General features: G+C 37.3%; 8 protein-coding genes across 8 annotated transcripts; 2 read left to right on the forward strand and 6 right to left on the reverse strand.

The window, feature by feature from the left end:
• The first annotated feature begins 3,693 nt into the window (after window positions 1–3,693).
• Window positions 3,694–4,632, forward strand: LOC102433272 (olfactory receptor 1052-like). Its single transcript, XM_006092071.1, has one exon. It carries the CDS (start codon window positions 3,694–3,696, stop codon window positions 4,630–4,632), a length of 939 nt encoding a protein of 312 aa, XP_006092133.1.
• A 9,520-nt stretch (window positions 4,633–14,152) lies between these two features.
• Window positions 14,153–15,091, forward strand: LOC102433584 (olfactory receptor 5W2-like). The gene has a single exon (XM_006092072.1). It carries the CDS (start codon window positions 14,153–14,155, stop codon window positions 15,089–15,091), a length of 939 nt encoding a protein of 312 aa, XP_006092134.1.
• A 2,741-nt stretch (window positions 15,092–17,832) lies between these two features.
• LOC102433890 (olfactory receptor 5I1) lies at window positions 17,833–18,771 on the reverse strand. The gene has a single exon (XM_006092073.1). It carries the CDS (start codon window positions 18,766–18,768, stop codon window positions 17,833–17,835), a length of 936 nt encoding a protein of 311 aa, XP_006092135.1. The 5' UTR covers window positions 18,769–18,771.
• Window positions 18,772–27,328: 8,557 nt separating this feature from the next.
• LOC102434196 (olfactory receptor 5L2-like) lies at window positions 27,329–28,264 on the reverse strand. The gene has a single exon (XM_006092074.1). The coding sequence runs from the start codon at window positions 28,262–28,264 to the stop codon at window positions 27,329–27,331; it is 936 nt and encodes a 311-aa protein (XP_006092136.1).
• Window positions 28,265–37,125: 8,861 nt separating this feature from the next.
• LOC102434509 (olfactory receptor 5L1) lies at window positions 37,126–38,076 on the reverse strand. Its single transcript, XM_006092075.1, has one exon. The coding sequence runs from the start codon at window positions 38,074–38,076 to the stop codon at window positions 37,126–37,128; it is 951 nt and encodes a 316-aa protein (XP_006092137.1).
• Window positions 38,077–45,148: 7,072 nt separating this feature from the next.
• LOC102434823 (olfactory receptor 5L1-like) lies at window positions 45,149–46,099 on the reverse strand. Its single transcript, XM_006092076.1, has one exon. The coding sequence runs from the start codon at window positions 46,097–46,099 to the stop codon at window positions 45,149–45,151; it is 951 nt and encodes a 316-aa protein (XP_006092138.1).
• Window positions 46,100–53,407: 7,308 nt separating this feature from the next.
• Window positions 53,408–54,358, reverse strand: LOC102435127 (olfactory receptor 5L2). Its single transcript, XM_006092077.1, has one exon. The coding sequence runs from the start codon at window positions 54,356–54,358 to the stop codon at window positions 53,408–53,410; it is 951 nt and encodes a 316-aa protein (XP_006092139.1).
• A 6,883-nt stretch (window positions 54,359–61,241) lies between these two features.
• LOC102435435 (olfactory receptor 5L1) lies at window positions 61,242–62,192 on the reverse strand. Its single transcript, XM_006092078.1, has one exon. The coding sequence runs from the start codon at window positions 62,190–62,192 to the stop codon at window positions 61,242–61,244; it is 951 nt and encodes a 316-aa protein (XP_006092140.1).
• Window positions 62,193–64,344: the final 2,152 nt, after the last annotated feature.

The following is a 64,344-nucleotide window of genomic DNA, read 5'->3' on the forward strand; positions in this document are numbered from 1 at the left end:
CCCTTTCACAGGGGTCGCCTAAGACCATCCTGCATATCAGATATTTACATTACGATTCATAACAGTAGCAACATTACAGTTACAAAATAGCAACGAAAATAATTTTATGGTTAGGTCACAACATGAAGAACTGTATTTAAAGGGCCAGAAGGTTGAGAACCACTGAGAGGCAGAAAATTAGGGGCAATCAGGCAGGCAGGCAGGCGAGTGGTTAGGAGCCAGTGATCCCGGATTGCGAGAGGGATGTCCAACTGCTGGTTTCAGCAGTTAGACATCCCCCAAGGGGTCCCAAATTGGAAAGGATGCAGGCTGGGCTGTGGGACACCCCCCTCCAGTGCACGAATTTCATGCACCAGGTCTCTAGTTTAAAATAAAAAAGAACAACGTAGTATTCACATTAGTATTCAATTTGCAACTATTTCTATTTGCTTTCTTATCACCAGAGATGGGAATTTCAAGCCCAGAAGGTTGTATAAATAAAACTTGTTACTCTTCACTATCCCCACCCTAAACAACTTTGTCTTGTTAATTCCTCAATTTTTCAGACATTTGTTGTATTCCTGTCTAAAAGGTATATAAACTGCATCCTTTGTTCACCTCTTTGAATCTCACATTTGGTATGGGTCTCCTCTCCATGCAAAATTCAATTTGTCTTCCTCCTGTTAATTTGTGTGATGCCAATTTCCTATTAGGCCAGTCAAAGAAAACAGAAGAGAAGAAGGAAAAAGTTTCCTACCCTTACACAGTCAAAAAATCCTTGCAATGAGGGCAGTTGATGTGTACTTGTGGGAAGGAATCAGACAATAACTAATGAAAATAGCAATATGTGAGATGCCCATATTTCTAAGTGAGAAGTGAAAGAGATGTTTCAGAAGTGGAAGAAACAGGATAAATAATGAGAAGCAGATGAAAATCTGCTTTCACTGGAGGAATATGTAGATCCATGGTAGCCATGAAACACAGCCTTAAAATAAAGTCTGGTAAGTGTCTGACACTGACCAATTTAGTCAAAGGAGTGAAGAATTAAAGTTGAGCCTTTGCTAAAGTTGTTGCAGCATTCACAGGGGAAAACACAGAAGCGGAATCTAATTAATCATATTCTCACAACACAGAGGAGTGGAGGCAGAGGCTTTAGAGATTTGTCCCAACAGTCACGAGGTAGAAATAAAATGCAATCTGCCTATTGTTGAAGTACCAGAGAGAAGGACAGAAAGACTTGCTCATTTCAGGTAGGTTTCCAAGTGGCTTAATTTAAAGAATGTAGGGCAAAGAAAACCTTATTTTTGGAAAAATGAAGAATCCAGGTTTGGGAATTTGGTTAATGAATCATTTTATATCTGCTTACTCAGTTGAATAAAGTTTTCATTTTAATGGCCAAATAATGATATCTCTTTGTTAGACCTGTGTGAATTTGACCTCATTTGTCATTAGTATAAGAAAGTTAAATATCTGATTTATCTATATATATAAAAAGCCTGTGGCCCTAACGCCTAACGACCAAAGGCCAGCGTGGGCATGTAGGTGGGTAGGGCTGCGAGTGCAGCGGGTGGGTGGGGCCGCACGATTTTGTGCGCTGGGCTTCTAGTATTTTAATAAATGTTGATAAGTGAACCATTACTTTTTCTCACTCTACAAGATATAGCACTGTACATGTGAATTTAAGGTTTGCTCTTGTGTTTTGCAAATAATAATAGAGATAATACATTAAAATATCAATATGTTAATCCATATTATAGTTTTTAAGTCTAGAAAAAATAAAAATTAGACCACTGTCCACTGATAAATTTTTATATATCAGCAAACACACATAAGCATAGTGATTTTCATAGAAAAAAAAGACAGAATCCTATGTATCTCAAGAACATTTATTTTTCCTTTGCTTATTTTCATTTAAATGGGAAAGGTAGCTTAAAATAAAAGGATAGGTAAACTTCTGCATTTTATTTTGTTTTCACTTATTTTTATCACATCTCTTTGGCTTGAAAATGGTTTTGTCCTTTTGGCAAAAGGTCAGTCATCAAATGGGTTCTAAGTGCTCCCAAAAACCAGGGAATATGAGTGATAGAATAATTCTGCTAAATATGTTTCAGGTTTCATTAAACACTAAGATGCCACACACCAAAACAGTGGCATAAAAAGTTTCATTAAAGGGGGCAAAAGGGGAGGAGGGAGAGGGAATGGAGATATCTGCAGTATTGTCAATAATAAATATAAAGTAATAAAAGAAAAGAAAAATAATTTTTGTCATTTACTGATGTATGCAGTACCATTGTCAGTGATAAAATCAGTCTTTTTCTTTAGTGAAAACACAAAACTATCTATCATATTGGACACATATTAAAGCTTTAGACAGTCTCTGAAATGCTAATTTTCTTTTATTAGTTCAGAGTTTAGTGCAGGGATGTTTTCATTCTGAAAATTCATTTGCTTTTTTACCTGTGTTAATAGTATCCCAAAAGCTTTCCATCATTTCCGCTGAACAACAGCTGCTGTCAAAAGAGGCCTGGTTAGCGCTGGCATATTCCTGACTGTGAACTGCCGGGGTTCTTGTTCCAGCATCTAGAAGGGTTCAGCAATCTGGAGAAAGGCTGTGTGTAACTTAAAGAGTCCAGAGACGAAATATAATTTTGAAAGGCATATGGGGGTCAGAGGAGCCTAGCTAAAAGGAGCTAAGATTTTCTCATCTCAGGACCCCATGATTTTTATTAACATAAACTGTCCTTAGGCGAGGTGGAAATATACACTTCAAAGGGTAAGGTTTCCTATACAAGGTCCATTGTCAGAATGGGGAGAATTAGCCTACAGCTGTTCAGGTGTTTAGCCAGTAGAGGTAATAATATGTAGATTAAGATGCCCCAAGCAATTCATCCCTTTTCAGGTTTGGGGAAATGCCTTTAGCCATTCCCAACCTGTGATAACATATGTGACTCAGCCCTTGTTGAGTCCCCAAGTTCCATCAAACTCTTGCAATTATGACATGCTAGAATTGGCTTCCAGCAGTGAACCCTAACATAACGTTCTCAGGGACCCTCCAAAACTACTCCAGCAAGCACCACCCTCACTGCTCCACTGGGTCCTGGATCACAGACAATTTCTATCCCTTGTTTGTTAAGGCTGGATAGGACCTGACGGGCTGATGGGGTATTGGGGGAATGTTATATGTAGGAACCCGTAATCACTCTGCCTGTTTCACAAATGGATTGATGAAGAAATAACAAAGAAATATATTCATTACCTGAACCTCTCACTAACTACAGTTCTCTATTACAGGATAGAATAGTTCTACAACACTAAAAAAACCAACAATCTTGTCAAAATATGTGGGTTAACTGGACCAAGTAATTTTAAGAACTATTGCCTATACAGAACACTGTGGACATCAATTGCTTAATATGAGATAGAAGTAGTAAAAATTATCATAAGTATTACATAGGTTGGTGTGAAAATGACATGAGTGATTTTGAATAAAGGTGCGCTGAAAACCCTATACAGCGCTATCCAAATGTAGGCAATAATATTAGCATAATCACTTCAACAATTTATAATAAATTGTATATATTTCAAGGAGAGTCATTTTAGCTAAAGCATACTTAGCAATGTTTATGTCTTTTTCTAATTACTGAAAAATAGTAATATGATGTCAACCCCACTTCCACTTCCTTCTTTAATACCAGGGGTTTCCAGACCTGAGTGATGGCTGCTGAGAACTGCACTGTGTTTGCTGACTTCATACTCCTAGGACTTTCTGGCAGACAGGATGTGCAGCAGGGGCTCTTTGTGCTCTTCCTGCTGGTTTATGGCATCACCGTGATCGCCAATCTAGGGATGATCCTGCTGATCAACATGGACCCCAGACTCCACACGCCCATGTATTATTTCCTGAGCAACCTGTCTTTCTGTGATGTCTGCTACTCCTCCACTGTCGCTCCCAAGATGCTGGCTGATTTCTTATCTGAGCTAAAGAGGATTCCATATAATGTATGTGTTGTTCAGATGTTTATTTTCGGGTTCTTTGCAGCTGCGGAATGTGTCATGCTGTCTGTCATGGCATATGACCATTATGTAGCCATCTGTAATCCACTTCTTTATTCAACTACCATGTCCAGGAGTGTTTGCATCCAGCTCGTGGCCATTGCCTACATTGCAGGTTTGGTGGATATGACCATCTTCACCTATTGCACAACTCTATTTTCATTCTGCAATTCCAATGTCATCAATCACTTCTTCTGTGACTTCCCACCCTTACTCGCCCTCTCCTCCTCAGATACAACCATTATTGAAATAGTGTTGACCCTTTCCTGTAGCTGTGTTGTGGGGTCCAGCATCATCACTGTCCTCCTCTCCTACAGCTACATCATAACCAACATCCTTAGAATGAACTCAGCAGAGGGCAGACGCAAAGCCTTCTCTACCTGTGCGTCCCACCTAACCGCTGTGGGGATATTTTTTGGTACACTCTTTTTAGTGTATTTCCAACCCAGCTTGAGTAACACCATGGACATGAACAAAGTGGCTTCTGTTTTCTACACAGTTGTCATCCCCATGTTAAACCCACTGATCTACAGCTTAAGGAATAAGGATGTGAAAGGTGCCCTGAGGAAAGCAGTTGGCAGTAAGTTCTATCTTGGGTGAAAGCGTATTCACCCAAAAAGGTTTTGTTTAGAGATGTTGAGAGCTCACATTCTGATACTTTGACAAGTGTTCTGTGGAGTCTCCCAGTACACTTCTGGGTATTTCTTTACCTATATTTTTACCTAAATTGAGTGTAGGATACAGTGATTATTAATCTTATTCTCTTCAAACTAAGGAAGAGTAGTAATATGTTTGCTCTACTGTTTTACAAAGAGGGTCTTTTTATACACTTTCTCTATTCATGGGTATGTCCCAGACAGATATGGGCATAGTACCATCTGCCTCCATGTCAATTACATTTATTTTACCTAAAGCTCCATTTTTTCAAAACAATGGGTTTAATAAAATTGCTCAATGAGAAAAGAGTTTTAGTGGTTTAAATTAGGTATGACTGTTTTGTGGGGTTGTTTTGTTGTTGTTGTTGTTGTTTTGTTTGTTTTGTTTTTTTGTCTTCTTCCTATGTGCTGGCATCTTACTGTACATTTTCATCATAACACTTAGAAGTAATAAGTAGTAAATAAATTATTAAAACTAAATTTAAATTCTCCTGCCATAAGTCAATGTTTTATAAATGCAAGACCCTTGACTGTCTTATTCAGCATTATTTCCACTTTGCTATTTACAATGCTCATTTTCAGGATGCCATTCAAAATCATTCATTGCAGCAATATTTACAATATTTACAAGATTTGGAATCGGCCCAAGTGCCTGTCAGTAGATGACTGGATAAAAAAAGCTGTGGGGCTTTTACACAATAGAATACTACTCGGCCACACAAAAAGAAGGCAAGCTTACCTTTTGCAACAGAATAGTTGGACCTGGAGATTATTATGCTGAAGTGAAATTAGCCAGTCAGGGAAGGGCAAGTACCATATGATTTCACTAATATGTGGACTCTAGTGAACAAAATAAATTAACAAAGTGGAGACATACTTATGGACACAGAGAGTAAACTGACAGCTGTCAGAGGGGAGGGAGTTAGGGGCTGGATGAGAAAGGTGAGAGATTAAGCAAAGAAACAAAAGAAAGATTCCTGGACACAGACAACAATATGGTGATTACCAGAGGGAAGGTATGGAGAGGGTAGGAGAAGGTAAAGGGAGGATAAATGGGATGGAAGGAGACATGACTTGGGGTGGTCAACACACAATACAATATACAGATGATGTATTGTAGAATTGTGTACCTGGAACCTGTATTTTATTATCAACATCAACCCAATAAATTCAATAAAAATTACTGAATGAATTGATGTGTGTCCCCTCCAAGACTGATATAAAAAGGAGCCTTTGGCCCTAGCTGGTTTGGCTCAGTGGATAGATCGTAGGCCCTCAGACTGAAGAGTCCTGGGTTTGATTCCAGTCAAAGGCATGTACCTAAGTTGCAGGCTCAATCCCCGGCCCTTGTCACAGGAGTGTGTGTGCGGGAGGCAACCAATCGATGTGTCTCTCTCACATCAATGTTTCTCTCTCTGTGTCTCTCCCCCTCCCTTCCACTCTCTCTAAAAATCAGTGGAAAAATATCCTCAGGTGAGAGTGAACAAAAAAATAAAAAGAAGCCTTTTTCAATGAAAAAAACAACAACAGCATAAACATAAACTTTCCTTGTTAATTTTATTCCAGTATGTTCATCTTCATAAAATCCAACTATACTTCTTCTTTTGGCCTAAGCTGAGTAAGTATCAGATACAGGGATCATTTGATGTAGGGAACTTTTTGTATCCATTAATTCTGATCATTCTGGCCGCTCTGCGCAGTGAGGCCTGGGGGTCCTGCAGCTCTGTGCAGCGTGGAGGAGGCTGGTCCTGGTGGAGAAGGCGGGTTGCAGCAGGGGAGGGCAGTTGGGGGCGATCAGGCTGGCAGGCAGAAGTAGTTAGGGGCAATCAGGCAGGCAGGCAAGCGAGCAGTTAGGAGCCAGTGGTCCCGGATTGTGGGAGGGATGTCCAACTGCCGGTTTAGGCCTGATCCCTGTGTAGGACATCCCCCGGGGGTCCCAGATTGGAGAGGGTGCAGGCCAAGCTGAGAGACCCCCAGCCATACATGAATTTTGTGCACCAGGCCACTAGTTTATTTTATAACTAGAAATTTGTACTTTTGACCTGGATCACTCACTTTTCCCACTCCCATTCCCATCTGAGGTAATGTTCAATCCTCCAATCTGTTTTCTATATCTAGAGTTCATATTTTTGGTTCATTTATTTTGTTTTTCAATTTCAAATATATATAATATTATATGGTAGTAGTCTTTCTCTAACTTATTTCAATTAACATAATGCCCTTAAGGTCCAACTATGTTGTAGCAGAAGGCTCAATTTCATTCTTTTTTATTATTGTTGTTGAGAGTATTACAGATGTCCCCCATTTTCCCTCTTTGCCCCCCTCCACCTGGCTCCCGCCCCACCCCTGGCCTTCACCATATTATCTGTGTCCATGGACTATGCAAATATGCATATAAGTTCTTTGGTTAATCTCCCAGCCTAACCCCCCTTTCCTCCTGATATCTGTCCATCTGTTCCATGCTTTGTTAACAAAAATGAGTAATTAAGTATTGAGTAATTTGTAAAGGAATCATTTGATATCTGCTTACTGAAATAAATAACCTATTTAATCTAATGGACAATAATATTTCCTGTTAGACCTGTGTGAATTTGTCAGAACTCCTTTGTCATTAGTATAAGGAAATTAAATATTTCACTTACTTACATTATAATCAAATTTCATAAGTAAATGTTTTTATCTCTGTGCAAGAAATATCATTGTATACATTAATATTTGCTCCTGTTTTTTCAAATTATAAGAGATACACTATAAATACCATTATGTATAAATCCAAGTCCATATGGGTCACATACTGAAATATACATCTAGAAAAAAATGTGAACACCATCCACAATCAAATTTTCATCTATCAAAAGATACACACATAAACCAGGAGGTCACTGTTTGATTCCCAGTCAGGGCATGTACCTAAGTTGCAGGCTCAATCCCCAGTAGGAGGCATGCAGGAAACAGCTGATCAATGATTTTCTCTCATCATTGATGTTTTTATCTCTCTCTCCCTCTCTCTTCCTCTTTGAAATCAATAAAGATGTATATTTTCAAAAAGACAGAATTACATGTATCTCAGGGACATTTATTTTACCTTTTATTTTAATGTAAAAAACTTAAGTTACAATAATGTGCCAATTTGCACAGTCTGTTGTTTTCACTTTCTTTTTTTTATTGTGTCTTGTTTGCTTTCAAGAAATGTGTCCTATGCAGAGTTCAGTCACACAAATGGATTATAACTGCTGTGGCAAGCCAATGAGGAAGAGTGATAGAATAGTTCTATAAGGAGTATTTCACGTGGCAGAAAACACTAAACATGACGTACACCCAAACTGTATCATTATAATTTTCATTTATTAGTTTCTATGAAAAATTATTGTCAGTGATGAAATCAATTCTGTTTTCTTAGGGAAAACATACAAAACTACCCATCCTATTGGACATCTATTTGTGTTAGGCTCACAGGCTGTCTCAGAAATGTTGTTAAATGTTTTCTAAGGTTTTTGTGGCAGGGATGTTTTCATTTCTATTTTCACTTACTTTACTTAATAGATAAATATATGTATACTAGAGGCCCGGTGCACAAATTTGTGCATGGGTGGGGTCTCTCAGCCTGGCTGAGGATTGGAGACTGATCAGGGTCTGCTGGCCTGGGGGAAGGGACCGCAGGAGGTTGGCTGTGGAAGTGCACTGACCACCAGGGGGCAGCTCCTGCATTGAGCATCTGCCCCCTGGTGGTCAGTGCACATCATAGCTACCAGCCAGTTGTCTGGCCATCTAGTTATAATGGTTGCTAAGGCCTTTATATATATAGATGACATCAAAAGTTTATCTAATATATACATGTAGATATATAAATAAAAAACTTTAAAAGGTTTCAGAATAACTAATACCATTTACTATCAGATTATTGACAACTGCAGGATTTCATTATTAATTGTTAAATCAAGAAGTTTCTTGTATACAATACACTTTCAAGACATAGGCTAATTGTGAAATTAATAAAGCATACAACTTTCATAGAACATTTTATTAAGTGATTAGCCTATATTTACTAAAATACTGACTTGCTTATAGGACAGAGTCGTATTTAGCAACCAGCAGCCCCTACTTTTCCTATTTGCTGCATCAGGAAGCCTCATTAAACCTCATTTTCCTTGGTAGTATTGTCATGTACAGAACTTATATGATGATGGTCATTGCCTCAAGAACAGACAACCATTTTCTGGAAGAAGGAGGTTATAAGTAGACAGTTATCTATGCACTATTATGTTTGGAGGCAACAGTGATATAAAGAAAGCCATATAACAAAGAAATATTTTTCACAATTGTTTGTGTCTGATATCTTAAATTATTTTGTAAATCTTCACCCTCACCCCATAGTTAAAGAAAGCTGTTCTATTAGAACATACATCCTTTGAGAATAAATTTACATTACCCAATTTTCAGCAATATATTGCTACCCGCGTTATGCATTTAATGGGGACTGGGAGTTAGACTACCTGTCTGGAGGGGCTTCCATGTTTCCAAAGGTAAAGTTTGGATCCTGCCTCAGTGGAGTGCAGCCTGAGGAAACTGACATCCCTGGAGAGGGAGTACCTGGGGGGAAAATAAGTATGGAAGGGAATCAAAAGAAGGTGACCAAGAATGACCCTGCCTCCTCCAAATACATACCAGGGAGGCAGAGAATGCTAGTAAAGCTCTCAAGTACTATAAATATAGCATTTTCTTATGTTTATCTGCTGGTACATGGCTAGCAATTACTTAGGTGGTTTGAGATTTGCCATAGCATCTCCCACAGGTGTACATCTGGTGTTTTAGTATTGGGATCATCACACAGGCAAGAGCAATACACTGTGAAAAGACATTAAAACTAGTCAATAAGAGCAATTTTACAAAATTAAAAATATATTAATTTCACTGAATTTTGCCTGAAATTATTCAACCTTTAGAAGCTAGGAATAACTAACTACATAGCAACACACAAGAAAAACAAGAAGAAACATAAAATTTCCTGAACTATTGAAGTGCACAAACTCTATATGCCTTACACATCTTATCTTTCTTATTGTTTAAACAAATGTTGCCTTTACAGATCTCTGGCAATTAAATTAACTCTAGTAATATTCAAGATGTATAGCTAATGTAATGATTATTATACATTTTATAAATGATTCAAACTCAAAATAAAGTATTACTCAATAAATGGACAATGCAAAAATAATCCCCCATGGCTGGCAGGTTGTACAACATAAAGAAATATGTCATAGTTTTCACATCAGCCTGTGGATTTCCCCTCTTTCCCTCATTCGGATGAACAGATATGGTCCTATTGACAACTCTACAGAAGCTGCATAAATAAAGGTTGGGGGTAAAGGAACAGAATATTCTCTAATATCACTGGAGGAAAGGACTCCAGTCTCCCTTGAAGTGTCCATAGCATTATATTAGTTAAAATTATAGCCCTGGCCAGTTTGGCTCAGTGGATAGAGCATCGGCCTGCGGACTGAAAGGTCCCAGGTTCGAGTCTGATCAAGGGCATGTACCTTGGTTGCGGACACATCCCCAGTGGGGATTGTGCAGGAGGCAGCTGATCGATGTTTCTCTCTCATCGATGTTTCTAACTCTCTATCCCTCTCTCTTCCTCTCTGTAAAAAAATCAATAAAATATATTTTAAAAAATTATAGAGAAAACTAAAATACCCAATTTATAAAGTTTAAGTTGTAAGGGAAATTTATTACTAAAAGTATATATTTAAAATTTAAAAAAGCAAAGTAGTATTCACATTAGTATTCAATTTGCAACAGTTTCTATTTGCTTTCTTATCACCAGAGATAGGGAATTTAGAGCTGAGAAGGTTATATAAACAAAACTTGTAACTTCTTCACTATCCCAACCCTAAACCCCTTTGTCTTGTCAGTCTCAATTTTTCACACATTTGCTGTTTTTCTGTCTAAATGGTATATAAACTGCGTCCTTTGTTCACCTCTTTAAGTCTCACATTTGGTATGGGTCTCCTCTCCATGCAAAATTCAATTTGTCTTCCTCCTGTTAATTTGTGTGATGCCAATTTCCTATTAGGCCAGTCAAAGAAAACAGAAGAGAAGAAGGAAAAAGTTTCCTACCCTTACACAGTCAAAAAATCCTTGCAATGAGGGCAGTTGATGTGTACTTGTGGGAAGGAATCCGACAATAACTAATGAAAATAGTAATATGTGACACGACCATATTTCTAAGTGAGAAGTGAAGGAGGTGTTTCAGAAGTGGAGGAAACAGGATAAACAATGAAAAGCAGATGAAAATCTAAGTTCATCAGACATCTGGTTTCACTGGAGGAGAATGTAGACCTATGGTAGCCTGAAGCACAGCATTCAAATAAAGTCTGGTAAATGTCAGACACTGACCAATTTAGTCAAAGGAGTGAAGAATTAAAGTTGAGCCTTTGCTAAAGTTGTTGCAGCATTCACAGGGGAAAACACAGAAGCGGAATCTAATTAATCATATTCTCACAACACAGAGGAGTGGAGGCAGAGGCTTTAGAGATTTGTCCCAACAGTCACGAGGTAGAAATAAAATGCAATCTGCCTATTGTTGAAGTACCAGAGATAAGGACAGAAAGACTTGCTCATTTCAGGTAGGTTTCTGTACCTATTTTCATTTAAATGGGAAAGGCATCTTAAAATAAAAAGATATGTCAATTTCAGCACTTTATTTTGTTTTCACTTCTTTTTATCACATTTCTTTGTCTTGAAAAGTTATTTGTCCTTTTGGCAAAGATCAGTCATACAACCAGTGAAGGTGAGTGATAGACTAGATCTGCAAAATGTGTTTCAGGTTTCAGTAAACACTAAGATGCCATACACCAAAACAGTAGCATAAAAAGTTTCGTTTAGGTGGGCAAAAGGGTGGGGGATGGAGACATCTGTAACAGTGTCAACAATAAACATAAACTAAAATATAATTATAAAATAAAAATAATTTTTTTTCATGTACTAACACACAGAAGCATTGTCAGTGATAAAATCAAGTTTTTTTCTTTAGTGAAAATATATAAAACTTCCTATCATATTGGATATCATTTGTGTTAAAGCTCAAAGACTATCTCTGAAAATTTTAGTTCAGTGTTAGTGCAAGGATGTTTCCATCCTGAAAATTCACTTGCTTTTAAAAAAATATTTAAATACTTATAAAACTTAAAATATGTATATAGTCACATATTCAGTGTCTCAAAAAAAATGTATACACACACACTTTGAATCGTTGTTAATTTCAATGGGTTAAATCTGAAAAGAAAGAAACATCAATCCAGCTATCAGCTGTTAAAGTGTGTATACATTTTGGGGGGTATCCTGTATATATAACTTTATAAGGTTTTATAAAAATAAGGATTATGGACTATCAGATGGTAAACAACAGCGGGATTTCAGTATTAATTTTAAAACTTTAGTTAATAATTAGTTTAAACTTTAGTTTAATTTTAAACCTTATTTTAGAGTTTTGAGAGGCTTGTGAAATTGGTAAGGCATACTACATTCAGAGAATATTTTAATTAAATAATTATTTTTTATTTTTCTAAAACACTACTTTGCTTATAGTATAGATATATTTATAACAACATGCAGTGTCTTCCTTTCCTGCAACAGGCAGCCTTGACTAAACCTGTTTTCCTTGGTAGCATTGTCATGCACTTATATGACAATGGCCATCTCTCAGGATCAGACAGCCATTTTCTGGAAGAAAGACTTTATAACTAGACAATTGTTCCCTTAGTATTATGTTAAGGGGCACCTGTGATACCAGAAAAGCCATGTCCATACAGACTTTTTTAATTTATTTCATTTAAATACATGTACTTAGCTATAAATACAATAAAATGTAAGCATGGGTTGGGGAGGTGGTAGGTTATTTTTATTATTTTTAAGTTGTAACCTTTCTTTTTGTATATTTTATAAAATATATTCATTTTTACATGGGAAACATTTTTAATATATTTTTTATTGATTTCAGAGAGAAGGAGATAGAAACATCAATGATGAGAGACATTCATTGATCGTCTGCCTCCTGCATGTCCCCACCAGGGATGGAGCCTGCAACCCGGGCATGTGTCCTGACCAGGTATCAATCCCTGAATTCCTGGTAGGTGGGCTGATGCTCAACCCCTGAGCCACTTCGGCTGGGCATAAAATATTTTTTGCTGATCTGTCTAGAGAAGTTTAGGCTAAGGTTTTGGAAGGCTGAACATTAGTCATTAGATTATTATGTATATATTCTTTTTTTGTCTTTCATCTATTCTCAACTCTACTTTCTTTACATTCCCACAGAACCGAGAAGGTCACACATGATATTATATACAGCAATTGATTGGGTAAAATATAACAGTGGGACATAGAATTCCATTGTCCTCCCAAAGACCACCAACACCACTGAAGAGAAGGAGAATTTGGAGATGTTCATGTTAAATAGAGATCAATGAAATCAATAAAACAATATTACAATTTTGAGGGATGTGGGATGGAGGTATAGTTTAGACATGAATCTTTCAGGGGTAATGGGATTGTGCACCAGTGAGTATTTTTAAATATGTCTTACAGATCTGACCTGTTGGTGAATAGATCATGTTGATTCTAGCAGTTTAGAGTTGAAGGGCTTACACAGTAGTCCGTACTCTCTTTGTTTCCTCTCAGTCATATATGTGAATAGTATCGCAAAAACTTTCCATCATTTCCCCTGAGCAACAGCTGCTGTCAGAAGAAGCATGGTTAGCGCTGGCATATTCCCTATGACTGTGAACCCTAACATAACCTTCTCAGGGACCCTCCAAAACAACTCCAGCAAGCACCACCCTCACTGCTCCACTGGGTCCTGGATCACAGACCATTTCTACCTCTTATTTGTTAAGGCTGGATAGGACCTGAGGGGCTGAGGGGATATTAGGTGAACGTTATATCTAGGAACCTATAATCACTCTGCCTATTTCACAATTGGATTAATGAAGAAATAACAAAGAAATATATTCATTATCTGAACCTCTCACTAACTACAGTTCTCTATTACAGGATACAACACTAAAAAGAAAAACAATCTTGCCAGAATATGTGGGTTATCTGGACCAAATAATTTTTAGGACTATTGCCTATACAGAACACTGAGGACATCAAGTTCTTAAGATAAGATAGAAATAGTAAAAATTATCATAAGTTCTGCATAGGTTGGTGTGAAAATAACATGATTGATTTTGAATGAAAGTGCACTGCAAACTCTAGACAGTGCTATACAAATGTAGGCAACATTATTGGCATAATCACTTTATCAATTTATACTTACTTGAATATATATCAAGGAGAGTCATTTTACCCAAAGCACACTTAGCAAAATGTTTATCTCTTCTTCTAGTTACTGAAAAAAATAGTAATGTGATGTCAACCCCACTTCCACTTCCTTCTTTAACACCAGAGGTTTCCAGACCTGAGTGATGGCTGCTGAGAACTGCACTGTGTTTGCTGACTTCATACTCCTAGGACTTTCTGGCAGACAGGATGTGCAGCAGGGGCTCTTTGTGCTCTTCCTGCTGGTTTATGGCATCACCGTGATCACCAATCTAGGGATGATCCTGCTGATCAACATGGACCCCAGCCTCCACACGCCCATGTATTATTTCCTGAGCAACCTGTCTTTCTGTGATGTCTGCTACTCCTCCACTATCTCTCCCAAGATGTTAGTTGATTTCTTATCTGAGCAAAAAAATATTCCATATAATTTATGTGCCATTCAGATGTATTTTTTTGGTGCTTTTGCAGATGTGGAATGTCTCATGTTGGCTGTCATGGCATATGACCGTTACGTAGCCATCTGTAATCCACTTCTTTATACAACTGCCATGTCCAGAAGCATCTGCACCCAGCTCGTGACTATTGCCTACATCACAGGTTTGGTGGATTCAGCCATCCACACCTGTTTCACATTTCGATTATCATTCTGTAATTCCAACATCATCAATCACTTTTTCTGTGATATCCCACCCTTACTAGCTCTGTCCTCCTCAGATACAACCATCAATGAGATAGTGATGTTCACTTTCATTGGCTGTGTTGTGGGGTCCAGCATCATCACTGTCCTCCTCTCCTACAGCTACATCATAACCACCATCCTTAGAATGAACTCAGCAGAGGGCAGACACAAAGCCTTCTCTACCTGTGCGTCCCACCTAACCGCTGTGGCAATATTTTTTGGTACGCTCTTGTTCATGTATTTCCGACCCAGCACGAGTTACTCCATGGACACGGACAAAATGGCTTCTGTTTTCTACACAGTTGTCATCCCCATGTTAAACCCACTGATCTACAGTTTAAGGAATAAGGATGTGAAAGGTGCCTTGAAAAAAACATTTGGCACTAAGTTATGTTCTGGGTGAAAGTATGTTTACCCAAAAGGATTTATTGAAAGATTCTGAGTACTAAGCTTTAAGTACTGTGGCATAGGTTCCTGTCGTCTCCAATACAAACTTCTGGATGTTTCCCATTTCTTACCTTTGTGCCTGAAATGCAAGTAAGGTGCATTAATTATTGGTTTTAGCTTTTTCTCCCAACTCAGGGTAAGTAATAATAGGTTCACTTCACTGTTTTGCAAAGAGAGTCTTTTCATACTTACATTCTCTGTTCATGAGTATGTCCAAGTGAGACACCATGCAAATAGCAACCACTTCTCTCTTTTAAGTCAACATATCCTCCTTAAGATTATTTATATATATGGGCTTAATAAACTTGCTCAGTCAGAAGGGAGGTTAAATTAGGTTTAGTACATAGGAAGGTTTGTCTCCTTCCTATGTACTAGGTACATCACCCTATAAATATTCTATCCTAACACTTAAAGGGATAAAAATAGTAAGTAAATAAATAAAAATAAATCAGAAATCTCCTATATTCAAAGTTCCATAAAGGCACAATCCTTGCCTACTTTGTTCACCATCATTTCTCCTTTGCTATTAGTAATGCCCAGTTCCAGGACAGCTTTCAAAATGCTTGGTTAATATTAATGTGTAGGCTGAAATATGATGCAAAAAAGAATTCTCTTGTTCAATGTTATTCTATTATCTTCATCTTAGATGAAATCTATCTGAACTTCTTGTCTTTTGGTGTTGGCTGTGATAAGAATCAAGGGAAAATTATTTGATGTAAAAATATTCTTGGATCTTCTATTCCTCATCATTCTGGCCCAGTTATATCAATAGACAAACCCCAAATCAACAGCTCTAGATGTTTATTACACCTCACAGTCTTCACGTCAGCCTGTGGATTTCCCTTCTTGCCTCACTCTAGAGTACAGACATGATGCTATTGACAACTGGACAGAAACTGCATAAATGGAAGTTGGAGGATAAAGGACTGAGCCTTTTCCAAAGGCCAATGGAAAAGAGGACTTCATTTCCCTTGTGTTCATAGCATTACACTAGTTAAAATAAATATAGAAAGCTAAAATGCCCAACTGATAGAGTTTAAATTAAAAGATAGATTTATTAACTTCATAATGGTTCAGTGAAATAAAAACAAATAACAAGATAGTATTTGGATTGATATTCCATTTGTACTTATTTATATTTACTCTCTGTGTATCTGTGAAATAAACAGTAACTATATTTTAAACAAAGTATTGATGAGTAGATGAATATTAGGTAATCCTATAATCTATCCTAAAAACTAAGTTTATTGCATATATTGTTTGCACTGTGATCAATTAAGAATGTATCCAGTTATGAAAAACAACACAATTTCAGATTCGCAAGAGTATTCATTTTAATTTAGGTGGTGTCAAAAAATAAACATGAAATAATGGGTTACACAGGTGTTTTATTTAAATTCTCTCCCATAATTTTATATATTCCTGTATTGTGTAACATGAGCTATTATGTACTTCAAACATTGTGAGAATAAAACAACACATTAAAAATATGCAGTTTTCAGCAAGTTACTAGTCTTCATTACTGTTTGAACAGAGATTTAAGATAAAAATATTTCAAATATGTCTTTTAAATATTTTCTGAAGATTCTAATAGCCTTTACAGATTGTTAGGATACCAGGTTTTTTGGGTTTGTTTTGTAAATTATATTAACTAGAGGCCCTGTGCACAAAATTTGTGCAGTGGGGGGGGGGGTGTCCCTCAGCCCAGCCTTCACCCTCTCCAATCTGAGACCCCTTGGGGGATGTCCGACTGCCAGACAGGGATCGGGCCTAATCTGGCAGTTGGACATCCTTCTCACAATCCGGGACTGCTGGCTCCCACCCGCTTGCCTGCCTGCCTGCCTGCCTGATTGCCCCTAACCACTCCCTGGCCAGCCTGATCGACGCCTAACTGCTCCCCTGCCAGCCCAATTGCCTCCAACTGCCCTCCCCTGCTGGCCCAGTCACCCCTAACTGCCCACCCCTGCCAACCTGGTCCCCTTTAACTGCTCTCTCCTACTGGCCTGGTCCCCCCTAACTAACTGCCCTCTCCTGCAGGCCTGGTCCCCCCAACTTCCCTCCTCTTCTGGCCTGGTCTCCCCTAACTGCCCTCACCTGCTGTCCTGATTGCCCCAACTGCACTCCCCTTTAACCCTGATTGCCCCTAACTGCCCTCCCTCCCCTGCAGGCCTGGTCACCCCCAACTGCTCTCCCCTGCCAGCCTGGTCGCCCCCAACTGCCTTCACCTGCTGGCCTGGTTGCCCCTAAATGCCCTCCCCTGCTGGCCTGATCACCCACAACTTCCCTCCCCTGCCAGCGATCTTGTGGCAGCCATCTTATGTGAGAGTGTGATGGTCAATTTGCACATTATCTCTTTATTATATAGGATTGCAAGATAATGATAATGATGGGAGAAGGTATAAGATAACAACTAGACTTTGAAGTAAAACTGACATGAGTTCATATCTGAGTTCAAGTATTATATCATTTATTTGTCAGCTCTATGACCTTAGCCAATTGACTTCCTATCTGTCACTCAACTCCTGGCACTGAAAGAAAGAATGCTATTGTCCATGCCATCATGCTCTATTCTGTGGTTGAGGCTTCGTTACCCACAGATTTGGGGAACATCCATATTAAACTAACTTCTAATAGTTCAGAACCAAATGTCAAATATAGACTTTGTTAAAAACTTGTCAGGCCCATTTTCATCCTTTCTTAAAGAGAAAGAAATTTTGAGCTAATCACTTTCCTACAGGCATTTTTTACATCTTTGTTCCTTAAACTATAGATTAAGGGGTTCAACATGGGTATAATCAATGTATAGAACACAGAGGTCACTTTGTCAATATCCAGTGAATGATCAGTGCTGGGACGCAAATAAATGAAAATGAGGGTCCCATGGTAAATAGTGACCACAGTCAGGTGGGAAGCACAAGTGGAGAACCCTTTTCTTCTTCCCTCGGCAGAACCTGTTTTAAGAATAGCTGCTATGATGCAGACATAAGAGAGAAGAACTGTTAGAAGACAGATAGCTTCCACCAAACTAGCAAAGACTACCAGGACAATGTCATGCTTGTAAGTGTCAGTGCAGGACAAAGAAAAGAGTGGGGAGATATCACAAAAAAAGTGGTTAATTTCTTTGGAGCAGAAAGACAGATGGAAAGTATTAGTGGTGTGAATAACTGAGCTCATGGTGCCCCCCAAAAATGCTCCAATAGCAAGCTGACAGCAAATCCTCTTAGACATAATAACAGTATACAGCAGTGGGTTGCAGATTGCTATGTACCGGTCATAAGCCATGGCAGCCAAGAGGAAAGATTCTGTGTCAACCAAAGAGCAGAAAAAATATAACTGTGCAACACAGCCATGGTAAGAAATGGTCTTCTTGTTGGAAACCAAGTCCACAAGTAATTTGGGGGCAATGACAGAAGAGTAGCATCCATCTATGAAGGACAGCATGCAGAGGAAAAAGTACATAGGGGTGTGCAAGTGGGAACTGGTTGTGATTAACAAAACCATCCCAAGGTTCCCTATGAGGGTAACAGAGTAGATGGAAAAAAACACGGCGAAAAGAACATTCTGAAGTTCCGGATGGTCACTAAATCCCAAGAGAAAGAACTCAGACAGCACAGTGCCATTCTCCAACTCCATTCTCTGCAGTGCTCCTGAACTCCTGAACTTGAGGCAGAGTAACGATGGCAATAGTAATAATAAGTTCAACACTGATGAAAAATAAAAAAGAAAATGGTCAAAATAAATAGAAGAGTAATTTTAAATCTACTTGGGCCTCCTGATAACTCCTAGGCATTTCTACAGTTAATGTAGTGTAATGCACAGATTTTCCTTTTTTATTAGATTTGATACATTTCACTTTTTTTGCCGTTAAGTTTATTGGTGTGACATCGGTTAATAAAATTAAAGCTACTATTTTCCACATTAAATGGCACCACCATCAAACCCATTGTTGAACTCTAAATCTGGGCTTCCCTCTTTTACTTTCTTCAACTCCCTCATCTTCCATCAATGTCAAGTAATAGTAGTTAACCACTTTATTACATAGCAAACTCTGAATAAATAGCCTCTGTTCCTATTTGTGTTGTTTTTATTTCCACAACAGATAAAGCATTATTGTTTAAGGTGAAGCCTTTTATAGGTAAAGATATTTCTCACCTTGAGACCTGGCTTCACCTCTTAGGAACAAAGGAACTCCTTAGAGTTGTTTGAAATCCACTGTTAACAGAAAGAAGATTCTGAATTAGTTATAAAAGTGGCTGATTCCTAGCTCTGTCACCTAATGCTGTGAAACCTTAGACAGGTCAATTAATCACTGAGTTGAAGTTTCATGATCTATAATAGGAGAACAACAGTCCCTTTCTTATTAATTATGAGTTAAATTCTCTTCTCCAGCCTCCATATCCTCAGCATCTTGTGATTTCTCTGTTCTAAGTTGGCAACATAGCAATTCTGTCAATTTAGACATTTTATTTTATCTGGAATCTGAGCTATGGAATATAGCTAGAGAAACCCTGATGCTTACAAATCCATTAAATTCAATCCAGGCAATATGATAATGATATCCAGGAATGTTTCTATGTTGTTTATAGTGAAAAATTGTGAAAGATGGTGAAAAGTCTTTTCTATCTACCTCTCTGAGTTATCTCTGCCTTTCTCTGTCTTTGCTCTAGTTTACAAATCTATAAGTTATAGATAATTGATAGCAATTCAAGTGATACTTGACTATAGACATGCACAGTTTGTCCAGTGTAGACAATTGATTTCCCTCCCCCACTGTGCAAAAAGCCAATTTTGTATTTATTAGTAGAATGCCTGATCTATAATTCTTTGAATTATCTTTTAAACCAATGAATTAAGTAAAATCTTTGACACATGTTCATTTTATAATTATATAAAATTCACATTAAGTCACATGTATGTGTGTATATATATATATATATATGATTTATATTACGTATATTTATATATAATTGTTCTTTAACATTTCATATTATACACATTTGTTTCCCTCATTTAATAACTATGCAAACCTTCATATTTCTTTTTAGGTCTCATTCTATGACCTTTTTCTCATTACCAGAAAATTATTTCTATTTTGTGGAGAAAATATAGAATAGCAAATAAGTTTATCCTCAACTTTCTCATCTTATCATTGTATAGAATTTGAATTCATCAGCAATTCCCTCTCTCCCTCTTTTCCTTTTCTGGGAAAATTGTGTCCCTCCTCTCTGAGTTAATCTCTTCAACTTTGCACCACTGAATTCTGATTATTTATATCAATTAAGATACTTATTAATTATTGCTATTAATCTTTACTATTATTAATAATATTTCTCTCATAAACTGTCAGCACATAGCACCTTTAAGTCAATTTCATCCTCAAAAATGTTTCCCTGTACCTACTTTTATTCATTCATTTCAGTGTTTCCTACAGGCATCTGCACTGGTTTCCACTTTCTCACTTCAGCTTACTAAGTGAGGTAGGATTTTGGTCTGAACAATGGCAAATTCTTTTTGGTCCACATCCCAAACTACATCTTTACATGTTAAATCTAATATTTTTCAATGTGTGATAAAATTTATTTCTCTATTCCCTGTGATAGCTTTGATGTCTCCTTTCTTCTTTAAACCCCCTCCAATAATCCTGAGCATTGTTTTAGGAATATCACATGTTAAACATGCATATTGTTGTTGTTACTCTATTGTTTTTGTTGAAAATACCTTGATGGTTTAAAAGCTGTGTTATCCCAGGAATTTTTCCTCAAAACATCAGTTTCCTATGTGTAAAGTAAGTGACTATAAGAAGATAAGCACCCAAAATCTCATCAAGCTCTTATATCCTAGGATTAAGGTAAAAACACTTACCAGATCATTATCTTTTTCACTCACCTTCTTACTACACTGTTGCCAGTATCAGTTCAATTTTTACTGGAAAAATTTATTGTGTGATTTAAAGATTAAAAATTTACCGTTGCCAAATTTGTTATAATCCATTTGGGTAGGTCTTCTGTGCTCATAGAAGAAGAAAGTTGTGCCTCCCTTAGGAAGGCTGTGGTTCTCTTAGATAATGCAAGACCTTTTATATTTTGCTTTGAGGCTTTGAAATTAGCTTTCTGAGCTCACATCAAATCCCAGGAACACACACTCTGATATCCAAATCCCAGTGGAAAAATTTATGTGAGCAATTAGACAGTTCTACTGAGGAGCTGATTAAACAAAAATGAAACGATGTAATGTGTTTTTCTATACCTTGAGAGTGTCTCCAAAAATATTGGCTCTCAAAATAGTAAATTGTTATACATAAAATTGGATTATGATATTTGCTATCTAATTTGATTTAACCAGCTCAAAACAATTTATGAAACAACAGAATATGCTATATGATAAGATGGTGGAAAAATTCGATAGCTAGCCATGAACACTTCACCAAATCCCATTTTTTCTGGGAAAGAAATAAAAAATGTATCTATCAGGTCGTTAAGAATTAGAGATCTTGAAAGTCAACATGTAGATGAAAAACCAATTATAAACAAAGTTAATGACTCTGGTATGTGTTATACGTGCATCATGTTGAAACGGAATTCTGTCTACCCAAGGCCAGAATAGACCCCGGAGTCTTCTGTGAATATGTTGTGTCAGGCAGTGTTCTACAGAGAAAAGAAGGATAATTTCAATGGAACATTAAGGGTTTTGACAAGTATCCAATGAGGAAAAAAATTTAAGCTTCTATCTTCCCAAAGGATTAATCTCAGAAGAAAGAAACTCTTCTTTCCCCAAAATTCCAGGAATATCCTACACTTAAATCACTAGTTCCCTAGTGTCCACTCAGAAAGCAATCACTGGATCTTCAATGGTTAGCCATGAACACCTCACCAAATCCCATTGGTGCAAAAACAAAGACTCACCAAGACCAGGAGAGGCTGGGTGTCCACCAGGAAATTGAAATGCCGTTAGTAAGGGGATGATAAATACTATATCAATTCCTATAGTTTGCAAATAAGAGAGTAGCCAGATTATATATGTAAAGTAAAATCACTAAAAGAAATGGGAAACTTTCATGTGCTTGCTATTCAAACGTGTCTGAGGAGCACTCGGTGTTCCTCGGTTATTCCTAGACAACTGGGAGTGTTACCCATGAAGAAACTTTGGGAAGAAAATAAAACCTGACATTCCAAAGTTTTGTGAAGCTGAATATAATGTGACTTCTTTTTTGCTAATAAAATAAAACAACCCGCTTTTAGATACCAAAAGTATGCCTACATCTTCGTAAGATATGGAGACCAATAATTATCCATGCTAAAGTAAGAGTAACTCTGTGTCCTTAAAGCCCTAAAATCAAAGATCTATGAAAGGGACATAATAGACTCTGGAGAGAGATCAAATTAATAACTGGGTAAAATTTGAGGGCCTGGGTAGCTATAAAGAGTTCTTAAATACAGAGAAGTTCAATACTGAAGGTTCTTCTGAGAGACTAGAACTCAAGCATATTGACACATTCTAGGTTAGTGACTCCAGATCAGGATTTGCTCTCTAGGGGAGATTTGACGATGTCTAGAGACATTTTCGCTTGTCACAAATGAGATGAAGGTGGCTCTAGCATCTAATGGGTAGGGGCCAAGGATGCTGTTAATACCCCTAATGCACAGGAAAAACCCTATAGAACAGAATTGTCTCGCCCTAACTGTCACAAGTAATAAGATTGAAAAGCACTGTTCTAATTAGAAGAACAAAGGTAGACTATTTTCTCCTTTCATCTTAAAATGCAAATTCTCATAGGTAATTTGGGAAATCTTACTCCATTGAAAGTATTTGAGCACTGAATGGTGTTTCTCAGTGGTTAGAGTGTTGGCCTGCCAACTGAAGGGTCATGGGTTTGATTCCAGTAAAGGGCATTATCTGGGTTGCAAATTCCCTGCCCTACTTGGGGCATGTGTGACAGACAACCATATGTGGCCCTCTCACATCAATGTTTCTCTCTCTCCTCTCTCTCCCTCCCCTCCTCCTTTTCACTCTCTCTAAAAAAAAATCAATTGAAAAAAAATCCTTTAGTGAGAATTAACATAAAACAAAAAGTAATTGAAAACCAATGCAGGAGAACCAAGATGGCGGCGTAGTGTACAGACCTGTGTGTGCTGCCTCCCACAACAACATCAAGACTACCAACTATAAGACAAACAGCTATCATTCAGAACCATGGGAAAGCTGGCCCAGTGGAAGCTCTACAACTGGAAGGAAAGAAAGAAGAGCATTGAGACTGAGTAGGTTGTGCAGAGGCTCCAAGAATGGAGGTACGGTGTCGCGTACCAGGCAGGCTACAACTGGATGCGCGGTTTTTTTCAATCGGAAGGGGCTGCAGACTCTCGAGTCCACTGAGCTTGTTTGGGGCAGGATTCTGAGGTCCCAGACCCCTACGGGGAGAGGTGGGATGGCCTTGCAATGGGCCGGAGAGCGAGGGTGGCTGTCTCGCGGAGCTGCTCGCCGGCACTCAGGGACGCGGAGACGGGGAGTTGTGGAGAGGCGAGGAGTCGCGGAGATGCCATTGCCCCTTGCTCCGCCCTGGTGATTCCCGGAGATCCCACCCTACTCAATTTACATCCCGACCCAAGCTGTGCCAGTGGCACAAAAGGAACCACCTGCGCTTTTGCAGCCCAACCCAGCAGACTGCAGATTTCAACTCCTCACATACATAAGGGACATACTCAAGAAGCAGAATCAGGTTTGGAGGAAGCCACAGCCGGACCCAGCTGGGCCAGCGACGTGGAACCGCTGTACCAGCCAATGCACAAACAGGTCCACCAGATCCAGTCTCACATGGGATGTTGGGAGACAGCAGACAAGCAGTCTGTGCACTTAGTAGAAAGCGAAATCCAAGCAAGCATACCAGATATTCAGCCACCAAGAATGCCTGGAGGTTTTGTCCAGCAAGGAGCCGCCCAACAAAAGACAGAATGCCAAACTTCGTGTTGCTGAGACGGCCCTCGTGAGGCTGAGATGGCCCCCAAGAGGCTGAGACAGCCCCGGTGAAGCTGAGATGGCCCCGGTGAGGTTGAGACAGCCCTGGTGGGGTTGAGTCAGCCCCAGTGAGGTTAAGACGGCCCCGGTGAGGTTGAAACAGCCCCTGTGAGGTTGAGACGGCCCCTGTGAGGCTGGGACGGCCCCAGTGAGGCTGGGACAGCCCCTGTGAGGCTGGGATGGCCCCTGGGAAGCCTAGAAAAATACCACATGATGTCACTCATTTATGGATAATAAGGACCATTATAGACTGATGAACAAAAATGGATACAGAGGCAGAGCAGCATTGAGTAGACTGTCAAACTACAGTGGGAAGCCTGGGGAGGGTTAGGGGGTAGGATATCAACCAAGGACTTGTATGCATGCATATAAGAATAACCAATGGACACAAAACTCTGGGGGGTGGGGGAGGCCAGGGGAATGTCAAGGGTGGGAAAAAGGAGACATGTGTAATACTCTTTGTAATACTTTAAGAAATAAAAGAAAATTAAATAAAAAATAATAATAATAAAGGCAAAAAAAAAGAAAACCAATGCAGAACCATGCCATTTTTTTTATCATAAGTGGAACATATCTCCATTCTTTTAGTCCCTACTTATTTACTTATTGAAAAAACACTGAGTAGTTGTCTTTGCCAGTAATACTGGAATATTTTAAATTACCCTTGTTCTCAAAATGTTCTTATTAAGAAATATTCATAAGAGTGTATTTTATGGGCCAGGTCCTTGCAGTATGTTATATTTAAGTTCAACAATAACTCTTTGAGGCTGGCAGGTTATCCCCAGTTTATATTTGAGAGACTCAAGATTAAGTAAATTTGAGCATCTTCCTCAAAATCACTCATCAAGATCTGAATTGGCCCCCAGGTGTTTAATCTCAGGTCAAGTGCTCTTCTTTATTATATTGCATTGAATAAGGGACCTTAATAAATACACGGACAATAACAAATACCAAAGGATATGTTAAGAAGTAATAAAACAAACAAAACGTTAACATTGTAGAAACATAGGAAAGGTAAATTATGATTTAGCCTTAAACAGATGGGTATGTTAAGCTTTAAAATGTACCCTCATATATTTCAGGTTCTAATCCCTGGAACCTGAAAGTGACTCCTCATTTGAAAAAAAGTTGTTCAGAGATGTGATTAGGTTAATGGCACTGAGATGAGGAGGTTATTCTGCATTATCCGGGTGCTCTCTAGATGCTATCACAGATGTCCTTAGACTAGAGAGGCAAAAGATTGTTTCATACACACACACACACACACACACACACACACATGCATGAGAAGATGTACTAAAACTGGAACATAGAATGGTTTGAAGATGCTAGCCTTAAAGATTAAAATGATATGGTCATGGGGGACTCTTCCCCCCTCCCACATGGGAGTCTGTGCTGTGAGAATCTTTCCCTTTCCCCACGTGGGAGTCTGTACTTGTTCCTCATTAAATTTCCACCTTTGCTATACCCCCCACCAAAAAAAAGAAAAGATATGGCCACAAGTCAAGGATGTCTGCAGCCACCAGAAGCTGAAAGAGATAAAGGATCGTTCCTTAGCCCCAGAGAGAGTGATGTAGTCTTTCTGACACCTTGATTTTGGCCCAATGATATTGATTTTAAATTTATGAACTCCAGAAGTATAAAAGAACTAAGATATATTATTTAATCCACCAAATTTGCAGTAATTTTGTTCATAAGCCATAGGAAACTAATACAATAGGTTTAGAATATAATAGATTTAGAAAATATAGTGAACACTTAAAATAATTTCAGCCAGAGTGAATTTAAAAAATTAACAAAGACATAGAAACGTTAAAAGGGTATGGAATCAGATGCATGATCTACTTGATTAATCCTGTATTAAAGTAAAAGAGAGAACAAAAGGTAAAAGTAAAAACTAGCATTAACAGCTGATAATGTATTAATCAGTTATACCATCTATTATGCTAAGAACTAAGATACAGCATTTAATTTTTATGAAAATGTTATTGTATTGGAGTGTTATTATCTCTATTTTGCAAAAAAAGGGGGTTTTAAAAGTTCTAAAATTATAATCTTGCAATAAAAGGGTACTAAAAAGAAAATAATTATAAATGACTGAAAAGTAATACCCTAAATACACATAAACATATAGGAAATTCACTACAAATTTCCATGAGAAATCACATAATATGAGACAAATGTATACTCATGCCATAAGTAAAAATTGAAGTCAGTTTAATAGAAATACTTGTATTCATTAAGGATGATAAAGACAAAAAATTCATGCTAACAATACCACACCCAAAACCCATTCAAAGCTATTAGAGATTGGAAAATAGCAGCAAAAGTAACAGATATAGCTGAATTAGCCAATAAAAATAATAAAATATAGCTTTAAACTGAAAGCAACAAATGAACAAACAAGAAAAACTAACAAAAACTCATAAACATCCAGACGGCATGGTGGTTTCAAAGGGAGAGGTGTGGGGTGTATTAAAGGGTAAAAGGGGTCAAATATATGGTGATGGAACAAGATTTGACTTTGGGTGGTGGGCAAAAGGATAATGTGTCAGAATTGTACACTTGAAACCTATATGATTTTTAAAAAAATATATTTTTATTGATTTCAAAGAGAAGGGGAGAGGGAGAGAGAGAGAGAGAGAGAGGGGGAGAGAAACATCAATGTTGAGAGAGAATCATTGATTGCCTGCCTCCTGCACGCCTCCTACTGTAGATTGAGCCAGCAACCGAGGCATGTGCCCTTGACTAGAATCAAACCCTGGACCCTTCAGTCCACGGGCCAAGGCTCTATCCACTGAGCCAAACCAACTAGGGTGAAACCTACATAATTTTATTAACCAACTAGAGGCCCAATTCGTGCAAGGGGCTCAGCCCTCGCAGCCCCTCACAGCCCCAGCTTTGTCCAGAAGGTCGTCCAGACGGTCGTTCTGCTGTTCAGTCTAATTAGCATATTAGCTCCTTATTATATAGGATGTCACACCAATGAATTTCAATAAATTAATTGATCAAAAAAATAATTACAGTCAAAAAATATTACTAAAATATGGCTTTAATAAGACAGATGCATGGAAAACAAGAAAGCATGCGTAGATCTCTAGCATGTAAAATCCCTCCTTCTTTTGCTTTTCTATAATATCCACCCCAATAAGCTCACTTTAAGAGTCTCTGATGAAACCCTGAATTAGCTGAGAAAAGAGCTCCTCAAAACTTTCTTGAGAGCTTCTTTCACATCCTTGTTCCTCAAGCTGTAGATCAGGGGGTTCAGCATGGGAATCACTACAGTGTAAAACACTGAAGCCACTTTGTCAGTATCCACACTGCTGCCAGAACTGGGCCGGCAATAAGAGAAAAGGATTGCTCCCTGTAAGACAACGATGGCTGTGAGGTGGGAGGCACAGGTGGAAAAGGCTTTGCGTCTTCCCTCTGCAGAGTGCATCCTCAGGATGGTGATGAGAATAAACAAGTAGGAGGTGAGGATGATCACGATGGTGGTGATCTCATTGAAAGTGGCTACAATGTATAGCAGCAGTTCATTCATAGAGACATCAGAGCAAGCAAGAGATAAGAGAGGGGGTAGATCGCAAAAGAAATGGTTAATCACATTTGATCTAAAGGATGGGATCTCAAGAGCTAAACACAAGTGAATCAGAGAACACACAGTCCCACCGAGGTAGCAGCAAGACACCAGCCCCACACAGAGAGCCCGGGACATGGTGACCATGTACAGCAGTGGGTTACAGATGGCCACAAAGCGGTCATAGGCCATCACGGCCAGCAGGAAGACTTCAGTGATTCCATAAACACAAAATAAATAAAACTGCACCAGGCATCCCAGGAAGGAGATGGTTTTATCCTTGCTTAGCATGTTGAACAGCATCTTTGGCACGATGATCGTGGAGTAGCAAAAGTCTACAAAGGACAGGTGGCTCAGGAAAAAGTACATGGGAGTGTGAAGTCCAGAGCTGACCTGAATCAGTGCGATCATGCCCAGGTTGCCCAGAACCGTGATTCCATAGATCAGAAGGAACAGCAGGGAGAGAAAGACTCTCAGCTCAGGGACATCAGATAATCCAAGAAGAATGAACTCTGTCACAGTGGTGCAGTTCCCCTCCCCCATTTCCACATCTGCCGGGTTTAGAAAACCAAATGATACGTTTTGTGTGTCTTCTGAAATGGAAATAATAAAGCAAACACAGATTTATATTTAATTAAGAAAAATATCACATTGATGTCAAACAGTATATTTGAAATGCAATTGTCAAATAATTATAAATGTTCAGTGTGTCAGATCTCACTGACCAAATTTAAAGTATTAGAAGAAACCTTTATGATTCCCAACTTTTATCTACCATAATAAATGGAGTTAATGAATAAACTTTGGTGTTTGATAGACTACATAGATCCAGGGATATACTTTGAAGCCACATGAGATCAACTCCCATTCCCTGAAAAAAAATGTTGTAAATGCTGTTCAAGTTAGATAACAGCTATTGTGATTTTATATAATACACACTAATATTTTTAGGTCAATTTATCAGTAGCATAAGGTTTCAGCTGGTGAAGTTCTGTACCATTTTCTTGTTGGGAAATGTGACAAATCTCTTTGAGATTAGTGGCTCATGAGTACTCTTGAAATTGGAAATTATGCAGAATGAAAAAAGGAGATTTAAAATATATACTGAAAGCCATCATCATTTTTACTTGTCAATTTAACAAAGTGGCTTAGTTACATATAATGGTAGTGGTCAATATCAATAATGACTCAGAAAGTATAACTATCGTAGAAATTTTTCTGGAAATAATTAGGCAACATATATCCTTAACCCTGACAATAATAAAAGCTACGTGATATATTTATGAGAGATTTTATTGTTAGTATGGGATTATAAGAAATATTTAATTACATTAACAATTATTAAAAACTATATCCATAGCTACATTGCAGCATTGTTTATTATATTCACCATGGGAAAATTATTGTCAAAATAGAGCAATTGTTAATCTACAGTATATTGTATCTCAGGCAAATAGTTATCAAGTTATTTGAAATGACCTTGTGAAGATGGTTATTTAAAAATAACAGCCTAATTCATGTAGTGTATATATATATAGATTTAAATAAAATATATATGTTGAAGTATGAATACCTATGGTAGAATTATCATGTTATCACTTTTATTTGGCTACAACCTTAAAAGATAAATATTTTACCCACATAAAGACAGAGGTAAGTGAAAACTTTCCTAAGTTCTCTCTAATTTTGGGGAAAATCATTACATTGTATATTCTATAAGTTCAATTTACCAGTCAGACTTGTCCTTAAAGAAAAGTCATATGGAAGGTGAGAAATTTTATTCTCTGCCCTCCTTCCTAGAGGAGTATACCCTTGACGTCATACACATATATATAATGAAAACTGAGTAAAGGCAATATGGACTGAAAACATAACCTGTTTCGTACTTTCTCCATATCTCAAACTAATTTTAAAGAAGTGAAAGCAAATCACCTTGCTGAAGTCAGGGTTTTCTCATTACGTGACACACACACCCTAAAAAAAAAAACACCCTAAAAAAAAACCAACCTGAATTATTAGCCCACTTCAGAGTTAAAACAGGAAAATAAACTTGTAAACACTTCTTCCTAATGTTCTAGGCTGATAATAAGAAACTAGTTTGTGGTAAACACAAAACAAATATAAAAGAATTCACCTCATTTACTGAGCAGAGATAGTCTACACGTTCTGATTCACTACGACCAACAAAGGAACACATAAATTCAACTCTTATATTTAGGCAGACAATTAGGGAGCTCCTTTATAAAATCTTGATTCCATGAGAGAAATTGGTATGGAGAAGGGTAGAAAGAGATTGAGAGAGGGAGATGGAAAGGGAGAGCGAGAGAGAGAGAGAGAGAGAGAGAGAGAGAGAGAGAGACTACCATTTGTTTCCTCTGTATTCTTTCATACACATCAATGTTTGGTGTTCCAGAGGAAATTGTTCTAATTTCACCATCAACTGTCTTTCAGTACTAACAGACAAAAGCATTTGAATAGTAAGTGCACAGGAATATAGTCTGTGAAATCATTCTCTAAGTAGAAGCCAGATGAGTTAAATATATTCTTAAATAATTGTTTGCTGGGGAAATATATCAATTTCTATTTTCAATTAACCAGAGCCTAGGTCTAGCTGACAAACCTGAGTGACAGACAGTTCCTCCGTATTTTTGAAGATGTTAGGACAAGTGTAGTACATACACAGTTAGAGACTTATATGCAATTTTAACACAGTTACAGATTTCTATTGTAATTTTAATCCCTGCGGAATGGAATGGATCCCTCTAGTTCCAAATCTATCATTAATCTTTCATGGTATAAAAATAAATTAAAATTCAATTATTACTTCATGTGGTATAAACACATAATTAATCTCTAAGGAATATCGTCAGGAACTTTTGCAGATGCCCTAATTTGTGAAACAATTGTTAGAAAGCAAACAAGTCTCCTTCCAGATTTCATGGTGCTGTATGATATTCCATCCTAGTGTCATATGTGTGGGTCACAGATCACATGCCATCATGAAATCGCAGGAATGTTTCTCATTAATTTTAATCCCTCTTTCTTATAATATTACAAACTCCCCTAAATTCCAGCAAGGTACAGTGACTAAAGCCACACAGATTCCCTTCAAATGCTAGGAAGGAGATAACCTACTGGTCAGAAAACTATTAATAGCTCATACTTCTTGGGCTCTTGTTCTATGTTAGAACCTATTCTAAGTATTATACAATATTGACTCATTTCATGATCATGATGACCAATCAAGAGAACAATCCTGTTTCTAGGTCTCTCTTACAAAGGAGATGATGGGGCACAAGCACTGAGTAGTAACTTGTAAAACTCTAAATACATCGCAGGAAAAGGCCCCATGCAACTCTGGTTTTTCACCCCTGTGACTGCATGTGGCAAAGAACAGACTCAGAGCCAGGGCTGAGGCTGCATTTCCTAATGCATGTCCAACGCGGGAGCCATGAACTGGGACCCCTTCAGTGATCTGTTCTGGGTGTGCACTTCTTCTCACTGCCTGCTGTCAACGTAGGCCATAGTGACCTACTGGTCTATGTGTATCACTGAGTGTCACTGAGTGTATACATAACCTTTACAAGAAGTGTGTGGTAAAAAAAAATAATTTTAAGTAAATCAATATTTATATTTTAAAATATCATATAATATCTTCCGAAACTTGACATGTCTGTGACAGCATCCTAGGCTGAGGAAACATTCTTGTTCTCCATTCCCACATCATCTTCCTCAATTAAAAAGAAGCCTCTCACCAGCCCATTTCGTGTATTACCCAATGAGCTTAAAAGAATAATTGGAATGTTATTGTTTTCAAGGATGTCTTTAAAGTTTCTAGGTTTTTTTGGGGGGGGGGACAAGGGGGATTGCAATTGAAGTACCTTAAACTCATTCTTCTTTGATGAAATGTCTATGCAAATATTTTTCCTGTTTGACTTCTATGCTCTAGTTGTAAGTGTTCTTTATATATTATGGATATAAACCTCCCATCAGGTATATAACTTGTGCCTTTGGCTCTTAAATTTATGTCTATGGTCCATTTTGAATTAATGTTTGTATATGGTGTGAAGTATAGATTTCAGTTTATTTTTTGCATATGAATAGTCAATTATTCCTCACCATTTATTGAAATAAATAGCATTGGTAGCTTTGTCAAAATCAACAAATCATTAATCTGTTTATTTTTTAATTATCAATGGCATTACAGTAATACATACGTCTACCTTACACCAAGGAAAACACCTTGTTTTGTAATTTTGGTATTAAGTACTGTTCTTTTGTTAAACAGCCTGCACTGCACAAGATAGTACATCACAACAGAGATTATCCAGTACAAAATGTCAGTGGTGCTGAGGTTGAACAAACCTGTAGACCTGCTCATTATACGCTTGTGTAGAACAAAGGGTTGCAAGTGGCCACAAAGCAGGCATAGGCCATCACAGCAAATAGAATTAATTCAGGCACTACAAAGGTGCAAAAGAAAAAGAATTGCACCATACATCCTGAAAATTAAATGGTTCTGTCTTTTGCAAGTAGGTTCACCAGGGTCTTGGGAGCAATGACAGAAGAATAGCAGAAATCCAAAAACGAGAGGTGGTTGGAATAAAGTATATAGGAGTATGTAGTTTGGGGTTAATTTTGATTATCATAATCATTCCAATATTTCCTACTAACTGAAGCTGTAGATAGCCAGAAATACCAGGAAGAGGGGAACTTCATTTCTGGGTAATCTGAGAAGCCAAATAGGGTGAACATGGCACCAGCAGCTATGTTGCTCCCTACCAGAAACATGTTTCTTAATGGTAAGATCTGAAAATTCATCTTGGAAATAATATATTATGGTGAATGCCTGACACATGAAGCATGCTTCATTCTTTTCTGTGTAGAGTATAAGATGAAACAAAATACTCTGTGTTAAATCCTGATCAGTGTTAAGTATCCAAGACAGGAACATCTAAACTTTCATACAATAATTACTAGTTAATATTACCTTTTCAAAAATTACAAAACGTAATTATGTTCTTATTCTGTAATGTAATTTTAAAGACTTACACATGTAATAGTTATAAATTTTAGTTGTTTAGGTGGTACATATAATCAAATCCTTATGTAAGACATTCTAATCTCACTGAATTTGTGAATTCTGCAAGGAAAAGTCTAGGAAAATAAAATAATGTTGTATTGGTTCTATAATTACTAATGAAATAACTTCTATAATTAGAGCTAATTTCTGTATAAAAATATGTACATATGTTGTGACACAAAGAAAGAATAGTCTGTATACTTACTTATATTTTAAATACCAGGTCATCATTCCTCTTTTTGACTAAATAGAGCCAATATCAAAGTAAATAATAATTTATTTTTGGTACAAAATATCTACTGAACTGCCTTTCTCTACAGGTGAGCACACAGAAACCTGAAGAAGTCATGACTTGTCTAATGACATACAAATATCAGATAATCAACTTACAACAATAACCCAGAATTCTGAATTCCTAGCATGTACCCATCTCTCTAAGCTAGACTCTGACCCACACTGAATTGTCACATCAGCATTTTTATTTTGAAATGATCATCTTCTCATACTTCCTTATTTATTCTTTTTACCATTTTAAAGACAAACTTCATGCAATGAAACTACAGAAATTGATCCAGTAAATGCGTTGAAGATGTTTATGATAAGGGAGTTCTTAAGAGAGAGAGAATGGTGGGATTTCTCAAACTGGTGTCCAGGTAGGATCCAAGTTTAAATTTAATCCCAGAGAGACAGTGAAATTTTGCAATAAGTGTGTTCAAAATATTGTATGGGCATGACCATACTAAATATATACTCCTTGTTTATCTGGAGTTCAAATTAACTCTAGTAATCTGCATTTTTTGTTTGCTAAATCTGGCAACCAATATCTAGCACTCAGAATGTTATGGTCACCAACACATCCCAGTTCACCTAGAACTGTCCTCATTTTAGTATGATAGGTCACATGAACCAGGAATTCCCTCCATCATATTCCCTTATAATGCAGTCTTCTTTCTCAGACTAACTTTTCTGCTAAGGTCATCTCTGGTTCTGCAACCTCAAACCAGGTGGTTCTAGGAGTTCCAACACCAAAGGGTCCCATATAACACTGAGAAATCTTGATAGCCCAATTTGTTCAAATATCTAAGGATTTATGAATCAATCAGAAGGTCATCTTTTTCAGTCAATTCTTATTATTGTAAAATTCTTTCTTAATGTCCTTTTTCAAAATTTCTCAACCTCATCTTCATTGATATTTTGTGCTGAATTACTCCTTGTTATGGGGAACTACCCTGTGCAAATAACCATGTATAGCAGCATCTTTGACCTCTAGTCACCAGATGACAGTGGTACCCTCACCCCTGGTCCTTCCACTATGACCATCAGAAATGTCCCCAAATATTGTCAACTGACTCCTGGGGCAGTGGTTGGAGTGTGTGTGATAGCCAGTAGTTGAGAACTGTTGCCTTATTTCCTTGCTTCTGGTAGATTTTCATGTTTCTTTTGACTTAAAACTGGTGTGCAAATTAAATATTATGGCTGCTTATCTCTCAAATAATATTATTATATGGATTTCAAAATCTGTGTTATTGCCCAGCCAGTGTGGCTCAGTGGTGGAGTTGACCTATGCTCCAGGAGGTCACAGTTCAATTCCTGTTCAGGGCACATGATCAGATTGTAGCTCGATCCCCAGCATGGGACGTGCAGGAGGTCGCTGATCAATGATTCTCATCATTGATGTTTCTATCTCTGTCTATCCTTCTCCCTTCCTCTCTCTCTAAAATCAATAAAAACATTTAAAAATATCTGTACTATTTTTGAATCTGGGAAATGTGGTATCTAAAATTTCTTCCTTATAATTTCTTTGTATTTTTTCTTTTTGCTCTTGGGAGCCAAAATAATATTCCATGCTCTAAAATCATATTTAGAGCTGGTCCTGTTTATTAGATTTCTCCAGAGGCTCATTTTATTCCTTTCAATTCAATTTTATTTAAATACTTGCCTATTCTCTTTTGCACAACTCTTCCAAAAATTCAAAGAAGCAGAGAGACATATACCTAAAAAAGTCTCAAGTCCTTCTTTCTCCCACTCCCAGGAAACAGTTGTTGGGACATAACTATGCAGGTCCTTAGCTAAGCCAAACCCTTTGGGCAAAGCTCTGTAGAAAATGTACACTTTCTGTTCCAGATACTTAATGTATTCAGTGGCTAAAAATTCTGTCAAAATGATTTTCCCATGAAAAATGGTTAAACCTACAACATTTTCTAGATACCTTTCATGAAAAGGAATATCCATATTTTCTAAGACCTGCAAACAAACCTGCTAATAGGAAAGACTGCCCCCTGGGCCTCTGGAGAAGGGTTAGGGGGAGATCTAAGACTCTGATAACTATGTCCACTCTCTATGTAACCAGGCTCTTAGAAAAAATAGCTTCCTTATTCTCTGGAGGCTTCAAAATGAACAGTTTAAATTATTATTTCTAACATAATTCTGGTCTTTTGAAAAAAGGTCATTTCATCACAAGCAAATATACGACAAAGAACAAAACAAAGGCTGAAATCCACCTACTAGTAACAGTAAGAATTTAATCCACAATTTATAAAATAAGCATGATGATAAGTAAGAGATAATGTGAATTAAAAGGCCATAGTCCAAAATGATGCTACTCAGAACAATGGTTATGAAATGTATGTCTGCATTTTATATACATATATGTGCACACATGCACACTGAGACAGAGAGCAGCAGAGACAGAAACAGAGAACTAATTACGTGCCATAAATTGTTCTAAGTGCTTTACACATGACATGTCGCTTAATTTCCCCAACATTTATGATAAATAATTATTATTAATGTCTCCAGTTTTTAGAGATGAGTCTCTGAAGTTCCGAAAAATTTAGACACTGTAATGACAACAACAAAAACATAATAAAACAAGAAATGAGCAGCAAAACAGAACATACACACATATGAGAATCTCATTTTGTGCATAACTGGCAAAAGTAGTTCTTTATTGTAAAATAAGAGGAATTCAATTTTGAAATGAATCATAGTTTTCATAATAGATCAGAAACTGTGATTCTCAAGTGTGCTTCATTCATCTTAGGAAGGTTTTATGGCAAACTAAATGTGTGTGTGTCTTATTAGTCCAGTAGCAAAACCAATTAAAACATTTAGATTAAATGAAAGCAAACATGGGGACTGTAAATTTTGAAATGTGTTCAAGGAAACCCGAGTCAATTTTGGAGGCACAAAGAAAATTGAATGAAAAGACTCAAACATAAAGACCTGCCCCCTGGCTGTTCCCTCCACTCTACAACACAGCAGCCAACCAATTCATCCCTACACCTGCCTCCATTATGGGACCCTGGTCCTATTAAGGAAATATTCTCCAGGAAAATATTTTGGAGCTCACCACTTTTCTGAGAGCTTCTTTCATATCCTTGTTCCTCACACAATAGATCAAGATAGACAGAGGAACAAAGACAGAAACAGGGAACTAATTAAGTGCCATAAATTGTTCTAAGTGCTTTACACATGACATGTGACTTAATTTCCCCAACATTTCTCAGAAATAATTATTATTAGTGTCTCTATTTTTTAAATATTAATCTCTGAAGTTCCAAAGACATTAGACACTGCAATGACAACAACAAAAATATAATAAAGGAAGCAAGCAGTGAACAGCAAACAGAATATACACACATATGGGAATCTCACTCTGTGCATAAACTGGCAAAGGTGATTCTTCATTGTAAAATAAGAGAAATTCCATTTTGAAATGAATCATACTTTCCATAATAGGTCAGCAACTCTGTTGTTTCTCAAGAGTTTTCCATTAATCTTATGAAGGTTTTACAGCAAACAAAATGTGTGGGTCTTAAAAGTTCAACACCCAAAACCATTTAAAATATTTGATTTTTTAAAGCTTTATTGTTGAAAGTGTTACATATGTCCCCATTTCCCCCCTTGATCTCTTCTAGCCAGTTCCAGCCCCCACCCAGGTCTTCACCACTCTATTGTCTGTTTCCCTGGGTTATTTATATATGCATACAATTTCTTGGTTTATCTCTTCCTGTCCACCCTCCCCCACCTTCCCTCTGAGATTCCACAGTCTGTTCCAGCACAATACTCTCCAGGTCCCTCCAGGCTGGCTCAAAGGGTAAGAGATCCATCTTTTTTTAGATTGAATAAAAGCAAAGACCAAAGCTGCAAATTTTGAAATGTGTTCAAACAGACCCGGGTCAATTGTGGAGACAAAGAAAATTGAATGTGAAAACCTCACGCATAAAAACCTGCCTCCTGGCTGTTCCCTCCACTCTGTAACACAGCAGCCATCCAATTCACCCCTACACCAGCCTCCATTATGGGACCCTCGGTCCTACTAAGAAAATATTCTCCAGGAAAATATTTTGGAGCTCACCAATTTCCTGAGAACTTCTTTCACATCCTTGTTCCTCAAGCTGTAGATCAGGGGGTTCAGCATGGGAATCACTACAGTGTAAAACACTGAAGCCACTTTCTCAGTATCCACACTGCTGCCAGAACTGGGCCGGCAATAAGAGAAAAGGATTGCTCCCTGTAAGACAACGATGGCTGTGAGGTGGGAGGCACAGGTGGAAAAGGCTTTCCGTCTTCCCTGTGCAGAGTGCATCCTCAGGATGGTGATGAGAATAAACAAGTAGGAGGTGAGGATGATGACAATGGTGATGATCTCATTGAAAGTAGTTATAATGTATATGAGCAGTTCATTCATAGAGACATCAGAGCAAGCCAGAGATAAGAGAGGAGGCAGATCACAAAAGAAATGGTTAATCACATTTGATCTAAAGGATGGGATCTCAAGGGCTAAACACAAGTGAATCAGAGAACACACAGTTCCAATGAGGTAGCAGCAAGACACCAGCTCCACACAGAGAGTCCGGGACATGGTGACCATGTACAGCAGTGGGTTGCAGATGGCCACAAAGCGGTCATAGGCCATCACAGCCAGCAGGAAGACGTCAGTGATTGCATAAACACAAAATAAATAAAACTGCACCATGCATCCCAGGAAGGAGATGGTTTTATCCTTGGTTAGCATGTTGAACAGCATCTTTGGCACGATGATCGTGGAGTAGCAAAAGTCCAGAAAGGCCAGTTGGCTCAGGAAAAAGTACATGGGAGTGTGAAGGCGAGAGCTGACCTGAATCAGTGCGATCATGCCCAGGTTGGCCAAAACCGTGACACCGTATATGAGAAGGAACAGCAGGGAGAGAAAGACTCTCAGCTCAGGGACATCAGATAATCCAAGAAGAATGAACTCTGTCACAGTGGTGCAGTTCCCCTCCCCCATTTCCACATCTGTCAGGTTTAGAAAACCAAATGATAGGTTTTGTGTGTCTTCTGAAATGGACATAATAAAGCAAACACAGATTTATATTTAATTAAGAAAAATATAAAACTGATGTCAATCACAATGTATTTTAAATATAATTGTCAAGTCATTCAAAATGTTCAGTGTGTCAGGACATCCCACTGATCAGATTTAAAGCATCAGCAGACACCTGTGTGATTCCCAAGTGTTATCCACCACAAGAAATTGAGTTGATGAATTAACTTAGGTGTTTTGATGGTCTTTGAAATAGATCCAACGATATACTTTGAAAACACATTAGACCAACTCCTGTTCCCTGAAAATGTAATAAATTCTGTTCCAGTAAGATTACAGCTACTGTGATCCTAAGTAATTTACACTAACATTTTTTAGGTCAGTCTTTCAGTACCATAGGTTTTAGCAGGCGAGGTCCTGTACAGTTTCCTTGTTGGGAAATGTGACAAATCTCTGAGATTAGTGGCTCATGTATACTCCAAATTTTTAATTATGCAAAATTAAAAAAGAGATTTAAAATATGTACTGAAATCGATCATCATTTTCACTTGTCAATTTAACAAAGTGACTTAATTAATTACAACGGTAGTGATCAATATCAATAATGACTCAGAAAGGTATAACTTCTTGTATATATTTTCCTGGAAAGCAATTAGGCAACATATATCCTTATCCCTGGCAATAATAAAAGCTACATGATATATTTATGAGAGATTTTATTTTTACTATGATGTTCTAAGAAATCTTTAATTACATTTACAAGTTGTGAAAAACTACATTGTGGCATTATATTCACAATGTGGAAAAAATAATTGTCAAAATAGAGCAATTTTTAAACTACATTATATTGTATCTAAAGTAGAAAGTTATGATGCAGCATTTAAAATGACATTGTGAAGATGATTATTCTTTAAAAAAAATAAACTAGTACACTTGGTGTATATATATAGATTTAAATAAAATGTATATGTTGAGGTGTGAATACATATGATAGAAACATAATATAATATCACTTTACCCACATTAAGAAAGAGATAAAGGGAAAACTTTCCCAAGTTCTCTAGTAGTTGGTTGGGGAAAGTAGTTACTTTGTATGTTCTGTGAGTCCAATTGACCATTCAGACCTGTCCTTAAAGAAAAGTCATATGGAAGGTGAGAAATTTTATTCTCTGCCCTCCTTCACAGAGGAGTATACCCATGAGTTCATACACATATATATAATGACAACTGAGTAAAGACAATATGGACTGAAAACATAACCTTGTATTTTCTCCATCTCTTGGGCTAATTTTAAAGAAATGTAAACAAATCACCTTGCTGAAGTCATTGTTTTCTCTTTACTTCACCAAAAACCTGAATTATTAGCCCACTTCAGAGTTAAAATGGGAAAATCAGCTTGCAAACACTTCTTCCTAATGTACTAGGCGAATAATAAGAAACTAGTTTATGATAAACACAAAACAAATCTAAAGGAATTCATTTCATTTACTGAGCATAGGTAGTCTACACTCCTTTTTCCCCAACTCTGGGGACACATAAATTCAACCCTCAGATTTAGGGTGACAATTAGGGAGCTCTCAATTCCATGACAGAAATTGGTGTAGAGAAAGGAAAATGAGAATGAGAGAGAGAGAGGGAGAGAATACCATGTTTCCTCTGTATTCTTTCACATGCATCAGCAATGTTTGGTGTTCCAGAGGAAATTGTTCTAATTTCACTATCTATCAATGGTCTCTCAATACTAAAAGAAAAACAGACATTTGAATCAGTAAGTGCACAGGAATATGATCTGTGAAATCATTCTCTAAGTAGAAGCCAAATGAATTAGACTTATCTTACATAATTGTTTGCTGGGGAAATATATTCATTTTCACTTTCAAGTAACCAGAGCCTACCTAGCTCCAGCTAACAAACCTGAATGACAGACAGTTCTTCCGTGTTGCTGGAGATGTTAGGATAAATGTAGTACACAGTTAGAGACTTATATGTAATTTTAACACAGTTAGAGACTTCAACTGTAATTTTAACCCCTGAGGAATGGGTCCCTTTAGTTCCAATTCTATCATTAGTCATTTATGCTATAAAAATAAATGAAAATTCAGCTAGCACTTCATGTGGTATCAGACATATAATTAATCTCTATGGAATATCATCAGGAATTTTTTTGAATGCCCTAGTTTGTGAAATAAGTGTTTGAAACCAAACAAGTCTCCTTCCAGATTTCATGGTGCTGAATGATATTCCATCCTAGTGTCATATGTGTGGGTCACAGATCACATTGCCGTAATGAAATCACAGGAATGTTTCTTATTAATTCCCTCTTTCTTATATTACAGAATCACCAAAATTCCAGCAAGGTACAGTGACTAAAGCCACACAGATTCCCTTGAAATGCTAGGGAGGAGATAACCTATAGGTCAGAAAACTGTTAATAGTTCACACTTTTTGGGCTCTTGTTATATGTTATAATCTATTGCATATAAGTTCCCCAGTTAATCACTCCCACCAACTGCCTACCCCCGCCTTCCCTATGAAAAACGTCAGTCTGACCCATGGTTCTATGTCTCTGGATCTATTTTGTTCATCAGTTCATTTTGTTCATTCGATTCCACAATGAGTGAGATCATCTCACATCTTTCCCTGATTGGCTTATTTCACTTAGCATAATACTTTTCAGGTCCCTCCATGCTGTTGCAAATGGTAAGAATTCTTTCTTTTTTACAGCTGCATAGTATTCCATTGTGTAAATGTACCAAAGCTTTTTTTTGTCTATTTTCTCTCTTTTAATCTTTATTCAGATAATTACAGATGTTCCTCCCCACCCCCCATAGCTCTCCTCCACCCAATTCCCACCCCACTCAAGGCCTTCAAACACCCCCACACACACACACTGACCTCGTACATAGGTGTAAGCTCTTTGTCCAATCTTTGCCTGTAGCCCCCACAACCACTTTTCCCCAACCCCGTAAGAATTGTCAGTCTGCTCCCTTTCCATGCCCCTGATTCTGCTCCATTTCCATGCCTCGGATTCTATTACATTAGGAGTCTGTTCTATTCATCAGGTTTTTTATTCATTTGATTTTTAGGTTCACTTGTTGATAGGTATGTATTTGTTGTTACTTTGTTGTTCATAATTTTTTATCTTTACCTTTTTCTTCTTCCTCTTCTTAGAGAATACCTTTCAGCATTTCATATAATACTGGTTTGGTGGTGATGAATTCCTTTAGCTTTTTCTTGTCTGTAAAGCTCTTTATCTGACCTTCAATTCTAAATTATAGCTTTGGTAGATAGAGTAATCTTGGTTGTAGGTTCTTGCTATTCATCACTTTGTATATTTCTTGCCACTCCCTTCTGGCCTGCATAGTTTCTGTTGAGATATCAGCTGACAGTCGTATGTGTACTCCCTTGTAGGTAACTAACTGTTTTTCTCTTGCTGCTTTTAAGATTCTCTTTGTCTTTTGCCCCTGGTATTTTAATTATGATGTGTCTTGGTGTGGTCCTCTTTGGATTCCTCTTGTTTGGGATTCTCTGTGCTTCCTGGACTTGTAAGTCTATTTCTTTCACCAGGTAGGGGAAGTTTTCTGTCATTATTTCTTCAAATAGGTTTTCAATATCTTGCTCTCTCTCTTCTTCTGGCACCCCCATAATTTAGATGTTGGTACACTTGAAGTTGTCCCAGAGGCTCCTTACACTATCTTCATATTTTTGGATTCTTTTTTCTTTTTGCTTTTCTGGTTGGGTGTTTTTTGCTTCTTCGTATTTCAAGTCTTTGCCTTGATTCTTGGGATCCTCTAGTCTGCTGTTGGATCTCTGTATATTACTCTTTATTTCAGTCAATGTATGCTTAATTTCTGATTGGTCCTTTTTCATATCATTGAGGGTCTCACTAAATTTCTCAGAGGTTTCTAGAAGATTCTTGAGTAACCTTATAACCATAGTTTTGAACTCTATATCCAGTATTTTGCTTTCACTCATTTCTTTCATTTGTGACTTGTTTCTTTGTCTCTTCATTTTGGCTACTTCCCTGTGTTTGTTTCTATGTACTGGGTATCTGTTTAGTCTCCTTGAGTTGACAGAGTGGCCTTGTGTGGTAGGTGTCCTATAGGGCCCAGTGGCTCAGCCTCCCCAGTCACCTGAGATGGACACTCTTGGTGCACCCCTTTGTGGGCTGTTTGCACAGTCTTGTAGTTTACCCTTGATTGCTGTTGTTGTCACTGGGAGGAATTGACCTCCAGGCCAATTGCCTGTGGTGACCATCTGTGTCTACACTGGAAGATCTGTTGCACAGGAGATACCTTTATGGGGCAGGACTTGCTTCAGTGGGGCTTTGGTGCTCACTGAGTCTGTCCCTTGAGTGTGTCTCTTATGGATGTGAAGAGTTGTAATCTGGTATGGTCTGACACTGACCACTGGGTACACTGGCTCTTGGATCTCCAAGGAGGTGCAAGGTCAGCCACTGTCTGGGGCCGCCCAGTAGGAGCTACAGAGACATCTGCAGATTCCTCCTCTTTGTATGGGGTTTGGAAGTGCCCAGACGAGACCAAGCTGTGAAGCAAGGCAGGCTGCTGCTGCGGCCTTGGGCCTTCTTTTGGACACTCTGGGGCTCTCTGACCCAGCTGCAGTTTGCCAGGTTTTATGCAGAGAGAGGACAGGCCATTCATATGCAAAAGCCGATGCGCACAGCTTGGGTAGGGTTGTACATTGGGTGGGGTGAGGTCTCTGGGAATCACCAGGGCGAAGCAAACAGCAATGGCTGCCAGTCAGCCCTGCACTGGAGAGGTCCCCAGGTCTCCGTGTCCCACCCACCCCCTCCCCCGACACCCCCCACCCCCACCCCTGTGCAGGAACAATGATCGCTGTAAGCACCTCTGCGAGAAAGCCGCCAGACAGTCCAGTTTCTCCCCGTGTGTATCTGGGTCCCCCAGAGTCTCACCTGGAACTGGAGTTCAGAGTAAGCGGGAGCTTGTATTCCCTCCTGATTAAAAGAGCAACATATTCAGTTGCCAGCACTTTCCGCACCTCTTAACAGTCTCAATGCGCCTTCTTCACCTCTCTAGTTGTGGAACTTCTACTCAGCCAGCTTTCCCGCGGTTCTGGGTGGTAGTTGTTCTGCCTTTTAGTTGTTATTTTGATGTAGTTGTGACAGGCAGCAAGTATAGGTGTTTACCTATGCTGCCATCTTGGTTCTCTCTACCACAGCTTTTTTTAACCACTCATCTACTGGTGGGCATTTGGCTAGATCCTCAGAGTGGGGCATGCAGTGTGGGGCATGCAGGAGGGCGGTCTAGATCTCTCTCATCATTGATGTTTCTCTCTCCTTTTCCCTTCCTCTGTGATATCAACAAAAATATATTTAAAAATAATAATATCAACCTAATGTTGAGAGATTATCACTATTGTTCAATGATTAAAACTGAGGAATGAAAAAGTTTAAATTATTAGTCAAATTTTAAAATTCCGGGTTAAGTCACAAACTTTGATTTTTGTAAACTTAAGCTTAGTGCTTTCTAACATTATTATAGATACCGAAACTCGTGCACGGGTAGGATCCCTAGGCCTGGCTTGTGATCAGGGCCAATCAGGTTCCCTGCCTCCCTGCCTCCTCCTTCCCTCACTCCCTCAGCACCCTGCCGCTACTGGTCGCCCACCATGTTCCGTGCTGCCCCCTGGTGGTCAGCGCACATCATAGCGAGCAATTGAACTCCTGGTCTCCCAGTGGAACTTCGAGGGGACAATTTGCCTTTTATTATATAGATAAAGAGACATACTTCATTAAATAAGTAAATATAGTGTGGAAATTGACATAAACATAATGAAAGGATAAATAAGTTATCAACGGTGGATATAAATCAGGATTGAATGAAGAAATATAGTTTAGACCCATAAAAAAGGATAAACAAAGGTCATTTATTTCATCAACAGCATAAATAAACAAAGAACATGAACAAAGGCTGACATCCACCTGTAAGTCAGAGTAAGTGTTTGATACACAAATTGTAAAACAAGCATGATGGTAAGTAAAAAATAAAGTGATTAAAAAGGCCACGGTCAGAAATGCTACCCCTCACGACCATGGTTATTAAATGCATGTATACATTTTATATACGTATACACACACACCTGCACACTGAGACCGATAGAGCAATAGAGACAGAAATGGGGAACTAATTAAGTGCCATAAATTTTCTAAGTGCTTTACACATGACATGTAACTTAATTTCCCCAACATTTCTGAGAAATAATTATTATAAGTGTATCTATTTTTTAAATATTAGTCTCTGAAGTTCCAAACACATTAGACACTGCAATGACAACAAAAATATAATAAAGGAAGCAAGCAGAGAACAGCAAACAGAATATGCACACCTATGGGAGTCTCACTCTGTGCATAAACTGGCAAAGGTGATTCTTCATTGTAAAATAAGAGAAATTCCATTTTGAAATGAATCATACTTTCCATAATAGGTCAGCAACTCTGTTGTTCTTAAGAGTTTTCCATTAATCTCATGAAGGTTTTACAGCAAACAAAATGTGTGTGTCTTAACAGTCCAATACCCAAAACATTTTATTTTTTTAAACCTTTGTTGTTGTAAGTATTATATATGTCCCTTTTTTCCCCTTGATCTTTTCTAGCCATTTCCAGCCCCACACCCCAGGTCTTTACCACTCTATTGTCTGTTTCCCTGGTTTATTTATATATGCATACAATTTCTTTGGTTGATCTCTTCCTGTCCACCCTCCCCCACCTTCCCTCTGAGATTCCACAGTCTGTTCCAGCACAATACTCTCCAGGTCCCTCCAGGCTGGCTCAAAGGGTAAGAGATCCATCTTTTTTTAGATTGAATAAAAGCAAAGACCAAAGCTGCAAATTTTGAAATGTGTTCAAACAGACCCGGGTCAATTGTGGAGACAAAGAAAATTGAATGTGAAAGATTCACTCATGAAGACCTGCCTCCTGGCTGTTCCCTCCACTCTACAACACAGCAACCAACCAAGTCACCCTATACCAGCCTCCATTATGGGACCCTGGGTCCTACTAAGAAAATATTCTCCAGGAAAATATTTTGGAGCTCACCACTTTTCTGAGAGCTTCTTTCACGTCCTTGTTCCTCACACTATAGATCAGGGGGTTCAGCATGGGAATCACTACTGTGTAGAACACTGTGGTCACCTTGTCAGTATCTGCACTGTTGCCAGAACTAGGCCAGCAATAAGTGAAAAGGATTGTTCCCTGAAAGACACTGATGGCTGTGAGGTGGGAGGCACAGGTGGAAAAGGCTTTGTGTCTTCCCTCTGCAGAGTGCATCCTCAGGATGGTGATGAGAATAAACAAGTAGGAGGTGAGGATGATCATGATGGTGACGATCTCAATGAAAGTGACCACAATGAACACCGTGAGTTCATTTATAGAGACATCATAGCAGGCAAGGTTAAAGATTGGGGGTAGATCACAAAAGAAGTGGTTAATCTCATTTGATTTAAAGGATGGGATCTCAAGAGCTAAACACAAGTGAATCAGAGAACACACAGTCCCAATGAGGTAACAGCAAGACACCAGCCCCACACAGAGATTCTGGGACATGGTGACCAGGTACAGCAGTGGGTTACAGATGGCCACAAAGCGGTCATAGGCCATCACGGCCAGCAGGAAGAACTCAGTGATTCCATAGGCACAAAACAAATAAAACTGCACCATACATCCCAGGAAGGAGATGGTTTTATCCTTGCTTAGCATGTTGAACAGCATCTTTGGCACAATGATTGTGGAGTAGCAAAAGTCCACAAAGGACAAGTGACTCAGGAAAAAGTACATAGGATTGTGAAGGCAAGAGCTGACCTGAATCAGTGCGATCATGCCCAGGTTGGCCAAAACCGTGACTCCGTATATGAGAAGGAACAGCAGGGAGAGAAAGACTCTCAGCTCAGGGACATCAGATAATCCAAGAAGAATGAACTCTGTCACAGTGGTGCAGTTCTCCTCCCCCATTTCCACCATCTGTCGGGTTTAGAAAACCAAATGATAAGTTTTTTATTGTTTTTGTTTGTTTTTAAATTATCTTTATTGTTGAAAATATTAATGATGGCTTCTTTTTTCCTCCATTAACTCCCTCCACCCTCTCCAGCCCCTTCCCCAGTCTTTCAACTCACTGTTATATTAGCTTAAGAAAAATATCACATTGATGTCAAACGCAGTGAATAAAAGTATCACATTGATATCAGACATAGCATTACTTGAAATATAATTGGCAGATAATTCTATATGTTCAGTGTGACAGCAGATCTCCCTGATGAAATCTAAAGTATCAGTAAAAACCTGTATGATTTCCAACAGTTGTCTACCACAAGAAATTGAGGTGATGAATTTACTTATGTGTTTGATGGACTTGGACATAGATTCAATGATATACTCTGAAGCCACGTGAGACCAACTCCTGTTCCCTGAATAATATAATAAGTTCTGTTTAAGTAAGATTGCAGCTATTGTGACCCTACATAATATACACTAATTTTTAAGGTGAGCCTGGCAGTAGCATAAGGTTTCAGCAGGTTTTGTGTGGATTCCTTGTTGGAAAAATGTGACAAATCTCTTTGAGGTTAGTGACACATAAGCACTCTTGAAATTTGAAATTAAGGAGAATGAAAAAAAAGAGATTTAAAATATATACTAAAATTCATCATGATTTTTACTTGTCAATTTAACAAAGTGACTCAATTGAATATAACTGTAATGATCAATACCAATAATGACTCAGAAAGATATAACACTTGTATAAATTTTTCTGGAAAGCAATTAGGTAGCATATTACCCTGACATGATATATTTATGAGAGATTCCATTCTTAGTAAGCTGTTATAAGAAATGTTTAATTACATGTACAAATTGTGAAAAACTATATCCAAAGTTTTATTGAGGCATTGTTTATTATTTTGAGAATGGGAAAAAAATTTGTCAAAATAGGCAATTGTTAACTATGCTATATCATATCTAAGGCAGAAAGTTGTGTTATTTAAAATGATCTTGTGGAGATGGTTATTTTTTTAAATCTAGTATACTTGATGTGTATATGTAAATTTAAATGTAATGTATACTTTGAGATAGGAATACATATGGTAGATATAACATGTTATCACTTTAATTTGGCTACAACCATAAAAGATAAATCCTTTACCCACATTGAGAAAGAGGTAAGTGAAAACTCTTCCAAATTCTCTCTAGCAGTTGGTTGGGGGAAGTAATTACAATGTATGTTCTATGGGCTCGATTCACATTCAGATCGGTCCTTTAGCAATAAGTCATATGAAAGATGAGAAATTTTATTCTCTGTCCTCTTTCCTAGAGGAGTATACCCATGACTTCATACACATAAATATAATGAAAAAGAGATTCTGGACTGAGAATATAACCTGGTATTTTCTATATATCTTGAACTAATTTTAAAGAAGTGAAAACAAAAAATCTTGCTGAAGTCATGGTTTTCTCATTACTCGACTCACCCATTCCCCAAAAAATGAATCTGAATTATTAGCCCACTTCAGAGTTAAAAATGGGAAAATCAACTTGGAAATCCTTCTTCCTAATGTTCTAGGCTGATAATAAGAAACTAGTTCATGGTAAAGCAAAAAACAAACAAACGAAAAGAATTCACCTCATTTACTGAGCAGAGATAGTCTACATGGCCTGATTCCCCATGACCAACACAGGGACACATAAATTCAACCCTCATATTTAGGGTGACAATTAGGGATCTCTCAATTCCATGAGAGAAACTAGGGTGAAGAAAGTAAAAAAGAGAATGAGAGAGGGAGAGGGACAGAGAGAGAGAGAGAGAATACCATTTGTGTTCTCTGTATTCTTTCACATACATCAACGTTTGGTGTTCCAAAGATAATTGTTCTAATTTCACCATCAATGATCTCTCAATACTAAAAGAGAAAAGCATTTGAATCAGTAAATGCCGGGGTTCTTGTCCCAGCATCAAGAAGGGTTCAGGAATCTGGAGAAGGGGCCGTGCGTAGAATCCAGAGACTAGTAAAGAGTCTGGAGACGAGATATAATTTTGAAAGGCATTTTGGGAGTCAGAGGAGCTTAGCTAAAGGAGCTAAGTTCTAAGATCTTAACTCTAAGGTCTTAGGTTCGCTCCGTCCCCAGGACCCCATGCTTTTTATTAACACAATTTGTCCTAAGGCAAAGCTGAGATATACACTTCAAAGGGTAATACAGAAACATTGTCAGAATGGGGGAATTAGCCTACGGCTGTTCAGGTGTTTGGCCAGTAGGAGGCAATAACATGTAGATTAAGATGCCTTTTAGCTGTCTGGCAGCAAGCAGTTTCCTATTCAGGTTTGGGGCAATGCCTTCAAGCCATTCCCAGATGCAGCCCTGCTGTCATGCTGAGTTAGTCTCTGGCAAGTAAGTGCACAGGTATATGTCTATGAAATCATTCTCTAAATAGAAGACAGATGAGTTAAACTTACCTTACATAATTGTTTGCTGGAGAAATATATTCATTTCCATTTTCAAGTAACCAGAGCCTAGATCTGGCTAAAAAAACTGAGTGACACAGTACCTCTGTGGTGCTGGAGATGTTAGAATAAGTGTTGAACACAGCAATTTATACTGCTACCCCTGGGGAATGGGCCCCTTAAGTTCCCAATCAATTACTAACCTTTAATGCTATAAAAATAAATTAAAATTCAACTAATACTTCATGTGGTATAAGACACATAATTAATCTCTATGGAATATTATACAGAACATTTTAAATGTCCTACTTTATGAAACAGTTGTTTAAAATCAAATGTGTCTCCTTCCAGATTTCCTAGTGTTGTATGACATTCCATCCCAATGTCATATGTGTGGGTCACAGATCACATTGCCATAATGAAATCACAGGAATGTTTCTCATTAATTCCCATTTTTATACTATTACAAAATCCCCCAATTTCCAACAAAGTACAGTAACTGAAGCCACACCAGAATCCCTTTAAAATGCTAGGAAGAAGATAACCTACTGATCAGAAGACCAAGTTTGCACTTCTTGAGCACTTGTTATATGTTAGAACCAATTCTAAATATTATATAACATTGACTCATTTCATGATCATGATAACCAATCAAGAGAACAATCCTGTTTCTAGGTCTCTCTTACAAAGGAGATGATGGAGGCACAAGCACTGACTTGTAAGTTGGATAAACTCTAAATACATCACAGGAGAAGGCCCCATGCAACTCTGGGCTGAGGCTGCATTTCCTTAATGCATGTCCAATGCCGGAGCCATGAACTGGGACCCCTTCAGTGATCTATTCTGGGTGTGCACTTCTTCTCACTGTCTGCTGTCAATGTAGGCCACTACTGGTCTCTGTGTATACTGAGTGTACACATAAACTTCTCAAGGAATGTATATAGTCAAAAGGTAATTTCAAGTAAATCAATTTTATATTCTAAAATACCATACAATATCTTCCTAAACTTGACATGTCAGAGACAACATCCTAGGCTGAGGGAACATTCTGGTTCTCCATTCCCACATAATCTTTCACAATTAAAAAAAAAACACCTCTTACCAGTCCATATTTTATGTATTACCCCCATGGGCGTATATGTGTGGGTCAATATAGAAATAACTGGGGACGTTGTTGGTTTGAAGGATGTCTTCAAATTTTCTGCAATCAAGGCACCTTTAACCCATTCTTCTTTGGTGAAATGTCTATGCAAATATTTTGCCTGTTTGACTTTCTATGCTCTAGTTGTAAGTGTTCTTTATATATTATGGATATAAACCTCCCACCAGATATAAATAACTTGTGCGTTTGGCTCTCAAATTTATGTCTATGATGCATTTTTAGTGTTTGTAAATGGCATGAAGTATAGATTTCAGTTCATCTTTTTACATAAGAATAGTCAGTTATTCTTCATCGTTTATTGAAAGGAATAGCTTTGGTAACTTTGTCAAAAATAAATTAAACATTAATCTGATTAGTTTTTAATTTTCTATGGTTTTACATTGCTATATACATGTACCAAGAAAAACACCATTTTTTGTAATTTTTGTATTAAGTACTATTCTTTTGTCAAACAGCCTGCAATGCACAGGATAGTACCTCACAACCAAAACTATCCAGTACAAAAGATCAACAACGCTGAGGTTGAACAGACCTGCTCACTATACATTTGACCTTGAACACCATGGACTTCAACAGTGCAGGTTCACTTACGCACAGATTTTTCCCCCAATAAAACATGGAGGTCTATGGACGCAGACAGACAACTATATGCATTGATCTGTGTCATTTTATGCAGAGAACATGAGCCTCTCCAGATTGTGATATCCACAGGGGACCTGGAACCAGCAGATACTGAGGATAGTTAAGTTTGGGGGGAGCCAAAAGTGATATGCAATTTTTCACTGCATGGGTGTAGGCACCCTTAATTGCACATTGTTCAACTGTATAATGGTTTTCTATTCAATTTTCTTTTACTTTCCTTTCTTCTCTGTGTGTGTATGTGTGTGTTTAATTTCTTTCTGCTTTGTGTTATCTGAGCTTCTTGAATCTGGGTTTGGTGTCTTTAGTTAATTTCAGAAAAATTTTAGCTATTATCTCTACAGATATTTCCTCTGCTGGGGCCTTCTCTTTTACTTCTGAGTTTTAAATTATAGTTATTTTTATTATTTGATATTGTTACCAAGTTCTTAAGTGTTTAGTTTTATTCATTATTTTCTATCTGTATAACTTTAGATTATTCATTTTATCTTTAATATTACTAATTCTTTCCTCATATATGTTGAAGTTACTGTTGTGCCCTTAAAATATTCTTTTTAATTAAATCTTTATTGTTGAAAGTAATACATGTCCCTTCCCCCCCCCCCAAGTGAGCATTAATAGACAAGTGAGTAAAAACAGGAGATATATATATATATATATATATATATATATATATATATATACTAGTCTAATATGCTAAGTGTCCGACCATCCGACCAGTTGCTATGACATGCACTGACCACCAGAGGGCAGACGCTCAATAGAGGAGCTGTGGTGTCGAGAAATGGCTCTGCGGACCTGGCGCCCACAAAGCAACACTCAGCTTCCCCCAAGTGGGATACAGGCCCACCACCACCCCAGAGCAACAGCATCACAACTGATACTGCCAAGACCCCATGGCGCAAAATTTGGCTCACAGCCCAGCCCAGCCTGGAAATGGTCCCTGTGGCACCAGGTAATAACATCATGTAGTAATGTCCAGCTTTCTCTCCCTAGCGACTAGCCTCTTTGGAGTTTCTTCAATCCAGGAACATGACTGGCTTTAGAACCAGATGCAAACATTTCACACTTTAACCAAAGCATTTTCCCAAGCTTCATCTCATTTGATCCTCACAGAAGTCCTGGAATAGGTAAATAGGAGACTTGGTGGAATCCTATTTTCTTTTCATTAGCTGGAAAATGGAGATTTAGAAACTTGACCCAACTGAAAAGAAGTAAGAAATGGTGGACCTTGAAAGTGACTTCAGGTTTTCTCACTGCGCAGAATATAGTCAATCACTACTGCAGTTAAATATTTTACCCTTTGTTCTCCCTGCGTGATCTACTATAATAATCTGCTTCATGTTGATATTTACTGCTGTGTTGCTGACAATTACCTAAAAGAGAAGTTGAGGTGCTTCACTGGGCTGTAAAAAGTTTAGCTAAATTATAAAGCAGGTCTAATTAATCAAGTTTATTCTATATCTATAAAAGGCTAAATTGACTCACGCATTCACACTACATATAAAACTCTCATTGGCGCCAATTGCATGTGTGTGTTTCCATCTGTCATTGTTGATTGTGAATTTGGTTGACATTTCTATTCTAGAGAAAGTACCAGTAGTGATATTAAAATATTTCTTCTAATTAATTTCCTTTCAATGTGCATGGATTTGTGCACCGGACCTCTAGTTTATATAATAAAATATTACTTGGGCATAAAAAAGAATGAAATATTTCCATTTGCTACAACATAAATGGATATAGATGGTATTATGCTTAGTGAAATGAGTCAGTCAGAGAAAGACAAACACCATATGATTTCACTTAGTGCAATGTAGAAATTGACATAAACATAATGAAGGCACAAATAAATTATCAATGGCATTTATAAATCAGGATTAAATGAAGAAATGTGGTTTAGACACATATAGGAAGGTTAAACAAAGGTCATTTCATCATAAGTAAAAATACAACAAAGAACATAAACAGAGGCTACAACTTCACCTATAAATGACAGTAAACATCTGATCCACAAAATGTAAAATAAGCATGATGATAAGAAGTAAAAGATACCCCTGGCTGGTCTGGCTCAGTGGATAGAACACCGACCTGCGAACTGAAGGGTCCCAGGTTCGATTCTGGTCAAGGGCACATGCCCAGGTTGCTGGTTCAATCTCTAGTAGGGGGCGTGCATGAGAGAGCCAATCAATGATTTTTTGCAGCAATGATGTTTCTATCTCTCTCTCCCTTTCTCTCTGAAATCAATAAAATATATTTTTAAAAAAGAAGTAAAAGATAAACTAATGAAAAAGATCAAAGACAAAAATGCTGCCCCTCATAAAGATGGTTATTAAATGCATATATACATTTTCTACACATATACACATGCACACAGAGACAGATAGAGCAACAGAGACAAAAACAGAGGATTAATTAAGTGCCATGAATAATCCTAAATTTTTTACACATGACCTGTCTCCTAATGTCCCTAAGATTTCTCTGACATAATTATTACTAGTATCTCCATTTTTTAAATATTAGTCCCTGAAGTTCCAAAAACATTAGAAATTGCAATGACAACAACAAAAATATAATAAAGGAAGCAAACAGTGAACAACAAACAGAATATATACACATAAGGAAATCTCACTCTATGTATAAACTGACAAAGGTGTATTCTTCATTGTAAAATTAGAATAATTCAATTTTGAAATGAATAGTACTTTTGATAACGGATCAGAAAGTGTGAGTCACAAGAGTTCTTCATTAACCTTATGACAAGTTTTACAGCAAACTATATTTGGGCATCTTAACAGTCCAATACCCTTACCCATTTAAAACATTTTAGGTTGAATAAAAGCAAACATATAGGCTGCAAATTTTGAAATATGCTCAACCCTGCACTGGCCAAGTGCAGAGACACAAATGTAAATGAATGAAAATGATTCACTCATAAAGACCTGCCCCCTGGCTGTTCTCTCCACTCTGTAACACAGCAGCCAACCAATTCACCCTGCAATAGCCTCCATTATGGAATCCTGGGTCCTACTAAGAAAATATTCTCCAGGAAAATATTTTGGAACTCACAGCTTTTCTGAGAGCTTCTTTAACATCCTTGTTCCTTAGACTATAGATCAGGGGGTTCAGCATGGGAATCACTACCGTGTAGAACACTGTGGCCACCTCATCAGTATCTGCACTGTTGCCCAAACTGGGGCGGAAGTAAGTGAATAGGATTGTTCCATGGAAAACAACGATGGCTGTGAGGTGGGAGGCACAGGTGGAAAAGGCTTTGCGTCTTCCCTGTGCAGAGTGCATCCTCAGGATAGTGATGAGAATAAACAAGTAGGAGGTGAGGATGATCACGATGGTGGTGACCTCATTGAATGAGGCCACAATGTATAGCAGCAGTTCATTCATAGAGACATCAGAGCAAGCAAGAGATAAGAGAGGGGGCAGATCACAAAAGAAATGGTTAATCACATTTGATCTGTAGGATGTGATCTCAAGAGCTAAACACAAGTGAATCAGAGAACACACAGTCCCACCGAGGTAGCAGCAAGACACCAGCCCCACACAGAGAGTCCGGGACATGGTGACCATGTACAGCAGTGGGTTGCAGATGGCCACAAAGCGGTCATAGGCCATCACGGCCAGCAGGAAGACTTCACTGATTGCATAGGCACAAAATAAGTAAAACTGCACCATGCATCCCAGGAAGGAGATGGCTTTGTCTTCGTTTACAATATTAGCTAGCATCTTTGGCACGATGATTGTGGAATAGCAATAATCTATAAAGGACAGGTGGCTGAGGAAAAAGTACATGGGAGTGTGAAGGCGAGAGCTGACCTGAATCAGCGCAATCATGCCCACATTTCCCAAAACTGTGACTCCATATATGAGAAGGAACACTATGAAAAGAAAGACTCTCAGCTCAGGAACATCTGTTAATCCAAGAAGAATGAACTCTGTCAAAACAGTGCAATTCTCCTCCCCCATTTCCCATATGTCAGGATGGAAAAACCAAATGATAAGTTTTGTATTGCTTCTAGAAAGAGAAGAAAGGAGACAAAGAACAGGTATATAATTTTAGAAAAATATAACAGTGATGTTTATGGAGCAGTGTATTTCTGAGATATAACAGAAACAATATTGTCATTTAATAAATAATATTAATTGTCTAGTTGGTCCCACTGATCAAAATTGACTTGAACATCATCAGAACCGTTCAATGATTCCAACCTTTCTTGATCACAACAGAGTAAGATGATGAATGAAAGTTCAGTAGTTCCATGGGTTTCAAAACAGATTCAATGGTACACTTCAAAGGCACACAGAAATTATCTCCTGTTCTCTGACAAAATCTAAATTCTTTCCACCAAGGTAACACTTACTGTGGTTCCATAAAATATAAACTATTCTTTATTTGAATCTATCATGAACATAAATTTTAAGAAAAGTTCTTCACAATTCTATTTTTGAGGTGACTATTTTTTGAGATTTGTGGCCCACAAAAACCCTTTAAACTTGGAATTATGAAAAAAGAAAATTAAAATATACACTGAAAATTATCATTTTTGTATCAATTTAGCAAAGTGGTTTAATCAATTATAATAGCAATGACCTATGCTATTAAAGACTCAGGAAGATGGAACTTGTCTATAAATTTTTCTGGAATATAATTAGGCTGCATATATTAGAAGACTTAACTGTGATAACAATAAAAACTATCTTATACTTTAATGGGGGATTTTAATAAGATATATTAATTACATTGACAAAATTGTGAAAACCTACATCCAAAGCTACATTGCAGCATTGTTTATAATATTAACAATCAGAAAATTTAATTGTCAAAAAGAGCAATTGTTAAACTATGGAGCATCATATTTAGGGTAGAAGGCTATTGTGCTATTTGAAATTATGTTTTGGAGATGGTTAATTTTTAAAAGATACATAATAAAAAACAGGGTGTATACATGTAAATGGAAATGAAGATGTACCTGTGGAGGTATGAATACATATGATAGAGATTTTAAATGTTATTGCTGTAATTAGGCTATAATCAAAAGGTTAATTAATCCTTTACCCACATTTAAAAAAGGGTTAAGTGAAGGATTTTCCCAGGTTCTCTGAAGTACTTGGTTGGGAAAGTGGTTACATTTGTATATTCTATATAAATTAGATCTACCTTTCAGACTTGTCCTTAAAGAAAAGGCATAAGAAATTAAATAATTTTATTCTTATACCCATGATGTAATACACATATGTGTACTGAAAATTGAGCGAAGATATTCTGGACGGAAAACATAACCCGGTATTTTATCCATATCTTGAGTTAATTTTAAATGAAAGCATATCACCTTCCAAAAGTTATGGTTTTCTCATTACTTGACAAAAAAAACAACAACAACCAACAAAATCCTGAATTCTTTGCCCACTTAAGAGTTAAACCAAGAAAATCAACTTGGAAAAATGTCTTCCTATGTTCTAGGCTGATAATAAGAAACTGCTTTATGGTAAACTGAAAACAAATCTTAAAGACCTCATTTAATGAATAACCATAGTCCTCATGTCCTGACTATCTCTCCATGACCAACTCTCAGGCACATCAATTCAACCTTCAGAATATAGGGTGACAAAAGTATGGTGGTTACCAGAGGAAAGGGGACTGGGTGTAGTAAAGGGTGAAGAGGGTCAAATATATGGTGACAGAAGATCGACTTTGGGTGGTGGGCAGATGATGCAAAATACAGATGGTGTATCATAGAAATGTACACTTGAAAGCTATGTAAGGTTATTAAAATGTCACCCCGATAAAGGTAATTAAATATAATTATAAAAGTTACTCTATTAACATAAAAAAAGAATTAGGGAGTTCCTCCATGGTCACAAATTTTAGATTCCATGACAAAAATTGGTGTGAAACAAAGTGGAAAGGAAGAGGGAGAGAGGGGGAGGGAGAGAAAGAGAGACTACCTTTTGTTTCCTCTGTATTCTTTCATACACATCAACATTTGGTGTTCCAGAGGAAATGGTTCTAATTTCACCATCAACTGTCTCTCAGTACTAAAAGACAAAAGCATTTGAACAGTAAGTGCACAGGAATATGGTCTGTGAAATCATTCTCTAATTAGCAGACAAATGAGTTAGCTATATCTTTAAAATCATGTTTTCTGGGAAAACATGTCCATTTTAATTTTCAAGTAACCAGAGCCTAGTTGTAGCTAACAAACCTGAGTGACAGACATTTCCTCCCTGGTGCTGGAGATGTTAGGACAAGTGTGGTACCCAGTTAGGGACTTATATGTAATTTAAGCTCCTGGGGAAGGGTCCCTCAAGTTGCAAATCAATTATTAATTTATGTGGTATAACAAAATATGTAAAAATTAAACTAATACAATGTATGGTGTAACGTATAATAATTAATCTCTATGGAATGCCGTTAAGAAATTTGTTTTTTAAATTATCCCCATTTGGGAAAAACCAAATTACAACCAAAGTGCCTCCTTCTAGATATTATGGTGCATTACAGTGTTACACCCTGGTGTCATATAGGCGGGTCACAGCCTATTATTTCCATAACAACACAAATATTTCTTATAAATTCTCCCTTTCTTATGACATTATACAATCTCCTAAATATCTATAGGGCACAGTGACTAAAGCCACACCAGAATTCCTTAAATACCATAAAAGTAATGAACCTACTGGTCAGAAAACTATATAACAGTTCACATTTATTAAGCACTTGTTATGTGTTAGGACTTTTTCTAAATATTATACAATATTCATTCATTTCCTCATGATGATAATCAATAAAGGGATGCATAAGAGGTTTAAGAATATTAGCTTGCTTTTTGAAATTGAGAGCAAAAGCAAAGAAAATATATTCATGTTCTGTTTTATGCTTCCTTTCTATCAACTATTGATCAGCGTAAATACATTATCAATTCACCTGGCCACTTAACTAAGGGGTATATCTCAGTTTTCTTCATTGGCACTATTATTTTTTTTCTTTTTTATACTCAAGTGCCTGACAAACTTTGATTAAGGAAGCATCCATTTCAGAGAAGAATGTACACGTCATCCACACAACTAGATAAAGAGCCAGGCCACCATGCCCCACTAGGCCCCTTTGTTTTAGAGATCTTGATTGGTTTCAATAACTGACTATGAGGGCTACCTGTCCTTTCTCTTCCTGTGTTTTAAATACCCACTCTGTTTTAAATTCAATATTAGAAGTAATCCCACACACTTTACAAAGTGTTCTCTCCAATATTTCCAGTACCCAACTAGCACCATATAGTTATTGCAATATTATTGACTATATTCCTTGTGTTGTACTTTACATTCTTATGACTATTTTTTAACTACCAATATGTACATTTTTAAATCCTCACTCGAGAATATGTTTTTATTCATTTTAGAGAGAGAGGAAGGAAAGAGAGAGAGAGAGAGAGAGAGAGAGAGAGAGAGAGAGAGAGAGAAACATTGATCCCATAGACGCCCTGACTGGGGATAACGCCTACAACCTGCTGGTTGTATGGGATGATGCTCCACCCAACTGAGCCACCCAGCCAGGCTGGGGACTATTTTTGATGGTCATAACTAGAAGGGGTGCTGCTGGCATCTGGTTTGCAGAGCCCATGTGTGCTGCTTACCATCCTACAGAGCAACTGATATCACTCCATAAGCAAATTATTGTGTTAAGACTTCTGTAGTTGAAAATCATTTCTCCATTCCGTATTTACTGGTACTGTTTTACTTTGTTTCCTTCTATGATGTGTGTGTGTGTGTGTGTGTCTGTGTGTGTGTGTGTGTGTGTTCATTCTGTGTTTGGTGTTATCTGAGATTCTTGAACCTGTGGCTTGGTGTCTTTTATTAATTTTAGAAAATTCTTAGCCATTATCTCTACACATACTTCCTCTGCCCTGACATCATTCTATTTTACTTCTGAGTTTTCAAATAGAGTTATTTAAACTGTTTGATAGTCATGCAGCTTAAATACTTTCCCTTGTTTCTGCACTTTTTTTCTCTACATGTAATTTTGAGTATTTTCTATTGATCTATCTGTATGTTCACTAATACTTTTCTTGAGTATGTTAAGGCTACTTCTGTGCCCATATTTACCTCTGGTGGGAGTTTTTTCATTATTATTTCTAGCAAATTTAGTTTCCATGACTTAGTTGAAATTCATTATTTATTCATACATGTTGATAACTTTCCCACTAGTACCCATAGAATTATATTAGATAGCTTGTCTGATATCTCTAACATCTAAGTCATTTTCCAAATCTGAATCTGCTAATGTCTTTGTTTCCCCGTAACCAGTCATTTTCTCCTGCTCATTTGTGCTATGTCTATGTTTTTTTAAATGCATACCATGGGAAGGTCAATAAAGACTGAAGTAAATAGCATTTTTCCCAAAAATGATTTCTATCTTCTGCTTAGCATGAAGTATAGTGCTTTAACCTAGGCTTCAGTTTTGTTATTAATATGATTACCTCTGTGTTCCACAAACTTCAAATTAATCTATTGCTATCTTATTTGATGGTGGGAGTTGGTTTGCCAGAGATTCTCAAAATGTAATCCATCCTAAGCTTTAGGTCTTCTCTTTGCATATGGAGCTCTCTCTAGAGTCTTTCCCTTCTCCTAGCAATGAATTCTGTTACTGAGAACTCTATTCTTTTGTTATTTGAGCTCAACTATATGATGGGTTTTCCAGAAAGTTTTTAAGCTTACAGGATAGCTAACTTTTTGTATTACAACATAGGAAGCAAATTTCTTTCTAGTTTACTATCTTCTATGCTTCAGCCAAAACTTTGATTACATTGGTTTAAACAAGATTCAACTAAGTGTAAGTGCAATATGCTTTTTAGTTGTCATTTAGAATACTACTAAATACATTTAAAAACTTCTCTGAATCTGAGAAAGTAAATTTTTCTAGTGACTGCATATTAATTTCATTTTAAAATAAATATATTACCAGGAATATAGTTATATGTATTAAATTATTAAAATTAACATTTATAAAAAGGGCTCATGAAAATATGTAATAGATTGTGCCTTTCAAGTAGTCTACCACCAATATACCCTCAAATATAGCAATATGATAATAGGAGTGCACAATAAATACTAGTTCAGACTCTGTTACAATTCAAACTATATTGAAAAGGACAGCTTTTAGTTACAATTACTCCTACTGTTTCCACAGCCAGATCCTCCTACCACTGTCCATACCTATGAAAAAATATGAAATGTACCTCAACATAATAGAAGTCATATACGACAAGCCTATAGCTATCATAATTCTCAGTGATGAAAACTGAAAGCATTTTCTATAAGATCAGGAAAAAGACCTAGATCCACTCTAGCCAATTCTATTCAACATAAGACTGGGAGTTCTAGCCAGGGCAAAGACAATAAATATAAAGAAAAAGAAATACATGTCATTCTAATACAACTCTGTAGAATAGTTAAAACAAAGAAATAATGTGAAATCTGATGATCCATGTATTTTAAATTAATCATGATGGAAATAAAAGCTATGGTATACACTGATAATAATAGGTTTTTCTTTTTCAAGTTAAATTTGTGATGAATTTTTTATAAGTCAACTAAAAATTTAACAGATGTATAGATTTTAAAAATTAATTCATTTAAGTGACACATGAGTAAAAAATTTAAATAACACTAACATAAATCATGTTCTGCATAGCAGCTATAAGAGGTACCAAAGAAGATTCAAAATCTCAAATGACAATGAAATAAGATGAAATGTTACATCTATATTTATTGAAAAGTGTAGTGCCTTTGTGGTTGAAATCTCAATTACCCATCTTTATTTTGTCACTCACTAATTCTAATACATTGGTCAGAGCACTTAAACTATATGTTTTCATTTCTTCAGAATAAAAGTTGACTTATACTTCTAACTTTACAAAAATATAATCATCCTACACCAAGATAGAGAAAAATACATGAAAACATTTTAAACATGAGTTTTTCATAGATTCCAATCAAAAGTAATATAACATTTTTGCTATTTTTTCATTGTTGTTCCAGATAACTTAAAATTAAATTAATGACAATATACAAAGGAAGTTAGCTTATTTGTAAATATATAAAACATTTTGGTTACCACTATATATGTAAATATTTAGAAAATTTTGATATTATTTTAATTTATCATTGTCAGTTTAAAATTATATAACCATACCAAATTATTTCATGAACACATATAAGACTGTTGTCTGGTTTTCATTTTACCCTCACAAAAACAACCAGAATTTTTCCTCCCAATAAGTTTCTGTACAATTTTGGAATTTTATTCAAATACAAACAGTGCAGGACCAAAAAAAAGGAAATATAAAGAATTCAAGTAAAATTGATGATGGGATTAAAAAAGATGTACAAAGTTACAGAATTTTAAAAATTTAGATACCTGTGTGTATGAGGGCATCTTTTAATTAATATGACTACTATTAGAGAAAAATGAATCCTCCCTAATATACACAATAATATAGATTTGTTATTTCCTTGTTTAGATTGTCATTGAAATTGACATTTAATTGAAAACAACATTCCAACCCAACGAAAGCAATTAGCTCAATGCTTACTACAAATATACTCAATTATTTAATGAAGACTGCCTAGAGAGTCCTGGTGAAAAGAACTGAGATGTGCTCTTGGCCAAGCTGCCATATACATTAATTATACATTTATGCTGATTGTCAGGTAATCAAAAGTAAGTAAAAAGATAAGTGAACCAAAACGCCTCACTCATAAAGATCTACTCCCTTGCTGTTCTCTGTACTCCAGCACAGCAGCCCACCAATTCATCCCTCCACCAGCCTCCACTATGGGACCCTGAGTCCTGCTAAGAATATATTCTCAGAGAAAATATTTTGGAGCCCACCACTTTTCTGAGAGCTTCTTTAACATCTTTGTTCCTCACACTATAGATCAGGGGGTTCAGCATGGGAATCACTACCGTGTAGAACACGGTAGCCACCTTGTCAGTATCTGTACTGTTGCCAGTACTGGGCCGGCAATAAGTGAAAAGGATTGTTCCATGGAAGACAACGATGGCTGTGAGGTGGGAGGCACAGGTGGAAAAGGCTTTGCGTCTTCCCTCTGCAGAGTGCATCCTCAGGATGGTGATGAGAATAAACAAGTAGGAGGTGAGGATGATCACGATGGTGGTGATCTCATTGAAAGTGGCTACAATGTATAGGAGCAGTTCATTCATGGAGACATCAGAGCAAGCAAGAGATAAGAGAGGGGGCAGATCACAAAAGAAATGGTTAATCACATTTGACCTGTAGGATGGGATCTCAAGAGCTAAACACAAGTGAATCAGAGAACACACAGTCCCACCAAGGTAGCAGCAAGACACCAGCTTCACACAGAGAGCCCGGGACATGGTGACCATGTACAGCAGTGGGTTACAGATGGCCACAAAGCGGTCATAGGCCATCACGGCCAGCAGGAAGACCTCAGTTACCACACACGTGCAAAACAAGTAGAATTGCACAGCACATCCTAGGAAGGAGATGGCTTTGTCTTCGTTTACAATATTAGCTAGCATCTTTGGCACAATGATTGTGGAGTAGCAATAATCAACAAAGGACAAGTGGCTGAGGAAAAAGTACATGGGAGTGTGAAGTGGAGAGCTGACCTGAATCAGTGCAATCATGCCCACATTTCCCAAAACTGTGACTCCATAGATCAGAAGGAACACCATGAAAAGAAAGACTCTCAGCTCAGGGACATCAGATAATCCAAGAAGAATGAACTCTGTTGCGATGGTACAGTTTTCCTTGCCCATGTCCCCACTTCATGGAGTTGGAGGAAAATATGAACAGTTATTCTCCATTATATGATCCCAAATTCAGTTTTTACTGTCTCCTAAAAAAGACATGAAAATAAGTAGGATAGTTAATTTTTTCTGCAAATGGGACATTGCTCTTGTGAAGTTTAGAAAATGCCCAAACATTGTTGCATACAAATGCATAGAGCTCACAGTTTCATTCACAGATCACACAAAAGCATTCATATCCATAGACTCAGTGTGAGTCCTAACACTAGTCCCACACAATTTTGGGCCTGGAAGGGAATCATTGTAAGACATCCAATACTATTTAATTAGCCATCTTGTTTTATAAAATTTCAATTCCTTTTTCCTGCTGACTTTTTAGTCAATACTGGGAAAATTGGGATCCCAGGAAATAATTTTTTTAATTATTATACTGTTTACCACTGAAATGCTGAGAAGTATGCTTAATTGATTGCTAAACCACAAGTGCTTTTATCAATATTTTTTAGAAGGCAAAAGTATTTTATGCATTTTTCAATGAAATTAGCATAGTGATATTAATTAGATATTTAATGTCAGCCATTATTTAGTGAATTGGTACTCTTGGGTTCAAACTTCCTGCAACTATGACTCTGAAGCCTTATAATGATCTATTTGACAAATTAATTTACTGCTTTAAATTTATTTTAAGAACTAATCAAAGAGGTGAATATGAAATTATTAACAAGAATATTTGCTGCCACACTGCAGCATTATTGATGATAGTAAAATTTAGAAATAAAGTGTCAAGCAGGATGGAATTTATCAGAGTTATGGTACCTATATATTATGGAAAAGTACACAGCTATTAAACTTATTTTTTAATAACTTTAATGACTTGTAAAATGACTATGCTAAAATGTCGTTATAAAATCATAAGCCATGCTGCACAAATATTATATATGTATACATAACTTGACTTATATATTTAAGCCTCACAACACACATAAAATGTAAATATTTTATTCCAATTGTTTTTTAAAACACACAATATAGAAACTTGCCTGAATTCTTACAAAACATGTTATGGGATTGGCTCAGGAAGAAGCATGTGATTTTTAAAATATATATATATTGTTTATTTCAGAGAGAAAATGAGAGGGAGAGAGAGATAAAAACATCAATGATACGAGAGAATCATTGACCAGCTGCCTCCTGCAAGCCCCACAGTGGGGATTGAGCTCGCAATCTGGGCATATGTCCTGACAGGGAATTGAACCATGACTTCCTGGTTCATTGGTTGATGCTCAACCACTGAGCCATGCCGGCTGAGCAGAAGGGTGTAATTTTTTTACTAAGAGATGGATACATTCAAGGTCTTTGACATATAGAAAATACCAACAGAAGGTGAGGACACCCTCATTTATTCTCTCCCTCCTGATCTTTGGGCGATACATACATTACTGTAGAGGCACCAAGTAATTACTCCTGGAGGAAAGAGAATCTGAATTGAAACCCAACACAACCAAGTATTGTTCTCAGTCTTCAAATGCTTTCTAAGAAATAAAGCATATGTGCATTAAGAAATCCCAATTTAAAAAACAAATAATTATTCTAATGATATGGTTTTCTTTCTTCAGTGGCCAGTAAAAGTGAGTTGTCTTTTTCTGAGTTCAAAGTAGTACATAATTTTGAAAAACCTTTGGGAAATGCTCTCAAGTCTAAAGATGCTCCAAGACAAAGATCCAATGTGAAGACATATTTCACTAAATCTTTCAACCACCAATTCCTGTATGATCATTTTTATTATAATTATACTTTTTTATTAGGCATCATCTAGGAATGTAGCATTCCACATAAATAATTTTTAAAAGAAAAATTAGGCTGCTGGTTACGTATAGAACAGTGGTTCTTAATCAGCAGTGATTTGCATTCCTATGGGACATTTGTCAATGTCTGAAGACAGTATTTGTCATCACGATAGGGAGGGGTGCTATTTAGCAAGTAGAGACTAGGGATGCGGCTAAATACCCTATGATATACATAATGGCCTCCTCTTTTTCCCCCAACACACACATACCAACAACACATGCAAACATCAAAATATTATGTGGCCCAAAATATCAATAGTTTCAAAGTTGAGAAACATGCTATGGAGAGACAATTCAAAGTGTTTTGCACATGG

The sequence above is a fragment of the Myotis lucifugus genome, unplaced genomic scaffold (genome assembly GCF_000147115.1).
Source record: "Myotis lucifugus unplaced genomic scaffold, Myoluc2.0 scaffold_97, whole genome shotgun sequence".
Taxonomy (NCBI): domain Eukaryota; kingdom Metazoa; phylum Chordata; class Mammalia; order Chiroptera; family Vespertilionidae; genus Myotis; species Myotis lucifugus.

What these genes read in the sequence shown, in the direction of transcription:
- LOC102435435 (XM_006092078.1), bottom strand. Translation starts at nt 62,192, where the DNA reads ATGGGCAAGGAAAACTGTACCATCGCAACAGAGTTCATTCTTCTTGGA.
- LOC102435127 (XM_006092077.1), bottom strand. Translation starts at nt 54,358, where the DNA reads ATGGGGGAGGAGAATTGCACTGTTTTGACAGAGTTCATTCTTCTTGGA.
- LOC102434196 (XM_006092074.1), bottom strand. Translation starts at nt 28,264, where the DNA reads ATGGGGGAGGGGAACTGCACCACTGTGACAGAGTTCATTCTTCTTGGA.
- LOC102434823 (XM_006092076.1), bottom strand. Translation starts at nt 46,099, where the DNA reads ATGGGGGAGGAGAACTGCACCACTGTGACAGAGTTCATTCTTCTTGGA.
- LOC102433272 (XM_006092071.1), top strand. Translation starts at nt 3,694, where the DNA reads ATGGCTGCTGAGAACTGCACTGTGTTTGCTGACTTCATACTCCTAGGA.
- LOC102433890 (XM_006092073.1), bottom strand. Translation starts at nt 18,768, where the DNA reads ATGGAGTTGGAGAATGGCACTGTGCTGTCTGAGTTCTTTCTCTTGGGA.
- LOC102433584 (XM_006092072.1), top strand. Translation starts at nt 14,153, where the DNA reads ATGGCTGCTGAGAACTGCACTGTGTTTGCTGACTTCATACTCCTAGGA.
- LOC102434509 (XM_006092075.1), bottom strand. Translation starts at nt 38,076, where the DNA reads ATGGGGGAGGGGAACTGCACCACTGTGACAGAGTTCATTCTTCTTGGA.